Genomic DNA, 69428 nt, shown 5'->3' with positions numbered 1-69428 from the left:
GGGGGCCCAGAGGCGTATCGGGGGCCTCCCAGTGGTCTGGTTCAGCGGCAGCAGGTGGAGGAGGGATGCATTCCAGGCTGCGATAGCCTTCCATGAGTCCCCACTTGAGTCCACTGGGGAAGGTTGCCTGCTGAGATGAGCTGGAAGTGACGCTACTCAGGCATGGCTTCATCCACAGCTTTCTGCAAGGAAACAAAGAGTGTGTGTTACTGGAGCAGGGCAAGCTGGAAGGGCAAGAAAAGCAGCTTGTGTGACCATCCAAGTTATGCTCTGGTCGCCTCGCCTCAAAACGGGTATCGCACAGTTGGAAGAGGTCCAGGAAAGGGCAACAGCATAATCGAGGCGGGGGGTGGGGGGGTGGAGCGAGTTTCCTATGCAGTGTTGGGGACTTTTTCGTTCAGAGAAAAGGTGAGTTAAGAGTTTGATGAAAGTTTATAAAAAAATTATGCATGGAATGGAGGAAGTAGACCATAGAGAAAAGCTTCTCTCCCCCATAACAAATCCTGGACATCCGTTGAAGCTGAACTTTGCAAGAGCTAGGATGGATAAAAGAAAGTCCTTCGCGCAGTGCAAAGTTGAACTATGGAAAATGTGGAATAGAGGTCTTATCAATTCATGGAAGAGAGGTCTTATCAATGGCTACTAGTTCATTGGCTAGTGAGTTCACAGGGTCCCTCTCTAAAGGCAGCACATGGGCATTCTGGCAAAGTCCTTTATTGATGGACACTAGTAGTTTCCAGAGATTTGTGGGAGGGTTTTTTTCGCGGAAGGGGGGAGGGATGTATTTCCTGGCAAGTACAGTCATACCTCGGGTTACAGACGCTTCAGGTTGCATTTTTTTGGGTTACTGACCCACCGAAACCCTGAAGTACCGGAAGGGGTTACTTCCAGGTTTCAGTGGTCGCGCATGCGCAGAAGTGCCAAATCGCAACTCGCGTGTGCGCAGATGCGCCGCTGCGGGTTGCGAACGTGCATCCCGCACGGATAACGTTCGCAACCCAAGCGTCCACTGTATAGGATTGCTCCTCCCAGCAATGCTTGAATTACAGGCGGAAAACTATTTAGCCCCTGCTTTTACTATGTCCCACACTTACTAAAATTTTGGGGGGAATGTGGACTATATAAACAAGACACTACAGAAAAAATTATCAAAATTTTCAGAGGTGAATATTCTTTTGAACTATATGCCCATTGTATGGAAATCGACAACGGGACAGCGAAAATAGGGACACCCCTAATGGTGGCCAAGAGACTGTTGTTGATGTACTGGAGGAAGAGAGATACAATTCCCCTTAATTGTGGCAATACTGGTAACATATGAACAGAAAGCTTATAGACACAGACTTTCTTTGGATAAATCCAAATGATATTTGGAATAAGTTTACGCAGGATAGATTAGGTTATTGATAACTTTGTGTGTATTAGGACGATAAGATTATACACATCTGTATACTCATGTATGGAAATGTAGCTGAGTATTTTTTCCTCTTTTCATTCTCATTCAGATTTTCTTTTCTTTCTTTTTGTCCCTCTGTCTTCTTATAAACGAAATGCTTCTATTAAAATATTAATTTAAAAAAAAAAACTTGGCTCCCGGGGCTGATATTTGGTGGGAAATTGGGAAGTGGGTTCAGGAAGTAATGCTCATGAGCTTCATTATGGGATATCGGTCTCACCGCACCCTATTTGAGCACTTTTTTTGGTTTAAAAAAAGCAACATGACTTGCACCATACCACCTTTGAAGATGGGGCTATAGCTGGGAAGTAGAGCCCAGGCTTAAAGGTAAAGGTAAAGGGACCCCTGACCATTAGGTCCAGTCGTGGCTGACTCCGGGGTTGCGGTGCTCATCGCGCTTTATTGGCCAAGGGAGCCGGCGTACAGCTTGACTAAGCATGACTAAGCCACTTCTGGCGAACCAGAGCAGCGCACAGAAACGCCGTTTACCTTCCCATCACCTATTTATCTACTTGCACTTTGACGTCCTTTCGAACTGCTATGTTGGCAGGAGCAGGGACTGAGCAACGGGAGCTCACCCTGTCGCGGGGATTCGAACCACCAGCCTTCCGATCGGCAAGTCCTAGGCTCTGTGGTTTAACCCACAGCACCACCCGTGGCATACAAAACTGATGAGGATGCTAGTCCTCAGTGTTCTGAACAGGGTGCTGATTTAAACTCCTTGCCTGGTTTGCATGCAGAAGGGTCCCAGGGTCCATGCCCAACAGCTTCTTCTAGGTAGGGCTGGGAAATTTTCCCTTCCTGAAACCCTGGAGAGCCACTGTCAGTCAGTGCAGACAACACTGGCCTAGATGTACCAAGGGTCTGGCTCAGTCTAAGGCAGCTTCCTCTGTCCTATAGAAATCAGCCCTTCATTCTGGTCCATGAGGACTGGGGCCTTGGTTTCTTTTTAGGGGAAGGCCATTTGCTTAGTGGCCATCATCACACACACACATCGCATGCAGAATTATCCCAAACTCAATCCCAGGCATAGGATCACAGAAAACTACTTTATACCAAGTCAGACCATTGTTCCACCTAGGCCAGTACAGTTGACACTGACTGGCAGCTGCAATCCAGGGTTTCTGGTAGGAGCCCAGCCTGGAGACTGAATGCTAAAATACAATAAATAAATACAAAGCTAGGTGGGAAAATGGTACCTGATATTCTGGCGGGGGGGGGGAGCACACTCCAGCCCCCACCCCCATAATAGACCACACAGAGTTAGATGGGCTGAACTTTGGATTCAGTATAAAGCAGGCTTCCTGTGTTAAATACATGTCATAGCTGGAGGGTGTGTGTGTGTGTGGGGGGAATATAGACCCCAAAGTGCCCTGCAGCTTTTTGACCGGGGTGGGGACGGGTTCCCTTCTTCTGATCTATCAGTCCCATTATCCATTCCCATTTTCATCAAATTTAAAGTAGGGAAAGGGTGATTAGGGGTCAAGCGCCTCCAGAAGCCACCCGCTTCCCCCCTCTCGCCCCCTTCTCCTTAGTCCCCCAAACTGGAAGTGCAGTTGTTGCTGGCAACTACTGGATAGCGAGGCAAAGGCACTCTGCACAGCCTCAGAGGCGCTCTCTTCCTGCTCCAGACACACCTTGGACTTTAGCAAAAGATTCTGGTCCCTGAAAGCCTACTCCCCACCCGCCCGCCTATCAGCAAGGGAAATGATGTCACCCAAGGGAAGGGAGACCCCACTCGCCACCCTGAGAAAGGCACACTGCTACCACCCACCCCACCCAAGCTCCATAAAGCCTAGCGTAGCTCCCGGAGAACTGAGCACCCCACGTCCGGATCACTAAACTGGGGCAGAGTTGCACCTCCTCCTTCCACAACTGGCAGGCTGGGGGGGAGCGCTTTCTTTTTCTGCGTTCCCCTCCCCCCAATGGTGTCTTTGGGGGCTCAATGAGTCTTCCTGGCTAAGCCGCAGCCTCTGCTGTAACCGCTAGACACCACTCCCCTCTTCCTTTGCCCGCTGCCCAGTTCTCACCTGGAGAGCGCGGGATGCGCTACGGGGCGCCCCTCTTCGCCCTTCCCATCCCGGCCCCGCCGCGGATCTGCCTGGCCGGACACGAAGAGGCGGGGAGATAAACGGGGCCGGGTTTGGGGAGCGGGGAGGGGGCGGAGGGATAGCTGACGAAGGCGCCCCCCAGGAGAAAAGCTTGTCTCGTGCTGCCCTCTGCCGGTCACTGGCGAGACTGCACCCCGTCGCGCAGAAGAAGGGGAAAGCGCCGCCTTGGGCATGTGCAGAGTGCCATTGCTTCGCGGCACAGCGGTCATTCTCAGCTGATTTGTTTTTTGTTTTAAAAATTGACTGATAAACAAAAAAAGTGCAAACATAAGAGAGAGAGAAAAACCCCAAAGATTCAGAGATTTGAACTATCAAGTGTCACGAGTTTGGAAGGACACACGTCAAAAGATCCAGCGCAGCTCCAGAAGGATAATGAAGTATTAGCTTATAAAAAAGCTCCCTTCACAAATAATAAAGACTTTTGAAAAATAAAAGCATTATCGGGTTCCATCATGGTAGAAAATAAAGATTCTATATGAGCTGAAATGAACCAGACATTGGCAAAAGCTGGTGGTACTGAGAGACTATTTCCCTCAGTATTTGTATAAGAAATGAAATCATGTGTGAAAAAGGTCATTTGAGCTCTGCCCTTTAGATAACTTTTAGTTCACGGGATACCTTTACAAGAAGGACAATTTGCCTACTGGGAAGAGTTGGTAGGAGCACTAGGCCTGCACTGTTTTGGTTTCTGACACCAGGTGTTTTTATTGCTGACCACCCCTGATTCTGGCTCCTGACAGCCAGGTTAGCTTGAGATTAACAGGCCTAAGGTTTTGGACTACAGTACAAGCTCCCTCCAATCCTAGCATCGTACAGCTGTGCTGCCTGGGACTTGCTGGGAGTTGTAGTCCAAACATCTGGAGGGCACCAGGCATGGGCATAGCAGTGGGACAGCTGCCCCCACTAAATCAAGTAATAAATAAAAATACTCAACTAACTGACCAATTGCATCACAGATAGCTCAGTTCTACCTCCCCCATCCCCAACATAAAGCCTGTTCCTCCCCTAAAATAAATCCTGGCTACACCCATAGCACCAGTTTGGGGGAAGTTCAGCCTGTTGGACTTAGAAGAGGGAGACCTGCGTTCAAAACTGTTCAGTCGCAAAGCTCACTGGGTATACTTGGGGCAGCCTAGCCTACCTCACAGGGTTGCTTTGAGATGTTTCCTGCTATTCCTGCATTGCAGGCGGTTGGAATAGAGGACCCTTTGGGTCTCTTTCAACTCTGCAATTCTATGAGGGTTATGTAGGCCCTTCGGAGCTCCTGGGATGAAGAATTGCTTTAAAATCAAGGAATCTCCTGAGGATATATGCAGGAGGGTGGCGGTGAAGGAAGCCATTTCTACCAATGACTCCTCCTGCCTCACAACACACACACCGACCTGCCACCCTCTCTCTTTCTCTGCACTTTATTTGCGTCCTCTGCTCGCTTTCCTCTTGCGCCCCCGACCCCTGGTGGCTCCTCTGTCTTGGGGGACTTCACAGATGATGAGGTGCATCAAGGTCTCCTTGTCCTCAGTCTGGTCGAGGCCCAGCACCTCCTCAGCCGGGGGTTTCGGCACCTCCTCAGCTGGGGCGCTTGGAGTATCGTTGGCCAAGGGGGCCGGCGTCTCCTCAGCCGCGGGGGTTGGCGTGGGGGTCCGGTGGAGGCGTAGGGCGCTCAGAAGCCTTTCCAGCTCCTGCTCCATGAAGTTCCACAGAGTGCCACCGCCTTGCTCTTCAGGCCTGGAGGACTGGCCTTCCTGCTGAGGTGGAAGGGATGGGGTCCCAACCGTTTCATTTATGTTCAGCTGCGTTGGGGCTCTTTTTAGCTTGTTTATGTTATTCTGGGTTGGGGTCCTAGTCACCTCGTTCTGAGAGGGGGTCCAAATTGCTTCCTTCATGTTCATCTGGGATGGGGCCCTTTTCAACTCGTTCACGTTCCTCTGGGAGGGGGTCCAAACTGCTTCATTTGCTTTCATCTGGGAGGAACTCCAAATCACCTTGTTCGTGTTCATCTGGGATGGGGTCCAAATTGCCTCATTCGTGTTCATCTGGGAGGGGGCCCTGTTCACCTCATTCATGTTCCTCTGGGAGGGGGTCCAAATTGCCTCGTTCACGTTCCTCTGGGAGGGGTTCCCAATCATTTCATCCACCTGGGATTGGGCCCTCATCCCCTCAGTCATGTTCATCTGGGCTAGAACCCTATCTGCCTCGTTCATCTGGAACAGGGTCCGTACCCCCTCATTTGTGTTCATCTGTGACAGGGTGCTAACTGCCTCGCTTGCGTTCATCTGGGATGGGGCCCGAACCCCCTGGTTTAAGTTCAGTTGGGATGGCGTCCGACTTCCTATGCTTGTGTCCAACTGGGACTTCGTCCGAAACTCCTCCTTTGAGACTTGTCGCTTCAGCCAAGGCTGGTCCTCCTCGTTTGTGACTTGGCTCTTTAGCCCAGGCAGGGTCGCAAAGCTGACGGACCTTTCACGGTTCATCCCTGGGCTCAGTGTCAGTTTGTCTTGGTGGCCCTGTCCAAAGCAGAAAAGAGGTCACATTTCAGGGCCTTGCAAGGTCAGGCCCCTCTGGTTTCCATTCCTAGCCCCTGACTCCTATCTTGCCTGCAAATATGGCAAGATCAGTGCAGCCTTGGTGGTAAAAGCCTCCCTCCTCAGGACCCCCTCTTCAACAAAAGTATTCCTAACTACCCATCCTTTCCCCACCTCCCTTGTTCATCCAAGACACAGGATTCTCTCTGCCTAACTGATCCCTCTGCCTGACCCAAATTCAAAATCAGAAATGGCACTATTGAGAAGATAGTAGGAGGACCTTTTAACCTACAAAGATACTCAACTATTTATTTTAAGGCAGCCATATTTGGACACTTTCAAAGGGAGGTGCCACCATATAATGGCCGAATTACAATTAAAACATTCTCTCCTGAATTGCCGCTATCTGCAGTTGCTTCATTTAATTTCCCTCTGACCTCAGGGCAACTTACAACCCCACCCAATCCTAATGCACAGGCCCAGCTCAGCCATGAGGCAGAGTGAGACTGCTGCCTCAGGTGGTACATACTGAGGGGCAGAAAATGGGCAGAGCTGTGTATGCCTGTTCTGAACCCGCTAAGCAAGGCCACACCACACATTAAAAGCACTGTGTTACCACTTTAAATAGTGGTAACAAAGAATCATGGGAACTGTAGTTTGTGAGGTGTGCTGAGAGTTGTTAGGAGGCCCCCGGTTCTCCTCACGGAGCTACAGTTCCCATAATGATTTTAACAACCATTCCCTCTTCACAGGGAACTCTGGGAATTGTAGCTGCTCTGAGAGGGGAATAGGGGTCTCCTAGCAACTCTCAGCACCTTTACAAACTACAGCTCCCAGAATGCTATGGGGGAAGCTGGGACTGTTAAAGTGATAGCTCTTTATATGTCAGGTGTGAACGTGGCTATGGTCTCCTGCCCTCTGGTGCAGTGGAGGAATCAACGTTCGATGGCCAGCCTGGTCAGCTTTTGTTCCTGGAAGAGGGTGGCGGCAGCCATCTTGTCCTTGGACTCAGGCGGCATCATTTATTGGGCTGGCCCTGTCTTTAGACACACCTGCCAATGGTCATTATACCATTTGTATCTGATCCAATGGGATATCGTAGAAGATGGTCAGAAAGGAACACCCAGAACTGTCAAGGCAGTGGAGCAATTCCCCTACCAGGAAAGGCTACAACATTTGGGTCTTTTGAATTTAGAGAAAAGGAGAGAAAGAGGGAGGAGGATGAGATGGCAGAGGTGTGTAAAAATATGCCTGGTGTAAGGTGATAAGGAGAAAGTTTTTATCCCGCCCTCATAATCCTTGAACTCAGGGCCACCCAGTGAAGCTGAATGTTGGAATATTCAGGACAGACGAAACAAAGTCCTTCTTCACACAGTGCATAGACTTTGGAACTCACTGCCACAAGATGCAGCGATGGCCACCTTCAAAGAGGATTGGGCAAGTTCATTGAGGAGAAGGCTGTGTGGAACCGCCACTGTCAGAGTCAGTATGAATAATACCAGATGCTGGGAACGGCAGGCAGGGAGAGTGCCCTTGCGTTTGGGTCCTGCTTTTGGGTTTGCACTGGGGCATCTGGTTGGCCACTGTGAGAACAGGATGCTGGACCAGTTGGTCCCCCTTAGGCCTGATCCAGCTGGGAGGCTCAGCTTAGGTTGTTATGGAACTTCCAGGCACAGAGGCAGTCTATCTGAATTGCTAGGATCCATGGGGAATTTGGCCACTGTGAGAACTGGGTGCTGGACTGCACAGGCCCCTCGCTTTGGCCTGAGCTACCTACGGGCTGTTCTTGTGTCCAGCAACCTCTGGAGGTCCGCAGAAGTGACCACCTGGCCTCCTGCAACAGAGGTGGCTCCCTCCCACTTCCTTCTCTCACTGGCAACCTGCCTCCTTCCCGCCCCACCAGCTCCCCGAGGCTCACCATGGCTGCGGGCATCTGTTCACCTGCAGAGGGGATCTGTGGCAACTCCTGGCCTCCCCTTTGGCCCATGTTGTAGGTGACAATGAGGATGCACCAGGCCAGGCCGCAGCCGCTGCCCAGGAGGATGGTCAGGGCCACAAAGTAGCCCTGCCACTCGTAGGTGTCGGCTCGTGGCTTGCGGTAGCGGTAGTGATGTCCACAGGCGCTCTGGACAGCAGCGGCCCCTGCAATCATGAAGACCACGGCCAGGAAGGACCACGCCAGGGAGGAGCTTTTGACAGCCATGGCCAAGAGCTTGGGGAAGCCAGAAAGTGGGGCGGGCAGGGAGGCACTGGCCTTGCCTGGTGTTTCATGCAAGCCAGAGGCCCCTCTGGCCCAGCCTCCCTCCTGCCCAGAGTCACACAGCTGCCCTCCTTTGTGTCATCATCACCATCCCTGCCTTGGGCTGGAGGAAAGCTGGACTCCTCTTGATTTGATATCTGTTATTGATCAATCTGCAGTAGCTGTACCGCCCTGCTTGCTAACAAGGCAAGACCTTGCTGGTTATTCAATCTGCCAATAGATGGGGACTCCAGTCCTTGCTGAGGTGATCTGAACAAGTCTCCGCATAAATGAGACCCAACAGCATCAGACCCTATTTTCCAGGGACAGTCCCAGATTTACAGGAGCCGTTCCAGTTTCTGATTTGATCCTGGAATGTCCTGCTTTGCTTTAGTATGTCTCTATTTTCACTGGATAAATGTTGGAGGGTATGGAGTTATATAACTCCCGACACATACACCCTGAGCCAAGGAGATAAGTACCGTATTTTTCGTTCTATAAGATGCACCAGACCGCAAGACCCACCTAGTTTTTGGAGGAGGAAAACAAGAAAAAAAATATTATGAATCTCAGAAGCCAGAACAGCAAGAGGGATCGCTGTGCAGTGAAAGCAGCAATCCCTCTTGCTGTTCTGGCTTCTGGGATAGCTGTGCAGCCTGCATTCGCTCCATAAGATGCACACACATTTCCCCTTACTTTTTAGGAGGGAAAAAGTGAGTCTTATAGAGCAAAAAATACAGTACGTAACTATGCTGCCTGTAGAAGACATCTGAAAGCAGCCCAGCATAGGGAAATTTTTTTAATGTGTAATGTTTTATTATTGTTCTTATACATGTTGGAAGCTGCCCACAGTGGCTGGGGCAACCCAGTTTCATGGGTGGGGTATAAATAAAATATTATAGTAATAATAATAATAATAATAATAATGGAATAGGATGCCCCTATTTACATTGGAGAAATGTTGGAGGATATGCAACATTGTGACTAAGATCCAGGGGACTGGGTTCAAATCTCTCCTCTCTCCATGTTTTATTCCCAGTACTGCAATGATAGGCTTGGCTCCTTTGATGCAGAAGCCAATAATAAAGCTCCTTGGAGAAAATCACGGGATAGAAATGCAATAAATAAAATAAATAATAACATTTGAGTCCTCTTCATAGAATCATAGAATCATAGAGTTGGAAGAGACCACAAGGGCCATTGAATCCAACCCCCTGCCAAGCAGGAAACACCATCAGAGCACTCCTAACATATGGTTGTCAAGCCTCTGCTTAAAGACCTCCAAAGAAGGAGACTCCACCACACTCCTTGGCAGCAAATTCCACTGTCGAACAGCTCTTACTGTCTTGACTCCCCTTAGGCTCTGTAGCTAAGCATGACTGCCCATCTTTACTCAAGCTCTGACCTCATAGCACTTTAGCCACATGAAGTCCCACAGCTCATCCATGTGCACCCCCTGTGCACCCATGTTTCCATGTATACCCCCAAGTAACCCATGTATACCCATACAAATATGTAGGGGGGAAAGGTAAAGGACTCCTGGACGGTTAAAGTGACTATGGGGTTGCGGTGCTCATCTCACTTTCAGGCTGAGGGAGCCAGCGTTTGTCCACAGACAGCTTTCTGGGTCATGTGGCCAGCAGGACTAAACCACTTCTGGTGCAACGGGACACCGTGACGGAAACCAGAGCACACAGAAACGCTGTTTACCTTCCTACCGCAGCGGTACCTTTTTATCTACTTGCACTTTCAGACTATTAGGTTGGCAGGAGCTGGGACAGAGCAATGGGAGCTCACTCCGTTGTGTAGATTCAAACCGCCGACCTTCCGATCAGCAAGCCCAAGAGGCTCAGTGCTTTATACCACAGCGCCACCTGTGTCCCCCATACAAATATGTATACTCACATGCACCCACGTGCACTCATGTATACCCATGTACACGCCCGTGTGCAGGCCATGCACTCATATACACTCAGGTATACCAGTGTATACCCCCAGGTACTTCCACATAACCCATGTATACCAATATACACCCATGTGTACCCATGTTCCAAGCCAGGCCAACTCAGCTCTCATGTATGTCTTTTTTATATAATTAATATGAAAGTTGCATCTTCCGCCTGCGTCCTCTCTGCTGTGGCTGCCCGGCCCCCTCGGTGTCTGAGATCTCGTAGACAGTGATGCGCAGCTTGTCTTGGCCCCGCTCCGTGTTCTGGGGGCACCTCTCCTCCACCACGATGTCTCCGAGGGCGTTCCGCCGGTTCCTCACCTCGGAGAGGAAGCCTTCCAGTTCTTGCTCCATGCAGGCCAGTTGCCGGGCGTAGGCTTGCTGGGCCTGGCTGCAGACCGGCTTGCGAGATGTGCCCCTGGTCCGGGTGCAGGCCAGCTCCTGAGATGCAGCGAGGTGGTTCTCTTCTCCTTCCCCACAAGCTGCCTGGCCGCCCTGCTTGGGGAAGAGGAGAGGCAACAGACCAGTCAGAACAAACACTTGTCCCCAGGGGATTCTTTGATTGTGATTTCTGCATTGCAAGGGGGTCAGGCTGGATGACCCTTGGTGGTCCCTTCCAACTCTACAGTTCTATCATTCTGAGGATAGGGTGGCCAAACACACAGGAGAAGGGTGGGCAGCCTGAAGCCAGCCATGGTGGCCAGCTGCCAACCTCAGCCCAATTCATGCAACCCTCGTTTTGGGGAGAGGAAAAATGGGGGGAAGTGGAAGAGAAGGAAAGGACCCCACTCACTTTTGACGGTGGCCCCACCTGCCACAAGCATGCAAGCCCCTATAGAAGGCCCCTGAGAAATGTACCATCAATGGATAAAGGCTCCAAGCCTGGCTGAGAGGCAGATCTTGCCAGCCTTCCCTAAATCTCCAGGTACGAGGGATCCAGCAAACCCTCAGACGGCTTTTGGCATAGTCTCTCCACCCCAGGCTCCTGAGTAAGTGCAATAAGTCCTGGGATAAGAGGGCAGATCCTCTTGTTATGGCTAAGAATAACTGGTCAAAGAGCAGGAATCTTGGGAGGAACAAGAGGGCAGTTCTTGCAAAAAAAGGAGGAAGTGAACAGCGGGATCCCCCTACCCAGGGTGGAATCTGTGTTGTTTAAATCATTTATAAATGTTCCAAATTTGGGGATGTGAGTTTTATTTAGGGTGCACCTTCACTTATAAAAATGCCCGCTTTTGTTTTTTTTTTAAAAATAAATGTTTATTAAAATTTTACAAATCAAAAAGTTCATCCTTTCACATAGATCAATCCATTAGATAGAGCCCACAGAAAGAAACAAAAAACAAAAATACATAACAAAAAAGAAGAAGAGAAAAAAGAAAAATCCACTTTTTAAATTACAAAATTCCATATCCCTCTGTCCTGACCTCCTCACATCTCTCTTTTTTGTGTTCCTCTTTATTCCGATCAAATTCAGCAAGTTCAAACCGTTATTCAAACCATACTTAAAATTATATTTTCCTAATTATTATGTCCCAAATTTCCCTTATCTTAGCCCATTCCTCATCTTATATACTATGACATAATATTATTCTTTTCATAACCCCCTTCTCCTTTTCAAAATTCTTCTTTTCATTCACTTTTAACCAAATCCCACATGCCCTGTTACCTTCACTTCCCACATCATGTTAACACTCAAACATTTTGCAATATTTTTGTAAATAGTCCTTAAACTTTTTCCAGTCCTGTTCCATCAGTTCTTCTCCCTGGTCACGGATTCTGCCGGTCATTTCTGCCATCTCCATGTAGTCGATCACTTGCATCTGCCACTCTTCCACGGTGGGTAGATCTTGTGTCTTCCAATACTTGGCGAGAAGTATTTTTTATGTATGCAACAACAGCAGTAAAAATGCCCGCTTTTGGAGAGGGAAAACAATGTGTACAAAAACCACATGCTTCTGAATAAATACAGGTGGGACAGACATATTCTGGTAAGTATGATAATGGGGGGGGGGAGATGAAATAACATTTGACACCTTTAAGACTTCATATACAATTTTAAAGGTCAACACTTAAAATCGGGCCCAAAAATCCACCCACAAATGGTGCATCTGCTACGATATGAGACAGTCGCATTTGCGCAAGCAGAAGACTTAACTGTCATCCAAGGCAGCCCCAGACAGAGAGCATTGCAGTAGCCTATTCCAGAGATCACCAATGCATGAGCAGCAGAGGCTAGGGCTTCCTTCTAAAGGAGTCGATTCCCGCTGATTCCTGCCGGTGTGGTGTCACAGTTAGAGTGTCGGGCTAGGACTTGGGAGAATGGGGTTAAAATTCCCACTGAGCCATGGAGTTCACTGGGTGTGACCTCGGGGGCCAGTCACTGCCTCTCAGCCTCACCTACCTCTCAGGGCTGTTGTGGGGATAAGATGGGGAGGAGGAGAAGTACGTTTGCCACCTTGAGCTCCTTGGAGGAAAGATGGAAGATAAATGGAGCAGATGGATGGGAAGGTTGGTGTCAAGGACTGGCTAGATGAGGAGTGATGGAAGCCAGCCTGAGCCGTCTTTCCCATAGGGCTTAGTGGTGCGTCGCGCCAGGGCGCCAGCCTCTCAGGGGCACCCCAGCAAGTGGGGGAGCTGCATGGCTTTGCCGGTGGCCTCCCCTTTCCCTGCATGCCCACCAGCGGCGCCCCACCAACCATAAGGTTGGCAGGCGCAGCTTCCCTCCCAAGCCTCTGCAGGGATCGCTCTCCTGCAGCGGCATGGGGGAGAGTTGTGCCCCTCCTTGATGGCTGGCAGTGCGCAGCTACGGCCACCCCAACACTATCCATGGTAACTTGGGGGCGCTGGGTGGCTATTTGCACCCCGGCGCCGCACCTGCTAAAGATGGCCCTGAAGCCACCTGACCAAGGTGGAAGCCCACCTGAGGCATCTTTCCCCTAGGGAGAGAATGTGGATCCAGGCCCCTGGTGATGGGAAACCAGCCACACCTCAGAGGAGGGGAAAAGCTGGGATGTGGTAGATGCTGGGAACTTGGAAGGGGGGAAAACAGGCAGGTGCCCCAGCCGAACAGGAATCAGATTGGCATCTCCACTGCAGAAACACCCTGAGAGCTTTTCTGCTGGCAGCCTGCAAGCCCCACAAACTCCCAGATCAAGGCGTCTACTGCGTGTCACCGAGCAGAAACAGAGAGGGTCCTTTGAGTCTCGCCGTAGACAGAGGAAGAGGCCTGACACAGAAGGTTAGAGAGTGAAGCAGGGAGTTACAAGCCAGTCCGGACAACTGCTAAGACAGGAGCAACCCATAGAAGTCTCTGCATGTTTTCTGTTCCGCTTCCTTAATAAAGTTAACTGGTGTTTCCCAGTCTTTCTCTGTTCTGCAAACAACCTGTTCTCCCTGCCGGCTCCCTCCGACAGTAGGTACACAGGAAGACAGGTAGATGTTCCCTCACCTTCCAACGCAGGTCGCAGTCCCCCTCTAGCCCCTGGCTGCACCGGTCCTTGCTGGCACATAGGCAATGGATTGCGTAAAAAACAAAAAGCCAGGTGGCACAAACACTGCTGAGCAGAGCAATTGTGCCAAGCCAGCTGCCGCCAGTCTCTGAGCTGCTCTCTCGATATCGTACTTGTGCTTCGCAGGGACCCTCGGGACCAGCCCCCTTTGTCCCTCCCAGCAGCACCAGCGCCCAGACTAGGGTCAGGGGCAGCAGAAGCTCCCTGGGGGAAGCCATGGCGCTGGTCAGGTGGCTTGTGACTCTGAGGCCAAGTGGAGGCGTTCTGGAATTTCCTTGCCCGCCACACAGCCCCCCATTGTGAGTTCACTAGTCCAGGGTTCTCCTGAACTCCCACTGTCTCCTAGGGTAGCCTGCCCACCCATGCAGAGCCACTGGAGGGCTCAAGCTGGCCGCTGGAGCAGAATCCGAGGCCCCTAAGGCCAGAGTTGCATGAGCTGGGAGCAGCTCCCCAGTGCTGAAGAGGAGAAGGTGTTTGGCACATGTCCAGAAGCACTGTTTCTTAACAGAGGCATGTCACGGACTCGTTGGATGCAGAGGAATGGTGGGAGCAACCAGCTTGGGGAACCACCAAGGGAAGGATACCCTGAGCCTGGGGAGGGGTGGTGGGACTGTTAAGATATAGTTCTGTTCCACCTTAAAAGGAACAGGCATGACTGTTGTGTGTCACATGCGTGTTTACTTCCAGCACAGGCTTGCTGGGAACTTCCGTTTGTATATTGCTTTTGCTATACTGCTGTGTGCTTGGACACGAAGGGAAGCAGACATGCTTTTTCCTTTGTTCCTGAACTATGCTGAATAAATGCCTGTAAATAATGCTTACACATGTCTCTGTACGCCACTTCCGTTGTGAGAAGTTATTCACTCTGCTGATAAGAGAGTGCCGAGTCTCTAAACGTATCTGAGGCTCGTGTCGCCGATTGATGCTGTACCGGAGATTGCCCGGCTGCCAGCCGGTGGCTGGAGCCAGCTGGGGGCCTGCCAAATGCCCCCGTCTCCCTGGCAGTATCCCAACGATGAGTGGTCAGAGGGAGAAGACTGGGAAGAGGCAACAGGGCTTAGTGAGCTGGGAGAGTCGGTGGCAGAGAGAAGTCCAGAATCAGAGGCAGAAGCTGAAGCAGGGGAGGGGGAGGGGGGAGGCCGAGAGGCAGGTTAGGCTGGTGAAGAGTCACAGGTGTCCCCCTCCTGCTGCGATAGAATCAGAAGAGTGATGAAATGGGCAGAGCAGCGACAGGCTACATGCAGGCACAGTCTCCAGTTACCTGGAAGAAAGCCCTGCAGACAAGAGGACCTTCAGTCTTGCCCAGGCATAGGCAAACTTGGCCCTCCAGCTGTTTTGGGACTACAATTCCCATCATCCCTGACCACTGGTCCTGCTAGCTAGGGATCATGGGAGTTGTAGGCCAAAAACATATGGCGGGCCGAGTTTGCCTATGCCTGGTCTTGGCAACTGATTAATGGGGCCAGACCTACCTTCTGTGCTCATTAAGCCTGAGACTCAGCCAAGAATGTGAAAATCGTGTTTTTGCTAATAAAGAGTTAACTCCAGCATTGAACAGTGTGATTTACTGCCGGCTCGCTCTTTGGCAGTGCACAAGGTGTCTTGATTATAAAAAAAATATGTTTTGTGTCTCTTGCCCCTTTCTAAAATTTATTGTTTTTCTTTTTGTAAATCTCCCGAAGAAAAAAATAAAATAACATCGGGATTAAGGGGTTTTCACAGGGCGTGTGTGCTGTGTTCCATTGGTGTAATGGTGGTGGCACCTGCCTCTCTTCTGATAGGAAATGCTTTGCAGGTGAGGGACAAAAATGGGGGGGGCAGTTTGAGGAGGGTCAGTTGGGGGAGAGTGAGAAATGTCCCTATTTTCATTCAAGAAACGTTAGAGGGCATGGAACTCCCGGACTTTTAGTGGCTGCAGGATAGGCAAACATCCAACAGGTGTAGCTCTGCATGCCATTTCCCATCCATTTCAGGAAAATAAAAAAGAGAGAGCGCTTTAGCTCCTGAAATTCTGCCCACCAGAAGCTAAGGGACCCAGACTACCGAGCCCTGCAAGGAAAAAAACAGAGCAGAACTTGAAAATGCAGCCTTTAGCTGGGCTCAGGTCGCGCCCAACTGCTTGCAGGAGATAAGAGAGGAAAGGAGTTTCCCTTTCAAGCAGTCAGCAAGGCAGGCACCCAACTGGGCCACCCAGAGCACCCAAGGGCCTGCCGGCAGGAGGATAAGGTCAGAAGCCCATTCCAGGGCAAGGTCTGTGCCTGCAGGGGTTGGCTGTAAAAACAGAGGGAGGGGGGCTGAGGATGGTCCCTCTGCCCCAGATGCTGAGCGAGGCCTGGCTGGGGCTGCCCTCTGCCCAAAGGCCCCCTGCACCTGGAAAAGACCTCTGCAGCTCAGCTCATCTGCAAGGGACGTCCCGTTGGCACCCTAAGGTAGGTTGTGCTCCCTGGAGAAGGCTGGGAATGGGGTGCAAGAGGCTCAGGGGAGCTTGAAGGCCCCCTGTTCCCACCTGAAATTAGACAGCAGGGCCCCCAGACCACTGGGGGGGGGAGGAACGGGAGCCCCACAACTGACCTTCATGCCTGACAGAGAAATGGGTGACAGTAGGCGATCGTTGTGTGTGCATGCATGAGTTTGCATAGCCCCAAACAGAGGAGGAGGAATGTAGAAGTTCAGGAGCGTCTTGGACTGGGGGGGGTTTGCATTTGTGTTCTGAGTTAGCAAGTTATCCACCAGCCCCTGGGAAGAAGGAAGGGAGGAGATATTGGATCCAGTTCAGGTTCAAAGGTGAACTTGCCAGATTTGAACATTCCAGAATGGTCTTTTTTATTTTTATTTTTTTATTGAAGTAAATAAAACAAATCAATACAATAAAAACAAACAAACAAACAAATAGGAGAAGCACAAGAAAGCAGCACAGAACATCTGGGAGAGACTGGATATTAGCTTGGCAAACTATTTAGGACCAGTTTTCACGTTGCCCCAAGGAGAGGTTGTTTGTTGCGTATGAGATAAAATCTCAGGGTCCGCCAGGCCTTAGGCCACAAGTAATTTATGAGATTTTTTTCCAGCTAATGCTAAACTCCACATATTTTCATAACCAGAGCAAAAGTCGCGAGTCCTGCAAGGTTCTGCATTTGGGGGCAACTGAAGTTTTGGCAGCTGCCAAAAGGGCCCTTGAACTGAAATGCAGCCTCCCTTTGAATTTTGCACCTCTCTGAATTTTGCAATGCACTTCTCCAGCCACATAAGGTATAGCAAGGTGCATTTACCGGGATAAAGTGTGCACATAAATGCCTGTATTAGTGAAAAGAGCAGACACCATTGCATTATATTAAGGGAAACAGCTTACAAAATGGGTTTATCAGGAGAAAATTGCACTAAAATACTTGCAAATTTTAATTGTGTGTGTGTTTTTAATGCAAATTGCTGCAGAAATGTGGAGAAATAAATTTAAGACTGGGGAAATGAACCAATATTGAGAGATGCATCCATCCCACTATAGCTGACCCTTTTTTTGTAGTTATGGAGATTTCGCTTGCTCTTTCATCCCCCCACTTTGTAGCTTATTAGAAGTCAGGATGCCACATTGCTCTCTATGATGATGCTGACGATGGCACGGATCCTGTCAGCAGCATGCTGGGCTGTGCCAGCCAACAGGGGCCAGCCTGATTCCCTTTTCCCACTCCCCAACAGGGCTGGATGTGAGCAAGGGACAGACAGCCCTGCGGAAAGGGGAAACCGCCAGCGGGTGTTCCTCTGAGCATGTGCAGAGTGCACCCCCCTTGTCCCACTGCGTACTCCTGGTTCATCCAGGGGAACTGGAGCGTTCTAGGGGAAAGGGTTTTTCCAGGTGGAGCGTGAGAGTTTAGAGAGGGTGGGGCTGCAGTCTTTAAGCCTGACACTTCCTCTTAAAAAACGAACCAGGAATTAACCCCTACCAGCTTCTCAGTTCTACGGACGCAGGGGAGGGGGGCATTGACGGGAAGGGGGGAGGGAGCTCCTCCCCGCCTGCTTGGTTCTTGGGGTGGGGCTGGGGAGTGTCCTCTCCAGTGGGTCAGGGTGGAGGAGGCCAGCCCTGAGCTTTGCCAAGGCCCCTCGCGAGTCTTCCTGTGCCCTGTACTTTGCATCCCCGCAGCAATCCTCAAATATTTGCAGCCGCGCTAATCATTAACCTGCCTGGGCATTATGAGCGCCCTGGGAGAGGGGTGGCTGAGCAGTTCTCACCCTGGGCATCCTCGGGGACAGACCTGGGGGTGCACGGTGGGGCTTGAGGACCTCTGAACACAACACAGGCCTGTCAGGTAAGGCCAATGGCCCACCTAGCACATCCCTCTTGTTCTCACAATGGCCAGCCAGGTGCTTATTTTGGGGAAACCTGCAAGCAGGACTCGAACTCAAGAGCCGTCTCCCCTCCCAAAGTTTCCAGCGACTGGGATTCAGAACCATTGCTGCCTCCCACAGTAAAGACAAAGAATAGCTGGTAGCTATCAATAGCCATCTTCATTACTGGCAAAGGTGAGCATTTTTTTTAGGCTGGGGGGGTCACCTTTCCTGCTCCATCCACCTGTCTCTCTCCCCCCCCCCACTCAGGTTATATTCCCACCCTGTGCCTGATGCTCTCCAAGGAGGGAGGCAGCTCTGCTTATTTTGATGGTTCTCCCTTCCTGACCCCCCCCTTAAGCAGTGGTGCAATTAGGTCATTTTCGACGGCAGACTTGCTGGTCTACAGATGTCTAGGGATCTTTAGGGCCTATTTAAATGTGTGTATTCCTTCACCTGCAGTCCTGTGGCTGCTGGGGGGGGAGCGTCTGATAACACCCCCTCAGTTAGGTTGAAACCACTGCTGCCAGTCAGGGTAGACAATATTGAACTAACTAGACCCAAGGCTCTGGCTCTCAGAATAAGGCAGCTTCCTGTGTCCCTTTTGGGGGTGTGTGTGGCTTCTGCCCCAAAGTCTTGCCCTGAGGGCACCCACTGTCCCCAGGTGCCCTCTTGATTTGGAGGGTGCAGCTGGCATGTTTGGCCTGGACTCTGGGAGCAAGCGGGCATTGCCTGCTTTCAAAGCTATCATTGGGTGGGGGGCGATGGAGGGGGTGGGGCATTCTCAATTTGCCAAAGGAGAGGCGTTCAGGGCTGGCCCTATCATTGGGCAGGAGGAGGAAGAGGAAAAGGCAGCTGCTTCAGGGGGCAGGTGCAAGAGGGCAGGTGGTGGGCTCAGTGGGGTGTGCTGTGCAGCCGCCTCTGAGAACCCTAAGCAAGCCTGCTGTCCCCAGGGGGAGTGGAGGACCCTCTCCTTTCCATTCAGCTTCCAGCCTGCTCAGATTCTGCACACTGAGAAGGGAGAGGCACCATTTTGTCCTGATGGTCAGGCAGCAAAAAGTCCTGCTCAGGCCTTGGGCCTCCTCCCGGCAGACTCTGCCCTCTTCACTCTGCATGCCTGGTGGCTGGCTCAGTGGTTCTGAGTTATTTTTTATGCCACCTTCTGCCCTCTAGGGCTTACAAGGTATTTCTCTCCATGTGAGGTAGGCTAGCCTGAAAGAGAGGGTCCCTGACCCGAGGTCACCTAGTGACCTTCGTGGCTGAGCTGAGGGAGCTTTGAACCTGGATGTCCCTGGACTTATTCACTAGACCACACTGGCTGGTGTGTGAGAGAGAGTGAGTTGTAGTGGTTAAGCAAAAAAGGTGGGGTAGAAATGCAACCAAACCATTAATTAAAACTCTGCACATGGTCAGAAGCACTCTCTTCTTGTAGCCAGGCTTTGGTGCAGGAGGAAGATGACCCAGATGCAGCCAAGGGACCATGAAGATGACCTCTGGTGTGGGAAATGAGCCCCATGGAGCTGTAGGCCCCAGCTGGGAGGACCTTGTGTGTCGACTGCGGAAGAACTTCCGCTTGGTGTTGGTCTGGGAATTGTCAGCATGGCGTGATTTTGAGGGTTTTGATTTTTTCCCCCAATGTTCCTCTAGAGCAGTGGTTTCTAAACTTTTTTGGGCCCTCACCCCCTCGGTCCCATAAACTCATCCCCAGTGCCATGATAAAATTCAAAACAGTAACGGTTGATTGTGCATTTATTCAAAATACAGTGGTACCTCGGGTTAAGTACTTAATTCGTTCCGGAGGTCCGTACTTAACCTGAAACTGTTCTTAACCTGATGCACCACTTTAGCTAACGGGGCCTCCTGCTGCTGCCGCGTCGCTGGAGTACAATTTCTGTTGTCATCCTAAAGCAAAGTTCTTAACCTGAAGCACTATTTCTGGGTTAGCGGTGTCTGTAACCTGAAGCGTATGTAACCCGAAGTATCACTGTATGTGTTTGGTCTGTTGTTTTTTTAACTCCTCAAATGTTTTGCTCTCAGTTTTTCTTAGTGATCATTTTATTGTTTCATCTTTGAGGTGTTTCTCTCTCTACAATCAGGCGGTGTATAAATCTTATGAACTAACTAAATAACTAAATAAAATCCAATTAAAACTATGTAGCTTAATTAATTCAACATAATTGATGGACTTGATCCGGTGATACCAGCTTTTCATAGTCTGAGAGTCATTTACACCTCCAGCTCCCTCCTGCTGCCCCCTTGCCTCTTAGCATCCCCCTAGGTTGCTCAGCATATGGCACTGCTCAGACCTTGGCCTAGATCCTGCCCTGCCCTTTCCACTATCTGACCAGGTGCATTCTGTCCCTCTCCTCTCCTCTTCCTTGCACATGCCCAAACTTGTCCTCAGACCCTCAAAGAGCAGGAGAAATGGGGGGGGGGAGGAAGGTCTTCTTCCTAGGCTCCTTTCTGCTAAATGCCTTCACGACTCTGAAGGGCTTAGGAGGTCCCAGGGCACATGGCCAAAATACAGCTCCATCACAGCCAGGGAAAGATGGAGGGGGGGGGACTGCATCCTTGCCAGCATCCACACACCTCTCCCCCCACAGAATTGGCAGCATGTGAAAAATGTGGGGTGAGCTGCGGCAATGCCTTTAGAAGCCCCACCTCACATTCATCATCACAGCAGAGGTCTCTCCCCCCCCCCCGCACTGCTGCCATCCATCTCACTTAGGGCTCTTGCTGCCAAGGTAACCAGGTCTTGAATCAAGGAATTGTAGAGTTGGACCACAAGGGTCATCTAAGTCCAACCCTCTTCAAATGCAGGAATCTTTCACCCAACGTGGGGCTCGAACCCACAAGCTGGAGATTAAGAGTCTGATGGGCTCTTTCCGCGACAGAGCTCTGATCGCCATCCAGTCCAAAGGACACCTCCAGCTGGTCCACCGGTCACATCAGTGGTTCCCAAATTGGGCCGTAACACCCCCTGGGAGGGGGGCAAATGATGATGATGATGATGATGATGATGATGATGATAATAATAATAATAATAATAATAATAATAATAATAATAAATAATTATACCCAGCCCATCTGGCTGGGTTTCCCCAGCAACTCTGGACAGCTCCCAACAGAATATTAAGAACACAATTACCGGGGGGGGGGGCACTGTAAATGACTTTCAGACTTTGAAAAGCTTTGAAAAGTTGACCAGTTGGGTCAAATTAATTCAACTATAGAGCATTAACTGGGTTTCTTTAAATTAATTGTGCAATTAATTATTTTGAATGCAATGGTGTTATTATCTTTCTTAGCGGGTTATGCAAACCGCTGTTCTAATGATGCTTTTTAAAGGATAGCGCAGGTGGCACTGGGAGTGAGTTCATGGGGCCAAGACAGCCTGAAAAGGTTTGGGGACCACTGAGTTATAGGAAGCTGATGGTGAGGTGGTCTTCTTCTTCTTTGGCGATTAGTCGTAGCCGAGTATGGTTTTCTTCCATAAACACAGTGATTCTTACACAGTGAGTCTGTAAGTGACTGTGGAGGCCAAGGTGAGGTGGTAACTGCAGCTGGCCCAATGCCCCACCAAAAAGAAAATGAAAGCAATGCCCCCACTTTGGCACCTGTGGGTTAGTAGGAAAGTTGCCTTGCTGGGGTAAGGCATGGCAACTTTATTCGTTTGCCTTAAAGCCTTCCCGCCCTGACTGATCATCAGCCCTAGCAGTTGGGCAAAGTTCCACAAAGCCCAGCAGATGAAGGCAGAGGCCTGGGCTGGTAGCTCCTTGGCCACCTGCTCCCGGCGGGTCCAGAGTCCCTTCGCTCCAGCTCTTTATGGCACGGCTGTTAGCATTGCTTCCTGTGGGTGCCAAGTGAGCAGGACAAAGTTCTCCTGGGTGCCAGGCAGCTGCCAAGAAAATGTGCCTGCCTCCCTGGGTTATGTGCCCGGTTTGCTCGCCTCCTGAAATGGAGAAGCTGCGAATTGGGGGGCTGGCTAAGGGCAGGGATGGCTAACATCTGATAGTCCCTCAAAGGCAACACTTTCCAGCACCGGAGTGAAGGGGGAGAGATCCTGCCATTTACTCTTAAAGAGAAGGCAGGTGATTTATCATATAAGAGGCGGCAGCTGAGTCCGGCCAATGGCCCATCTGTATACCTGAAGAAGCGTCTCACCCCCATTAGTCAGGCTGGACACTGAGGTCCACTTGCAAGGGTCTTCTGGCAGTTCCCTCACTGCAAGAAGTGAAGTTACAGGGAACCAGGCAGAGGGCATTCTTGGTGGTGGTGCCCTCCCTGTGGAACACCCTCCCATCAGATGTCAAGGAAATAAACAACTATCTGACTTTTAGAAGACATCTGAAGTCAACCCTGTATTGGGAGGTTTGATATTGTGATTGATATATAGTTGTGTTTTTATATAATGTCAGAAGCTGCTACTAATACTAGTAATACTGCTAATACTAATACTAATATTTCAAGTGTCCTCTTCTCACAGTGGCCTGTGGGAAAAGCCCAGAAGCAGGACCTGAGTACAAATAGCCCCTCTCTCCACCCTCTGTAGTTTCCAGAAACTGGTTTTCAGAAGCATTGCTGCCTCCAACTGTGGAAGCAGAGCTGAGCCACCCTTATTCATTTATTTTTATTAAAGATTTTACTGTTTACAAAAGTACATGCCTTGTCTCTTTTTCCAGGGTGTATAGTCTTTCTTAAAAATCAGTTACATGTGTTGTGAGACATTAGTGTTGAGTACAGTATAAGGCTGAGGCGGGGTGGGGAGGCTTATATTCTTATGTATAGTGTACATGTGGGGTTTTGTTTCAGCGTCAACTGAGTAGGTTCTCTTTCTATTCATTTCCTTGGTAGTGAGATGTATTAAGGGACAGGGTGTGCTTGGTTGTCTGCGGTTGTCTGCAGTGAGGTTTGTTTGCATTTGTGAGGGGGTGGGGAGGCTTGTTGTGCCAGGTAAGCCAGTTTTTAAAAATGGGGTATCAGAGTTTTTAGGGGGCTAACCAGGTTGGGATAGCTGGGATAGCAGGCTTCTTGGCTTTTGAATGTCTTATGTAGAGTTTTTCAATTTCGCTGTTCTGTATGGGACAATATCAATAAAGATTATCGTATTGTATAGTATCGATTCGTATGCTGTTAGTGCGTTCTTGTCGTTGTCTTGTTGGGCTGTGTATGTGATAAAGGGGAGCCATACTGGGGTGAAGGCGTCCTCTTCTATTTCTCCCCACGTCAGTTTCAGTTTTTTGGTTAGCTTTTGCAGCCAGGCCGTTTCCCATACAATTTGATACCATTGATTCATGTTTACTCCTGACAGGTCCCTCCAGTGTCTGGCTATGAGGCTTCTGGCTGCTGAGAGTAGGTGGGTTATAAGCTCTCTATAATGTGAGTGGTGATTATGATCTAGGAAGATGTTCAGTAGGGCCAGTTCTGGGGTGAGTTCTAATACCTGTTTGCACATCTCTTGTAGGACTGCTGTCCAGAAGGGTTGGATTTTAGGGCATTGCCACCACATGCGGAGGTTATGTGCCTGTGGAGGTGCAGCCTCTCCAATATCTTGGTGAGGTTCCTAGGCGAATCAGCACCAGTTTCTGTGGTGTTAAGTTCCACCTGTAGGTAAGTTTCAAAGTGAATTCCCTTCTTTTGGCTGATATGGACTTAAAGGGAGGTTTAGACCACATTCTAGTCCATTAGGCGGGGTTAATTTCATAGCCTGTGTCATGCTCCCATTGTTCTTTGATTCTGAGCCACCCTTAATAGCTTTATCGTTCTCCACAAATTTGTCCACTCCTTTTAAAAAAAGTAATCCAATCTGGTGGCTGCCGCCTCCTCCTGTGGACGGGAGTTCCATGGTTTAACTATGTGCTGCGTGAATAACTTTCTTTTATCTGTCTTGTATGTAAAAGATCTTCCTGTCTGCTCTTTAGACAAGATCTCTAAAGATCAGGCAGAGTGCTTTAGCTCTGTGGGGACAAAGCTGCGAGGGGAGCGGGGGCACTCATTATGGCTTAATCCATTGGTTGTGCTTAGTTGCCGCTGAGATGGAAAGAAGTCCTTACCAGAGAAGAATGGCAGATCAAGCTGATAGATTACGCCAAAATGGCTAAAATGACCAGAAGAATCAGAGATCAGGAAGACCAGAATTTTAATAAGGAATGGGGGAAATTTATAACTCATCTTAAAGACAATTGTAAACAGTTAAAATTGTGAGTAGGACTGGAATATCACTTGTAGCTTAATGGTAAATTTTCGACACAATGGAGAGATAAAAGATTTTGGATTATCATAAAAGATGCAGGAGGAAATTATTAACAATAGGACCCACAAAGGGGAGGAGGGAAGTCCAGGAGATTCCTTGGAATCTGATTTTTATGTTGTATGTTGGATATGTGAGTGTAAAATTTTAATCCGAAGAACACGATGAAGGCCCGCATGTGTTGCAAAGAGAATGGACTAATCCTGGTTCCTCCTTTCCTCTGACAGCTTGTCCACTGCAGGTACACCCCGGCTCCGTGGTCACTCCTGGGCAAAGGCCAAAGACTTCCCCTCCAGCATGGAAAAGGCAGCCAGTGGATGCGGCCTGCAGCGCCCCTCACTAGCTGAAAGGAGGTGTGGGGCTCAGACAAGGAAGGGGGTGCCTATCGGCTGTAACAGCAACTCCACGTGGAAGCCTCAAACCATTCCAGTGGGGGGGCTGTTATTTTGGATGGGCACCCAAAAAAGCATCTGGATGCCACCGAAAGACCAGGAGGACAAAGGGGAAAGATCTTTTGACCCAGGCACTTTGAGGATCATGTGCTCAGGGATGGACAGAGTGAGTAACGGGACGTTTTGTGGAGTTGTATGGCTGGAAAGGACTCTAGTGGTCATCTAGTCATAAGGAGAAGATTCCAGCTGAATGTTAGGAAGAACTTCCTGACGGGAAAGTCTGTTGGGCAGTGGAGTGAACTCCCTCCGAAAGTGGTGGAATCTCCTTAAATGGAGGATTTTAGACAGAGATTGGATAGCCCCAATCTGTCAGCGATTCCTTATCTGGGATTCCTGCACTGCAGGGAGTTGGACTAGATGAACCTTAGGGTTCCCTTCCAACCGCAGCATTCTAAGATTTTATAATTCTGTTCAGAACAACAAGCCTTTGATATAGCTTTATTTTCTACCTTGTGGGTCAGGGCAGAATCCTGACCCCACCCCCCAATGCAGCAGCCCAAGGGCCATTTTGATAGGCAATGCTTTTTAAATCTGACCACTTTAGAAATTCCATTTCCATACAGGAGGTGGGTAGATGCATTTATTTCCCTGGCCCCTCTGTTAAACTTCCTTGCTGTCTGTCCTTTGTGTGGCACATGCGTCATGGGCAGCTGCCCTGCAAGCCTAGAGCACCGTTTGTTGGAGGAGATAAAGGGGTATTTTTGAGGGCTTGATAAGAAACCGCAAAGCCACGTGGGAAGGTGTTTCACTGAAGAGGTGGGGCTGGTGACGTCCGGGAAAGACTTTGACACAAAATAATCCTGTAGAGGTTGTTCCTGATTTGTTCCCACAAAATGTGCATGGAAAGATGCTCATTAAGCATGCACAAAACTTTTGTGAGGTTGTATGAGTACAGTGGTACCTGGGTTAGAGACGCTTCAGGTTACAGACGCTTCAGGTTACAGACTCCACTAACCCAGAAATAGTACCTCGGGTTAAGAACTTTGCTTCAGGATGAGAACAGAAATCGTGCAGCAGCGGCGCAGCAGCAACGGGAGGCCCCATTAACTAAAGTGGTACCTCAAGTTAAGAACAGTTTCAGGTTAAGAACGGACCTCCAGAACGAATTACCGTAAATTCTTAACCCAAGGTACCACTGTACTGTATTATCACACACTCCCCCCCCATGCTGTTTCTCATCACAACCGCTAGATGGCAATGCCGTATAAAGCCATGTGCAATTTTGGGGCAAAACAAATCTGGATCAGTGCTCAATAACAGCTCATCTGGAGGTGCCCTCAGAAAGGCCAGGCCAGGCCAGGCTGTTGGTCCATCTGGCCCAGTATTGCCTACTCTGCAGGCAGCAGTTCTCCAGTGCCTCAGGCCCCTGCATCACCTGCTACCTCCACCTGGGCTCCTCCATCACCTGTACCCTCCATCACGGGACCAACTGGTCATTGAACCTGGGACCTTCTGCATGCCACGCAGCTGCTCTGCCCACTGAGCTGTGGGTGCTGCCAGAGAACATTGGAAGCTGCCTTCCATAGCATTTTGGAGCTGGGAGGGACCCCAGGGAACCCCCTGCAATGATCCAGTGATCTCGGCCTTGTCTAAAATGACAGGAGCCAGGTCTCCAGGATTTCATGCTATGGCCCATCTGCCCATGAAAAGAGCATGGACAGGAGGTGGCTCCGGCCTTCGCAGGTGCACCCAAGGTGGGCTTTGTGCCCCATTTCCCCTGATGGGTCAACCAGGAAGAAGTGGTGCTCGGACGATGCATCCCGCTCCCAGGCAGAACCAGACCGAGGGCACACTGCTATGACCTATGAATTGACAGCCAGTCCCCCTCCTGTCTCCTGGCTGTCAGTTTTGTAGGGCACAAGTATGTCCCTCTCCACGCCCTCCCTGCCAAGCGGCCCTGGCCTGAGAAGGAAGGAAGGAAGAGGAGAAGAAGAAGAAGAAGCAATTGTCAACAAAGGTGGAAGGGGGTAACTAGGAAAGCAAAGCTAATGTGGCATAATGGCTAGAGCACAAAGGTCAGGCAAGTGCAATGGGATGGCGAGTTCAAATCCCCACTCAAACCAGGAAGTTCACTGGGTGACCTTGGAACACCTCTCTCTCAGCTGAACCTCACAGGTTTAGTTACAGGTAGGTAGCCATGTTGGTCTACCATAGTCGAAACAAAATAAAATTCCTTCCAGTAGCACCTTGGAGACCAACTAAGTTAGTTATTGGCATGCACATGAAAGCTCATATCAATAACTAACTTAGTTGGTCTCTAAGGTGCTACTGGAATGATTTTTTTAATTTTGTTTCTACCTCACAGGGTTGTTGTGAGGATAAAATCTGGGTGGGTGGGAAGAGACTCATGCTTGCTGCACTGAGCAGCTTGGAGGAAGGCACTGGCAAGATATAAATGTAGCAATTAAATAATAAATATGCAAAATTTCAACACCCCCCCCGCACCAGGCCTGTTTTCTTAGGTGAGAGTGAACTATATATTTTGCATTTTCCTCTTTTCGTTTTTGAAAATGGGCAGTCTCCATTCGAAAAAGACAAGTTCTGAGGAGCAGGAAGTGACTGAGCCAGGCCCCTGGGGAAGGTGCCCCACAACTGAGGTACCAGGAATACCCCCCTCACAAGCCCAACTGCCAAACCTCAGAGGGCAGAGGGGCAGTGACTTTGGGGTCTGGCCTTGATCAAAACATAGTGGTGGGAACCTATGAGAGGAGAAGATTTAAAAGGTTAGGACCAGCACTTGGGATGGAGCTCAGAAATGGAGCAGCAACTACAGGGGAAATCAAATACCCTCTGCTGCATTGCTGGGAGTGTTGGGTGTGTTTGGATCAATGGGAGGTTCTGAACAGACTTCCAGGGCAGCCCCAGGTAGAATGGATTGCAGCAGCCCATCCCGGAAGTTACCGAGGTGTGAATTTATGTGGCCGGCTCCATACTTATTACAAAGCTGGTAAAAAGCACCCCAGGCCACCATTTCCCACCAAAGCACTGCGCCAGAGTTGCAGTCCTGATTCTGCATGGGGAGCGCAGCCCCCTCCAGAACAAGCTGAGCATTAGGGGCCCAATGGAGGGAGGTACCAGTAAGTGTGGAGTGGGGAATATGGAAGTCTAGCTGAAAACGGTGTAAACAAGTTTTGATGGATGCAATAATGGAATACTGAATGGTATTGTTTTTGTAAAGGATTTATGATTTGTAAAATGAACCGTGGAAAGAGAAGAAGGGAAGTCATTGATATATTAAGGATGTTAAATGAGTATTTTAAATTGTAAAACAGAAAATTTAATAAAATATATATATGAGAATATGGAAGTCTAACAAAGTTCTGATTTTTCCCATGCATGTTGAATACTTCAATGCTTTTTTTTTTAAAACAACAACATCATTTTTTTCTACTTTTGTTTTGCTGGTGCCCTAAGCACATACTTCTGGGGAAGCCAGTGCTGAGGCTAAGCTCCAAACCCTGAATCAGAAGATTCCTCCCCAGCAGGCAGGTCTTCTGTCTTCTCTAGATTAAGTTACAGGCATGTAATCAGCTGTACGCAGTTGGGAATCTGGCTTGCACCGGAGCAACAGCTCCCTGCTGGCTGCTCTGCATCATCACCGAAGCGCCAAGAACATGCAGACAGCAGCTGGCCTGATCCTGGGTGGAGCTGGCCTCTGCGTGCCTCGCAGTTTGGCCTGGCTCCTCGAACCCCACCCATCGGCTCACGCAGACCCATGTTTGTGTGCAGAGCTAGTCTTGGATGCATCATGGTGAGTTTCCAGAAGTCAGGAACAAGGGGAGTAGCGGTGGGGCAAGGAGATAGTTTTGGAGCCGGGTTGAATGCACTCTCCCTCAGTCGCCCCCCAACACTTTTGATCAGGGGCTTCCAAACTGTGGTCCATGGAGTCTGGGAATTGCAGTTTTAGACAGTTGTGTGTGTGTATGTTTTGCTTTCCTTCCTTCAAAATGTGCTAAGCTGGTCCAGCTGGGTTTGCCCCCCTCCTACCGCTCATTCTGCTGAGGGGCTCTCCAAACGCCTGCCCCACTGTCCTGCCCCGATGGCACAGCTGGGGAGATGGAGGCAGTCTGGGACTCTGTCTCCTTTCTCGCTTTGCAGAGAAGTGTGGGGATGAAAGCCCCCATCCCCTGTCCCCGTGCAGGGTTAAAAGCCACCCTGCCCCCATTGTTACAGCCTCATTGTGGCTGATGATTGAGCCCAAGTCAACAGGAAAAGTCCCAAGCCTCTGCTTCCTTCCCTGGCATGGAAACCGGCTTGTTTGGATGGAGGAACCATTGCTGAGAGAGACACGGGGTGTGCCTGCCTCCTCCTTGGCAAGTGGCCCTTTCTGGCTCTGGAGCAGCTCTCTGGGGCAGGGTGGGGTCTGGGGCCTTCCCAAAGCAGTGGTGGGAATCACAATGGCAGGCTTCCCATAATAGCCATGTGGTTGGCCGGTGGGGTTGCAAGTTCAAGAGCATCCCAGACCTTGAGATTTCAGGACTCAAACCTGAGATCCTGGGGCGGCCCCTGGTGATGTCACAGAGGGAGGCCTGCAGCAATGTCATGGGGCACGCCCTGGAGATGGAGGTTAATTGGGAGAGGGGAAGAGAGAGGAGAAGGGCAGGTTCCCCAGCGTGTCTGTGTTGCAATTTACAGCCAGCTCCTTGTTGGGCTGAAGAATGCACAGCTTCTTAATAATGTTTGTTGCTGTTGTTACCATTACTATTAAAGGCACTCTTGCTCACCTGGAGATTCACAAAACAAATGAAATACCTTGAAGATCCCTGAAACGAGAAGTAATTGATTAGAAATATTATCTTATAGAAATAAACTAAATAATAAAAATAAAAAAGTTTAGGTTTTTTCCCCTTAAACTTTTTGGTTTTTATTATTTAGTTTATTTCTATACGATAATATAGTCAATTACTTCTAGTTTCAGGGATCTTCACGGTATTTCATTTGTTTTGTGTAATTTCTCGGTTACGTGACTGTCTTTTTTCACCTGGAGATTCAAGCTTCCCCCCCCCCCCCGGTGCCACCAGGAAGGGGCCAGGCAAACCGAGAGACTTCAGCTCAGACCTGGGGGCCTTTCAACCCTGTTGTCCACTGTGATCCATGTGTTGCAGAGGTGGACTAGATGAGCCTTGGGGGCTCCTCCCAACTACCATTCAAGGAGAGCGGGGTGCAGAACCTTCGGCCTGATCCCACTGGGAGGGCACTTCTGATCATGGTGCCCCCACCCCAGGGATTCCCAGGTGGGTGCATCTCTGGGTGTCTCGGCTACAGCTGAGGCGCAGGCTGTTCTAGAGGCCCACCCCAAGAGAGATGGCATCAGGCGGCCAAGGAGATGACAAGACCTGTGGCCTAACTCAGCAGCACATGTAGGCCAGAGTGACACATTCTTTCCTCGCCTTTGCTCCATTGATGGCTGTGCAATGGACATAAGAGTGTCGTGATGTCAAGCCAGGCGCCTGGAGTTTCCACAGCCCAAGTGTGGGCCCCTGCTGAGAGAGCGATGGCTTCCTTTTCCTGATTGGAGGCCCTGTTTACTACAGCTTCCTAGCAGGATCAGGCCAGAGCTTCCCTTGCCCTGCCCTAAATCGTCGCAGCCAGGCGTTCCTTGCGGACTGTTCCATGAGGAAAAGCACCCACTCCGTGATGGATTACGCAGTGGGCAGGCTAACCTCCTGCAGCAGAGCAAAATACAGAATGCGAGGAAACCAGATCCTGCCGTGTGTTGCGCATGACATGCGCATGCCTCCATTTCGACGTGTTTTGCGTCATTCCAAAAAATAAATAAATACAAATATTTTCCTGTTTGGTATTGTTTTCATTTTGAATTATACAGGAGATAAAGGTACCACAGTCTTTTTAGTGCTTTAGTGCTCTGAAAGGCTCTGTTCTTTTTATGGGGAGAGTGATAGGAAATACTCCCTGAGGAGTCTCCCCCCACCCCACCCCAAAGTGGTCAATGCTCCTCTGTGTCTCCCATCACCTGACCTTGGGCCGGAAAGAATCCCAGCCACCCTCTGCTTCCAGAAAGGAGGCTTTGGATGCCGGCCCATCCATTTCGGAGGCTCACATGACAGCAGCCTCTGGGGCTGGGGAGGAAAACAGCCTCACAGGGGGGCCATTGTGCCCAGCTGATTGAGAAAGGATCCTCTCTAAGGATTCTGGGGCAGGCGGAAAGAGAACTGCAGGCTTGCGCCAGGTCTCTTTCTCTCTGCCTCCTCTGCTCCCACACCTGCCTTGGTTTGACTCTGCCAGGCACCAGGTGCACCCTTGGGGCGTGGCAAGCCAGCCTCCCCTGGAGATGCGGCTCAGCACATCACTGTGCAATAAAGCACTGCAGGGTGGGCAGTGGGATGGGACCCCTCCTGAGCACCAGAAGAGGCCTTTCTGTCCCACAGGAAATGTGGGAAGAAGGGGAAGATGTACACACACACTCTGGCCAGGCCCTTACCTGACTGTTTTGGCTGCCAAGGGCCTCCTTTACGGAGGAGGCCTCATGGCTCAGTAGGTCATGCAGTGCCGGTGATGCGATAAAGGTAAAGGGTAAAGAGACCCCATTAGGTCCAGTCGTGACCAACTCTGGGGTTGTGATGCTCATCCCGCTCTATAGGCAGAGGGAGCCGGCGTACAGCTTCCGGGTCATGTGGCCAGCATTTACCTTCCCGCCGGAGTGGTACCTATTTATCTACTTGCACTTTTGACGTGCTTTCGAACTGCTAGGTTGGCAGGAGCAGGGATGGAGCAACAGGAGCTCACCCTGTCGCGGAGATTCAAACCGCCGACATTCTGATCAGTAAGTCCTAGGCTCTGTGGTTTAACCCACAGCACCACCTGCGTCCTGCTACCTTCAAATATCTGGGCTGCCACACGGAAGATGGAGCAAGCTTGTTTTCTGCTTCTCCCGAGGGAAGGACCCAAACCAACAGATTCAATTACAAGATGAGAGATTCCGACTAAACATTAGGAAGAACTTTGTGGCGGTAGAATGGATACCCTCAGAAGGTGATGGACTCTCCTTCATTGGAGGTTTAAGTAGAAGTTTGGATGGCCGCCTGCCAGGGATTTTTTAGCTGTGCTTCCTGCACTGCAGGGGGTTGAACTAGATGACCGTTGGGGTGCCAACTTTTCGATTCTGTGGAGGGATAATAGCCCTTCTCCTCTCCACGCCTTGTGGCTCACTTTATTCCCTTCCCCCTCAACACGTAGTTCTAGAGTTCTGGTGTGCTCTCTACAACCTTCCCTCCCTCCGAACGGAGGACTTTTGCAGTGGAAAATATGAGGCCCACATCGCCTGTCGGGGGAAGGATGCCTCGCTCCCTTATTTGGGAGGAAAAATCTTGTCCTTTCATTTTGAGGCTTTTTCTCCCTTGGCTCAGATTTTGGGAGGAGATTTTTTAAAATTTTTTTAAAGAACTGCCTTTAAACCTGACACAGCAGATTGGAATGATCGTATTCCATTTGGTGGCTGGTGGAATGAGGGGGAATGAAAGGGAGAAGGGGCAGCTTAGCAAATGCTGGGTGGGGTGGGGCGAAAGGAAGACCAATCAAAATCCTGGATGGGGGACGGAAAAGAGGAGATACTCCCACCCCCCAGGTGCCACAGAAGTTTTGCGACCCTAAACTGGGTGGGGTGAGATTTGCATTTTTTCCCAAGAGCTTGCAGATTATTCCCAAATTGAAGTTCAGGAAATAGCAGAAAATCCGTAACATTCTTTACTCACATATTTATATATTCCACAGGCTCGTTGAAGACGCTGAGGTTTTGTATTGTCGTGCCACTACAGAAGACCCTTTTGGGCTGAAAAACCCCTCATTTTTACCCAATTTCCCATGAATTCATTATCCTTAGATTATCACAGTTGGTTGGCTTGTGAGTGACATTTAATATCTATGTACTCCTCACCGCTAGGCACATTCTGTTTTGTTTGCTGTTACTTTTTGTTGACCCAGATCATGTGGCTTTGCAACTTTTGACTTTAAAAACGGCTGCTTTTGCTTCTAAACTTTCCTTGATCAAAATCACGCTGAGCACCATTTGTCAGGATAGTGGAACACGAAGGAGATCTTCAGAAATCCTCGTTTCAACTATCACATTGCAATGCATTTAGCCTCTTTATACACTAACTTCTGGAAAAAGGTTGTGAGGACTGTGCTGGTGTTCAAACTTCATTTTTTTTTTTAATAATTTTTTATTACAGATTTTTATAACAACACAAACATATAACAAATACATAAACAAACAAAAAACACAATCAAAACAAAAAACATGTACCATTTCATATCTTAGTTTCTTACACCTTTCTTCCCCGACTTCTTCATACCTCCCTTCTCTGTATTCCAAGTTCTTATCATTTACTCAGCAAATCTTCCCTTATTTTAATAAAAATTCAAGCTAATCTTCCTTATTCTCCTTGTCTTAACCATCACTAATAGTAACCATTTACTTTCCAATCCAACATCATTCTAACTCTCATTAATTTTGTAATATTTCTTTAAATAGTCCTTAAACTTTTTCCAATCTTCTTGCGCTGCTTCTCTTCCCTGGTTTCGGATTCTGCTCGTCATTTCTGCCAAGCCCATGTAGTCTATCACCTTCATCTGCCATTCTTCCAGTGTGGGTAAATCTTGCGTCTTCCAGTACTTCGCAATAAGTATTCTAGCTGCTGTTGTAGCATACATAAAAAAAGTTATATCTGTCTTTAACAGCTGGTGTTCAAACTTCAAATGGAGAACTATAAAAGCAAACAGAAACTCCCACCTTGATCTTTAACTCGGCTGATATATCTCGACAGGTTCACATCCATTCTGCTTGAGTTTTGGACTCCCATGTGAGGCCCTGTCCCAAATGTTTCTGCCAATTTTCATTAGGTTCTATTTGCAACTCAGCTATTGCATGACAGTGTGCTTTATATCTCACCACCTGAAAGAGGAGGGGGGGATCAGGGCCAGCCCAAGACTCCTCGCTGCTAGAGGCAAAACAGGAAATGTGAAACACAAGAGCTGTGATCTCTGCATGCACACCCAAAAGCCTTTCCACTTTCTCACCCAACAGACAGATCGTGTTGCAGCGAAAGAGAAAGTTGAGTGGATAAGCAGAGCCAAAGGTCTCCCTTCACTTGGCTAACTAATATTGATTGGGGTGGGGTGGGGGAATCACATAGTACTGTGATATGTCATGTTTGGACCATGCCAAGAGCCTTGAGCCGGAACGTGGGTGAGCCTGATAAAAGCACATCCAAGGTTTGACCTCTCTGGGTCAGGGCTCTTAACAAACAATTTCCAAAGGCGCATGAATCATAGAATCACAGAAATGCAGAGCTTGGAAGGGACTCAACCCCCTGCAATGCAGGAACTGTAGCTAAATGAGTGCATGCAGAGTTTCTTCCTTTTCATAAATGACCACGACCTAGGGCTCACCCATGTTTACCTTTGCTTCGTACTTTCTAGGTATAGGTCTGGGCATTCCAGGTCTGTGCCTGAGCGCTTTTTGTTCGTTTCAATGAGAAAACCCACATTTGCTGCTGAATCGGAGCAGATGGGCTTTATATATGGATAGTAACCCCGTGAAATTGGCCCGGGGTCTTCCCCAGGAGAGGCAAGAGTCTAATTCTTAGGAATGAGAGGTTCCTCCCCAGCTGCGGACCATTCATTCCAGAACCTGCTGACATCACGGGCGATGCATGAGGCCAGTTCACAAAGAGGGATTCCGGCCAGCCAGAGCCACCGGGCTGTTAAACTGCCGAGGCCGAGGCGGGTTTGCCATGCAGAGGGAATGGAGCGGAGGCAGAAGGACGCTGACATGGACGAAGGGAGCTCAGGTGAGGCTATCGCTCGCAACCCAGAGATGCCCCACATCACCATCAAGGCATCTTGCCCTTTATTATTTCTTTACACATTCCAGACATACAGCTTGAGGCTGATCCTTTATCTCTTATTCTCCTTGCTCAATGGGCCCGCACAGCTTGGTACTACTGAGTCCCAGAACCTCAGTTCTGATCAGGGACCCAGATAGCCCAGGGCCTATCCTTCCCAGGGCACCCCAAAGTCCTGATTTAAGTCAGTGATTTATTTTTATTTATTTTTTGCCTGCTCTATGGTTTTAGCTGCCTCTGCTTATCAGCTGCTGCATTTGACTGTTTTATAGCTGCTTATGGTGCAATTTGTTTATTTTATGCTTTGTTATCTGCCCTGGCTTCTGTATAGATCAGGCATAGGCAACCTCGGCCCTCCAGATGTTTTGGGACTACAACTCCCATCATCCCTGACCACTGGTCCTGTTAGCTAGGGATGATGGGAGTTGTAGTCCCAAAACATCTGGAGGGCCGAGGTTGCCTATGCCTGGTATAGATGGAGGACAGGCTATAAATATCCCTAACAAATGAAGAAATGAATGCTCCCCATCTGTTCTAAGTGGGCCTTCCCCAACCTGGTGCCCTCCAGGAGTTTTGCTGAACTACAACTCCCCAGCCAGCCTCACCCTGACCCACCCATCCCATGTAATTTTCTCCAAGGTCACAGAGGCGTCCATGATTTTCCCCCTCCTAATTTAACCCTCACAACAACCCTGCGTGGTAGGTCAGGCTGAGAGGCAGTTACTAGTCCCCAAGATCATCCAGTGAGCTCCATGGCAAAGGAATTCGAACCCTGGTCTCTCCCAGGTCCTAGGCCATATTGAATTCCCACAACAACCCTGCGAGGTAGGTCAGGCTGAGAGGCAGCGACTGGACCAAGGCCACCTAGTGAGTTTTGTGGCCAAGTGGGGCGTTGGGTCGCAGTCTGACACTCTAACCACTACAGCACACTGTCTCCCAGTGACTCTCAAGGGTCTCGAGCACAGGCATGCATTGCCAGCACTAGCTACGTGAGCCTTTTGTTATCGGGAGACACCCACAGGGTTTGAACCCAGGACCTTTTGCATGCAAAGCAGATGCTACAGTGGTCCTTCCCTGCATGTTAAAACTTGTTACAGCAAAGCAATGCTTTGGTCCTATGAGAACAACTGGGAGGGACAATTTCTTGCTCAGGGAAGCATATGATACAGGAAAGCAGAAAAGGAGCTGGAGTTTATCAGATCTGTAGGCTGGGGCATGTAAGTTCCAGTTTGATATTTATTTACGGCAGATAAACCACGCACTGACACCCACACCCCTGTTTCATACAGACCCAAAATATAATACTATTCACCCGACGGCAAAACACAGAAAGAAAGCAATATTAAAATAGTAAGTATCCATTCCTTATTCAGGCTGCCAGTGATGCTCTAAGAACTGGAAAGTAGGATTTAATTAGGAATCTAATCTGGGTTTGGGTTTGCACTTTAGCTCACGAAGCAGAGGAACCAGTGATAAAAGCCATGGCTTTATGACCGACTGGAACAAGCCATTCGGTTTATTGATACACAGTGCTTGGTTCAGAAAACAACACTGGCCACTTGTTATGAAAATAAGATTACTAATTAAGCTTATCTACTGGGTGGCTAAAGTGCAGTTTCAAATCCGGGTTTAGATAACCAAGCTAAGAGTTGAAACAAGGAGCTGGGAACTAGGAATCAACTTCGGCCTTCTGCTTTGGCAGATAGGGGACCTCGTTTCCCACGTCCCCACATAATATAGGTAAAAGGCCTTTTCAGTGTTGGCTCCCTCTGAGGAATACTCCCCCCAGTGAGGTTTGCTGACATCTTTTCAGAGGCAGGTAAAGACTTACCTTCCCCCCTGGGCCTTTGATGGACTGAGATGATTCTGTTTTATTTATCCTATGGACATTATAAGGGGTATTGTATGAAAAAGTGTTACTCTTTTATATATTTTTTTCTCTCCCCTCCCTATGGTATAATGTAGTAATGTGTATGTTTTTTTTAATGCAAGTCACTGTTAGAGAACAGCTGGCTTAATAAGTTTACTTAATTAATTAATATGTGTGTAAAAGGAGGGGGAAACAATGGAGCTATTGAGTAGCCTGCAAAAAGGAAGTACGCTCTGCACATGCTCATGAGCACTCGTTTTATTTTTGAGGAGGCCCCCGCCTCAATTCTTAATTGCTAAGGCTGAATTCAGAGGCGCCCGAGTGCTTCTGAGCATGTGCAGAGTTCCTCCCTCCCCCCGCGTTACCTTGCTTTGGTGGTGGCAAGGGTCTTACAATAGAGGAGCAAAAATTACTGTTTCCATTAATTTGCGACCCCTGGACGAAGGTCCCAAGGTGGACGGTGTCGGTTCCGACTGAGATGGGCCCATCTCTCCCTTTCGTACCTCTACGCTCAAAAGTTAAAGAGGCGCGCCGCAACTTTTGCCTTCTGCGGCTCTCTGGGCTGCCGGGAAAGGAAAGAGGGCGCGGCAAGCACGTCGGCGAGCGGCCAATCAGGGCTGAGGAGGGGCGTGGCGCCGCCGCCGCGGCTTGATAAGGAGAGCCGCCGAGCGGCGCGTGGCGTCTGCGGTGCGTTGCGCTGCCGTCGGCTACTTTGCTTGCCGCATAAGGCGCTCTTGAACCCGGAGCCGGCCCCGCATATAACGCTCCCTCTTCATTATTATTGTTTATCTTATTTTTCTCTTCCTTTCCCCCACCCTTCGCCCGCAGTAGGGTTGGGCTCAGCCATGTTCAGCTGGGTAAGCCGCGACGCGCGGCGGCGCAAGGAACCCGAGCTGTTCCGCACCGTCTCGGAGGGTCTGAAGCAACTGTACGCCGGCAAGCTGCTGCCGCTGGAGGAGCACTACCGCTTCCACGACTTCCACTCGCCGGCGCTGGAGCCCGCCGACTGGGAGAGCAAGCCCATGGTGCTGCTGGTGGGCCAGTACAGCACGGGCAAGACCACCTTCATCCGCCACCTGCTGGAGCAGGACTTCCCCGGCATGCGCATCGGGCCCGAGCCCACCACGGACTCCTTCATCGCCGTCATGGGCGGCGAGAGCGAGGGCGTCATTCCGGGCAACGCGCTGGTCGTCGACCCCCGGCGCCCCTTCCGCAAGCTCAACGCCTTCGGCAACGCCTTTCTCAACAGGTATGGGGATGCACCGGGGGGGCGGGTCCTGGGCTCCCTCCAAGGGCAAGGGGCTTGAATCCCCAGTAACATCGCCGGGTACGGCTGAAGAAAGACCCGTTATCTGTAAACCTTGCAGAGCCGCCACGACGCTGATCCAAACGAGACAATAAAGCAGCTTCCTTTGTTTTAAACCGGCTCTTTATTCCGACCCATGAGGACTAGAATCTTTGTTTTTAGGAGCTCAGTAGTAGAATGCACCCTTTGAAAGTAGAAGGTCCACTGTCTAATCCTTGGCATCTCTAGTGTCAGCCTTTCAGACACGGGAGAGCCACCGCTGGTCAGTGTAGCCAAGGGTGGGCTAGGTGGCAGCTGCTTCCGCTTTCCAGGAAACTCAAGGTGGACTCACTTGGTGTTTTTGCTAGGCTCGAAGAGAGTGACGTCCCCTCTTGAAGTTGCCCTGTAACTTAGCTGGCATATGAACGTGAGTCTTTGCCAGTCATATGAATGCTGCTGATTATGGAGGAGCCTGCTATCTTGCACATGCCCCCCCCCAAAAAAACGTGGACCGCCTAGATGAGAGCAAGATCCAAGAAGCAAGTTCAAATCTCCACTCAGACATGATACAACGCTCACTAGGAGCAGGGCCAGGGATGCTGGTGGCACTGTGGGTTAAGCCACAGAGCATAGGACTTGCCGATCAGAAGGTCTGCAGTTCGAATCCCCGCAACTGCCAACCTAGCAGTTCGAAAGCACATCAAAGTGCAAGTAGATAAATAGGTACCACTCTGGCGGGAAGGTAAATGGCGTTTCCGTATGCTGCTCTGGTTCGCCAGAAGCGGCTTAGTCATGCTGGCCACATGACCCAGAAGCTGTACAATAAAGCGAGATGAGCGCCGCAACCCCAGAGTCTGTCACGACTGGACCTAATGGTCAGGGGTCCCTTTACCTTTACCTAGGGGCAGGGCCGGCCCTGAGGTTGGGCGGAGTGGAGTGACCGGCTCAGGTGGCTGATGTACCAGGGTGGCCAGCATCCCTCCTCTTTTGGAGGACAGAGCTGTCTGGGTACGTCTCATTAACCTTCTGTCGCCTGGTGACATGGTGGCATTACCCCATTGCCGCCACTGGAATCCAGTTGATCCCTGGAGATTGGGCTGGGAAACCTTGGGCAAGTCACCTATTTTTCATCCTAAACAGCCCTGCGGGGTGGTAATGTTTTACCGTGAACAAGTTTGGGAAGAGATGGGGTTCTGTACCATATCAAATGCAAATGGGAAATTAAAATTTTCCTAGAGGAAGATGAGCAAGGAAACTTTTTTTGTGGTGGGGGGAGTGTTGCACTGCAGCCTCTTGTAAATAGGTCCACACCATATGTTTAGAGCACACCACTCCCCCCAGGGAATCTTGGGAGCTGTAGTTTCCTCCTCACAGAGATAAAGTTCACAAATACACTTATAACAAACTACAGTTCCCAGGATTCTTTGGGGGAGAGTCACTTGTGTTAAGTATGTCCTCTGGCTGTGCTTTCAATCCATTGGGTGGATCTACTGTGAATAATCTTGCTCTGCCTTCTTTTCTCTCCCTGGCTTATGCCCAGGTAGTGGATGTGGATCCTGCTGCTCACTTTTTGGAGCTCTGCATCCTGCAGCTGGTAGATCCAAAAGTGCAATCCGCCCAATTCCACTTTCTTTTCCGGCCTGACTTGGTGCCCTGGCTGTGTCCAGTCAGCCAGCCCTGCTGCCAGCCTGGGCTTTTAGGGCGCTGTCCCTTCCTTCCGCTCTCTCCCATCTGTTTTTGGCAGGCAGATTTGAAGAGCAGCAGAAATCCCCTCTCGCTCGCCCAGCCAGTTCCCAGACTGGAGGGGGAAGAGTTATTGAGGCCTGGCAGTGTAGCTCAGGCCCCACCCCCCTCCCAGAGCAGAGGGGCTTTTCAAGCCTTTTCCAAAGGAACAAAAATGGCCAAGTAAAAGCCTTTCATTTGATAGTTGTGTGTGCATTCAGTCAGTGGCAAAATGCAGGCACCCCAGGATCTGTTTTGTCCTCTCCCCCCCCCCCAAGCTCCTGTCCTGCTGAGGCATCACAGAGCTCTTAGAAGTGAGGCTGGCAAAGTTAAAGTTGTGGGCTGGCATTCTGGAGCATCTTTTATTTATAGCATCTGTTGTTCTTGCTCTTAAGTGATGTTCAGAAGTGAGGGCTGGTCCTTGCTATGGAATCCTGATTTGGGGGAGAAAACACGGGGGGAAGGGGTGGAGCATGTGGCTGGCTGCAGCCCTGAAGGAGAGGACCCCCTGTCCACGCTGCAAAACTTTGTTGCAGATCCCACTAGTTTGGTTTTTATTTTTATTAATTTATCTGGATTTGTATACTGCTTAATCATCAAAACCTCCAACCAATTTACATAAAGCCTAAAAGCTGTTAACAAATACCGGTGAAGCCAGAAGTTAAAAACAAGCTGACCTAAACGTTTTCAAAATATTCATATACATAATTGGATGCAGTTACATACACTGGACCCTTGAGTTACGTACCGTTCTGGATACATAACTTTCAGGTTCTGAATGTGGCAAACCCGGAAGTGTATACTGCCGGGTTTTACCACACGCACATGCGCAGAAGTGCTCTGTACACTGTGTGCAGAAGCAGTGCCTCCAGTTACGGACTTTTCAGGTTAAGTACAGACCCCCGGAACAAATTTAATTCTTATCCGGAGGGTCCACTGTATTAAAATGTGTGTCAAATGTACATGTCTGGATAGGTCTGCCTAAGCCAGGTTCTTAAGGTAAAAGTAAAGGGACCCCTGACCATTAGGTCCAGTCTTGACCAACTCTGGGGTTGCGGCACTCATCTCTCTTTATTGGCCAAGGGAGCTGGCGTACAGCTTCCGGGTCACGTGGCCAGCATGACTAAGCCGCTTCTGGCGAACCAGAGCAGCGCACGGAAATGCCGTTTACCTTCCCACCGGAGTGATACCTATTTATCTACTTGCCAGGTTCTTAGCAGGCACCAAAAATACAGCGAAGATGCCTGTCTAATGTCAATGGATGGGGAGTTCTAAAATTTAGATGCTGTCACCCTGAAGGATCAAATTCCTTGCATCCATGGAACAAACATGTGCATTTGTAAAAGTCCTAGTTCCGCAGTTGAGGGGGTGCATATGTGGGGCAAGGTGATCTTTTAAGTAAGCTGGTCCCACGCTGTTGAGAGAGCCTTGTATACAAAGAATAACCCTTTGAGTTTAGCCCACTAACAAACCAGCAGCCAGTGCACATTTCTGAGCAGGTATGCCGACAGGGTCTGCTCCACTCATCAACCATGCTGCAGCATTCTGCACTAACCACAGTTTCTGGGTCAAGCGCAAGTACATGAAGTGTACTGCAGCAGTCCAGTCCTAAAGTCACTGCTACTGTGGTCAAGCTTACCTGATCCAGGAATTACCTCCTGTGTTGCTGATAAATTTGTTTCGTTCTAAATTCTTTCCGCCGTACAGCAGGGGTGGTGTTAACGTCTAGGTTTTTGCCTGATACAACGCTCTTGTGGTGATGGACTTTTCATTCCCAGGACCTTGGTGTCAATCAGGAATTGCCCTGATTTCCAAGGGGAGTGGTCCTCCTGCAGCCCCGATACCTCTAGCGTGCCCTGGAATTTTGCTCAGGAAGGGTGGGCTGGGAAGATCAGAGCATGTGTTTGCAAAGTCTGACACTGCCCATAACAAGAGTTTTTGCCAAGTGGTCTCTTTAAGGGCCCTTTTGAGCCCCGAGATCAAATTACTCGCCAGTCACGAGTTAATGCTGCTGAAAGTCTGTTTCAGAAGAGCAGGGTCAACACAAAGAGGGATTGTTAGTTCCTGCTGGGTCTCCCTGCGACCTCCGGCAGACTTAGGGTCGGCTTGCAACTCTGGCAGATTCCCTTGCTAGCAAAACAGTCTGGGAGTTCAGAGGAGGAATTTGGGCCTCCTAGTTAATTTTACACCCTGACAGTGTTTACACTTTTGTTCCACTCCCGCCTGACCTCTGTAGTGTTTAGATCGGTAAGCCAGAAATCTCCCTGCGCAAGGTTGGTGCGCTTTGCAGACTCTGCGCATGGCTTTCGAGTGGAGGCAAACTAGCCCTGAGCATAGGATGCTTTCTTGCCAGAAGCCAAGATAGCTGGTCCATCTGGCTTGCTAGTGGCTGTGCGGCCTGGCAGTGGTGGGTTTGCTGAACAGGTGTCTCAACCAGCACCGTCTGGAAATGTGGGGATTGAACCTTGGACCTGAGCAAAGCTTATGCTCTTCCGCTGGGGGCATGGCCCTCCCGAAAACTGTTTGTCCCTAATCTTCATGTGGGGCCAGCTCAGCATTTTGTATCCAGTCCTCCTTGCACCCTGAGAAGTTTGGTCGTGCTGTTGGGGTGGCTGGCTGCCAACTGGATGTTTTTGGGGAATTTTATCTACAGACGGCTCTGCTTGGCTTGCCCTACACGGAATCGTGTGGTGGGGAGGGCTGTCAAGGCCATATTCACCCCATACATTTAAAGCAGGGTTTCCCCAACTTGGCTCTCCATCTGTTTTTGGACTACAGTTCCCACCATCCCTGGCCGCTGGTCCTGCTAGCTAGGGCTGATGGGAGTTGTAGTCCAACAACAGCTGGAGAGGCCCAAGTTTGGGAGACCCTGATTTAAAGCAGTAGGGTGCCGCTTTAAAAAGTCATGGGTTCCTCCCCAAAGAATTATGGGAGCTGCTGTTTGTTAAGGGTGTGGAGACTTTTTAGGAAGCTGCCGATTTCCCTTGCAAAGTTACAGACCCCTGGGAAGATGGATTGGCTGTTAAGCCACTCAAGGAGGGGTCTCCTTACAACTCTCAGCACCCAGAACAAACAGCTCCCATGTTGCTTTGGAGGAAGAAGCCATGGTTACTTAAAGTGGTATCGTGGTGCTTTAAATGTATGGTTTAGGTAAAGGGACCCCTGACCTTTAGGTCCAGTCGTGACCGACTCTGGGGTTGCGGCGCTCATCTCGCTTTCTTGGCCGAGGGAGCCGGTGTACAGCTTCCGGGTCATGTGGCCAGCATGACTAAGCTGCTTCTGGCGAACCAGAGCAGCGCATGGAAACACCGTTTACCTTCCTGCCGGAGCGGTACCTATTTATCTACTTGCACTTTGATGTGCTTTCGAACTCCTAGGTTGGCAGGAGCAGGGACCGAGCAATGGGAGCTCACCCCTTCGTGGGGATTCGAACCGCCAACCTTCCGATCGGCAAGTCCTAGGCTCTGTGGTTTAACCCACAGCGCCACCCGCGTCCCTAATGTATGGTTTGCTCGTGGCTTAATACCTAACTCCTTTCTCCTTCTGCTTTCACCCTCTGCTGCGCCCAGTAATCTGAGAAGGCTTCCCAGTCAAATGCTGTAGGTGTAGGTGGAATCCACAGTCCTTCTGGAGGCTGGATGATCATGTTGGCCAAGCAGAGGGGGGCCCAGGACGGGAGGTGCCTTATCTCCAGAGGATCCTTACAAGATTATCCGAGGCAGCTTGCCAGTGTCCTTGACGAGGGCTGACCTCCCCGTACCCTTGGCTTAGGACCTCTGTACAGGTGGAGTGCAGGCTGCACGTTCAGGACTTGGATTTGTGCACAGCCTTTTGTGGGTTAAGCTGGGGCTGCGCAAGGAGGAATTGGTGCAGGGAGGAGGAGGTGGCCTTTGGTCTTAGTTGCCTTCTCTGTTGCTTGCGGGGAGAAGGTGGGAGCAAATTCCAAAGCAGCAGGAGCAGCCCTGCAAGTCTGTCTCTGCAATATTCCAAAGCTCATCTTTTCTAGTTGCAGTTGGTGAGCACCAAGGAGGCCGCAGAGGGTGCCTCTCGCTCCCATGCTGGGCTGTGCAGGAAAGTGCGGGACTTGACATCTTTCCGCAGGGCCTGCAAGACAGAGCTGTTCTGCCTGGCCTTTGGTTTGGACTCAGTCTGACCCTTATGTTTCCCTCCCCTTATGGTTTTGATCTATGGGCTATTATTAAAATGAGGCTGCATTTTAAATTGTATCTTAACATGTATTTTAAATTGTCCCCCCCCCCATTATGTTTTTATTGTAATTTTACTGGTGTTAGCCGCCCTAAGCCCGGCTCTGACCGGGGGGGGGGAGGAGTATAAATAAAAATTTATTATTATAATTATTATTCCCGCAAGGGCGGGGGATGGATCAGGCGAGGTCAATTTCGGGAGAGGGGAAGCGGCCCCATCTCTCTTGGCGAAGGACATGGGAAGCTGCTTTCTTCCGAGTCCATCTATCTCGGTGCTGCCCACACTGACTGGCAGCAATGCCAGGGTTTCAGGCAGGGAGCCTCTCCCAGCCCTCCCTGCAGATGCCATTGGGAGGACTGAACCCTGGGCCTTCTGCATGCAAGAGCTATGGCCCCTGAGAGGTGCTTTGAGACAGAGAGGGCAGAGAATGCTCTGGTGGCAAAGTCAGCAGCGACTGAAAGTTCGGGATAAGTACTGGGGTGTTCACCCTCTTCCTTCCTATAGAATTGTAGAGCTGGAAGAGGCCATGTGAGTCATCTAGCCCAACCCTCTGCAGTGCAGGGATTTTTCGCCCAACATGGGTCTCAAACCCATGAGCCTAATTTTTGACCTTCCTCTTCTGAGAACAGCACAGGCCTCGGTGCCTTGATGCGTTGCTCACTTAGTCTCTGTCCATGTCAAAGATGGCCTTGATGGGAGGAGAACTGTTGTGTATCAGGAGCTGGGATAGCCAGCTGAGACTCTGGCCTAATCCGCACTGTACTTTTAAAGCAGTATCATGTCACTTTAAACAGAGACAGCTTCCCTCAAATTATCCTGAGAGCTGCAGTTTGTTCAGGGTCCCAAGAATTGGGAGCTACAATTCCCAGAGTGGTTTCCCTCTTTCCATGGAACTCTGAGAATTATAGCTCTGTGGGGAGAATTGGGTTCCCCTAGGAACCCTCCACACCTGTAACAAACGACAGCTCCCAGGATTCTTTGGGGGAAGAAGCCATGGTTGTTTAAGGTGGTCTGATACTACTTTAAATGTGGAGTGCAGATGGGACATTATTTCCAGGTCTAAAGGTGCTGCGTTGGGTTTGGTCTCCAGGCGAAATAAATACCCTTCAGTCAGCTGCTGGAACAAGATACCCTGGAGACCAAATTGTAGGGGGTGGGGGTGGCGGTGATGTTCTGGACTTTATAACCAGCTCACAGGCCTGGTCTTTAGCTCAAGGGGAGGAGGGAACCTGACCGCCTTCCCCTGATGTTAGATTTCCTAGCAGCCATCATGAACAATATGTCTAGGAAGATGGTTTGCAGTTGCACAATATCTTTTAGGTCGTCTTTGAGTTCCCCATCCCTGGGCGAATGGAACTTGTCCACCTGAGCCCCGTTGATTGCTGCAACTCTTACCTTGCCCAAATCTTCCTGTTGTGTCCTGTGGTCATGCCTTCCTCCTCGTGAAATCGAGAGGAAGCGTTTTTGAAAAGCAGAAGGTCTGGCTCTTGACAACCAACCTCTGGGTGTGTCTCACACAGGGTCCGGGAAGCTTGGGGAAGGGCCTTTGCAGCTCGCTGGGAGGGTGCCTGCTCTGCATGCAGGAAGGTCCCTGCTTCAAATCCCACAAGCATCTCTCTAGTCATTGGTAAGAAGAGCGGAGAAGACTCTCTTCCTGAGAGCTGCTGTCAATGGTCCCGGTAGATGGTCTCAGGCTAGGCCTAAGGCAGTCGCCTGCATCCTTCGTTGACACCCCAACATCCCCGCTGAAAGTTAAGGGTCCAAGTGGATCAACTCTCGGTGGAACAGTGGCATCCTCTCCGCCTATGTATTTTTAAAAATCAGTATTTGCAAGTGTCATTTAAGATTACTGGCTCATTTAAGATTACATAGAACCTTTATTCTCATTAATGAATGAAACTCATGGTGGGGAACACTTTTATTTTTAATGAATCTTTATTATGTATAAAGGGAATATTTGTATGAGTTAATGCTTGGAGCTGTTTTGTATCTTTGGGCTTTTTGTCCTTCTAAGCTTTGACGCTTTAAGATTAAGATCTCTTGATTCTTCGTTATGTTTGCAAAAAATAAATGAAATAAAATGAAAAGTTGTCTTAGTTGCCAGTAAGGAAATACACAAGATGCAGCCACACAATTTATTGAATCAGAAATAAAACCTAACCAGAGGGGAAAGGTGTGTGGTTTGTGATTTCAAAGCGTTTGATGGTCTAAATCAAAACAGTGGCAAGTTCATACTTAAAAGAAGATTAAAACGTAACCTTGGGCTGTACTAAATCCAGACACCTAGACCTGTGGGACTTGACTTTCCTGAGCCACTGTGTTTGTGGATGAAACAAATGAGAAAAAATGGCAAAGAAGGAATCTCAAGCACTTTGGCCCCGGGACAATTTTAGCTCAATTTTAGGGCAGTTTGCCAAGTCTTGAAATACCAATAATTGTCTAGATTATTGAGGTTAAAGGGCTTCCAAAACTTAGTGATTATGCCCTGGGCCACCGTCAAAAGGTTCAAGATCAGTTTCCTGTTGTTGTGGTCTTGATCTGAATCTGCAAACAAGTTCAAGGGAGCCCGGCAAGTGGAGGGGGTGAATTGTTTCTTGAGTTATCTTCCACTCATTCTTGTGGCACCCTTCCCTTCTCTTTGTGGGTGGTGCCACACGAAGGTGGGTGCTGGAGGATGGGAGGCCCCACTTTGAAACGTGGCTCAACTCTATGAAGCGGTTAGCTCTGTTGCCCAAAAAGTATGGCGAGGGGGACAGGCAGGGAGCCACGTCTGCCTCCCTATGCTTGCTTTTTCGGCTGAGACAAATGGCTTAACGGTCCTCTCCTCCCTCCTCCCTCCCCTCATAGGTTCATGTGTGCCCAGCTGCCCAACCCAGTCCTGGACAGCATCAGCATAATTGACACCCCTGGAATCCTGTCTGGAGAGAAGCAGCGGATAAGCAGAGGTAACACTTGGGCTGAATCTAGACATATATTTTAAAAAACACACGCTGTGAAAATGCTTTTAAAAAAAGTTTCAAAATATATATTGAATTTCCCATTGCTCACCCTCGCCACCTAGGGTCACATTTGGTAATGCACTTAAAACACACTTCGAGCATTGTATTTGCAGCTGTATAGCCGAGTCCTTGGGGGCCTGTGTGTGCAAGAACTTGATGTTTCTTTGCTGGGGGTTTTGCAGGGCTCTTCTTATGTTTCTATGAGTGTGGTCCCATCTTCTTGGTCAGACAGACCTCATAGCTACAGCCCCACCATCTTGAGTGAGCTTCAGAATATTAGCACCCGTCCAGCTTGCTACAGGTGCTTGTTCAGCAAGTCCCAAGACCTGGGCGGAAGAGAGCTGAGCATTGCTGGTATACCGAGGGCACTTTATTCCAGATCCTTGGGCAAACTCACTCAGTGGCTTCATGTAGGTCTTCCTGGGTGGCTGCTGTGGAACACCATGGTGCAAATGCTAGAACCAATTTGCTGAATAGGAGGAGCATGACCTACAGGGGCACAGTTTCCCAATTCCCAGCCCTGTCCAGAGGGATGTCCTCCTCAAAAGTATTGAAAGCAGCTACGCTCCCAGTGAAGCTCCTCCATCAGTGTAACATGGGAGGTCCGGAGGGTATCAACATGAGAACAGGGCCTTCCCAGTGATGGCTCCCTGCTTGTAGAATGCTCTCCTGGAGGAAGCTTGCCTGGCACCAACCTTACATGAAGGTAAAGGGACCCCTGACCATTAGGTCCAGGCGTGGCCGACTCTGGGGTTGCGGCGCTCATCTTGCTTTACTGGCCGAGGGAGCCGGCGTACAGCTTCCGGGTCATGTGGCCAGCATGACTAAGCCGCTTCTGGCGAACCAGAGCAGCACACGGAAACGCCGTTTACCTTCCTGCCTGAGCAGTACCTATTTATCTACTTGCACTTTGACGTGCTTTCAAACTGCTAGGTTGGCAGGAGCTGGGACCGAGCAATGGGAGCTCACCCCGTTGCGGGGATTCGAACCGCCAACCTTCTGACCAGCAAGTCCTAGGCTCTGTGGTTTAACCCACAGCGCCACCCGCGTCCCCAACCTTACATAGCTTCAGGCAAAAACGTTTCTTTTCTGCCAGGCCCTTGGCTTCTAATTTGCTGCAGCCTCCTTGAGTGAGCGGGATGTTTTAATCCTGCCTTTAAAAAGTAGGATTGTCTTCTAGAGTTTTATAATGGTAACAGAATCTGGGTCAGAAAGCTCGATTTGATGTGGCTCTCGATGCCTGGAGCTATGTCGCCTCCTTTCCCAACCTTGCCCGGAAAGGAAGATCTGGGGCTGTCCCAATAAAACAAATGTTCAGGAACAGAGGAGGGTTTTTTTTTAAAGGAGGGGCTGCCCGACCACCTCCCCAGTTGGGGGAGACGGGGTTTCTAACCCTTGGTTGGGGGCGGTGGGTTTAAAATTAGGAGGGTTGCTTCGATGGGGTGTATAATCTGGGAGGTTGAATGTACGCCCAGCGTGTTGTGGCTTCTTAAGTGAAATGTTCCGTCCTTGGGAGGGGCAGAGAAGAGCCTCTCTCTTCCTCCACCCCCCCTGCCTTTGGCCTATAGCCTGTGTCTCCTGGCCAAGTCCAGGCCTCCTTGGAGGAAACTCCCCCCTCCAATTCCCCTCGCTGAAGTTTCCAGGCGTAGCTTGAAAATATGTTGCTGGCACGAGAAGGGTGTTCTAGGTGGTGTACATAACTCGCCAGGACGGAGCAGCATTCCTGATGCCTGGGGAGTGTCACTGCCCCCCTCTCCTTGGGCCCGGGGCAAGCGGAGACGGCGTCTCGTGCTGCGCTGATAGTGAAACTCTGCTCCTGCCAAGCAGATGGACGGCGGCTAAAAATAGCTGCCTTCTTCCCAGGCTCCTGTCTCAGGGGCCATCTTCTCTCTGCCTGTCCTACGTCTTGAGACACCACCAGTTCGGCTTCCATCATCTCCTGGCTGTGCTACGGTCTCCTTTCCAGGTGGGGGGGCCTAGCACCTCTGCTGCCTTTGGGGTTGGGGAAAGAGAAGGGAACCAGGCCTTGCCCCAGAGGAGAGGTTATAGGGAGATGGAGGGGCCCTTTGCTGTCCTGGTGCCCGAGTGGGACAGAAACATATGTCTTATTGCAGGCCTGGAAATTTGACTTTTCTCCTTGCCCTGCTATCAGGAAGTGCTGCAGATGAGCGATAAGGCTCCACTTGACCCCACAAGCAAGAAACCAGGATGTGGTGGTCAATGAGCTTTGGTTTAGCAAATGAGCGCTCATACACATTTTTTTTAAAAAAAACTATGCTTTAATATATGGAATCTCGCAGTCACCGAGAAACTAGCTCGCAAACTTCATATGCTCATGAAGAACCTATAAAATGCTTTCATAAAGTTTGGTGGACCTTTGTGTCTTACGCATCAACTAACTTACATGACCTGCACGTAGAAAAGAAATAATGGACTCCCTGATTTAATATCTTTAATATTTAATATCTATTTAAATTGGTTGTATTAACTGTACTGACCTGTACTGTATGAATATCTCTTCAGTGGCTTCCCAACTTTTTTGGGGGGGTGTGGGTGTGCTTTCTTCACTTCTTGCCGTTGCCTGCAAAAAGAAAAAATGTATAATGGTATAACTTGGGAGGCTTAGTTTGCTCAGAATGAAGCAGTTGCGGAGGCAGACCTCTATGCGTGCCTTCTGTGCCCTTTGCCCTCTCTCACAGAGATATGTGGCCAAGCCAGTCTGAGCTCTGCTGGGAGCTGGATTCCCTTCTGGTGCTGGTCTAGCAGGGGCCTCCCAGAGGGTGCTCAGGAGCCGTTCTGCTGAGTGCCGGAGGGCAAAACAAGTGTGTGTTGATCCCTTCCATCACGTTCCACAGGCATAGGGAGACAAGGATGTGGCAGTGGATGGGCTGTTGTGCTTCAGGGTATCTTGCGTCCTGATCTCTGCCACCGGCAAGGTGACCAAGTCCCCTGCCTCGCAGAAAGAACGCTGCGGCAAGAGGAAGACCAATGTGGCCCTAGGCGTTGGCCAATGAGCTTAGAGATGCTTCAGTGTTCGCTCTCCTCTCCTCTGCCCTCCTCATTCGTTTTTCCTTTTATAGCTTGTCTAATAGATGGAGAGCCGCCGGCAGGAAGAGGAACTGTTGTATGTTTTGCTGAACGCAAGCTTTTGTGCTTAGCAGCAGCCTTAAGATGAAGTATCTTACAGCCCATCAGGTACGCAGGCAGAAAGCTGCAGAAAAAGCAGGCTGGCAAGCTCAGTTGGATAGAAGTGTTCAGGAAATGCTAGTGGCATTTCAGAAGCCAGGGAGACAGGATTGATTTTGTCAACCTCTGTCACTATTATACCTGCTGGAGCAAAAGACACCCCCCCAAAAAAATTATTGCACCTTGTTCCCCTCCCAGTGTTGGGGGGGATCCAGTTCCCTTTCCAGCACTGGATTTCCAAGACAGGATCATCTGTGAAGCTGGCCAGCCTTTGATGATGCTTTGGGAGTAAACATGAGTGAGTGTATAGGATTAGTTCAACTTAGAGCCTTGGTGCTCTGGTTTGTTTTGCATTCTGTTTCAAGGTTCTGCCTGCTTTCCTGCTACCTTTGTTTCCTATTTAAGTTTCTTAATTTGACCGCTGAACTGTGTGTGGTTGGCAGCCTCCAGTTTTCTGAATCCCCATGTGCCCAGACACCTGGCCTTCAAGCTACTGGGAGTTTGGGATTGGCATTGTAAGCAGACCAGCACACTCTTCTGTGGGCCTGGGAGAGAGTCTGGACTTCCACTACACTGAGCAAACCACAAAGGTGCAGTTTGGACTCAGGAGTCCTGGGTCATTGGCTCAGAACCTTTTAAAAAAGTACGGTAATTGCTTTAGCTCATCACAGCTTCCCTCCCCTCTGGGGTTTCAGGAGTGAAAGGGTGGGTGGTATCGATGCCAGGCTTCTGTGTCACAGTTCGGCATCCGAGAGGCTGGGAGAGGCTCTCTGGAGCACCCCTGCTTCGTCATACCTTCCAGCTCTACAATTCCATTATTAATCTTATTTATTTTCATATATGCCCCTGTGTTCACCGCCAAGGTAATTTTTATATGCAGTGCTTTGCAGATTCTTAAAATAAGATACCAGTAAACTCGGAAAACCCCGCATTCCTGGCTGTTTGCTTTGCAAAGTGTCACAGTGGGGCTGTGGTGGAACTTCTCTTCCGCCCCCTGCCCCAATCACTCGCCCTGCTTCCACCTTCCTGCCTGGAACACGGGAAGGAATGGGGAACAGGGTGTCCGGCTATTGCCTCCCAGGCCACTGCCCCCCCCCTTTGCTTTTCCTCATTGCTGCATCTCTGGTCTCCTCTGTTGGCAGGGAGCCTTTTGCAAAACGGTGGGTGTGGCCGTCCAGTGATGTCAACGCTTTTCGCAGTGACTCACAGGAAGCTGGAATTCTTACTCCTATTGTTTTTCAGGAGGGCTGGGAGGGCCTCACTTTTTCCACACCTCATCCAGGCCAGGAAGTTTAGCCTGCGAGAGGTTTACCTGGAAATGTTTCAGGGAATCCGAAAGGTGGAAAAGCTTTTCTGGGGTGGTGATTCAGAGTGTGTGTATTTAGAGGGGAAAAACCATTTGAGGTATCCCCTTACAAAACCTTCCTTCCTTCCTCCTTCTCCTCAAACGTTCCAAAGAGAGATCTGGAAAAACGAAGCTCTTTTGCCCTGAGTCAGGCCACTGACTCACCTGACCCAGTGCTATCTGCAGAGACTGGCTGTGCTGGTTCTCTGGGGTTTCAGCGCCAGGCCTTCCCCCACGTGAGTTCAACTGGGGATCCTTTGTGCGCAAAGCAAGGTGTTCTTCCCGTCCGCTCCGTTTGCCTCCCTCCCTGGCACTGGTGCTTTCTCTCGGCCTGGAATAGCTTAACTTCCCCAAATGACACTTCCATTCTAGGAAGCAAGATGTGCACATCAGCATGGGGAAAGTTCCCCCTTTTCAGATGAATTGGAAATCACAGGGGTTTCTTTTTTCTTTTTGCAAACAAAGGCGATTCTGCTGTGAGGGAAATTTGGCACATTCTGGCCTCCCTCTTCCCTTTGCAGCATCTGAGAGCGATAAGCCCGCGGTGTCTGCTTCCCATCTCTCGCCAGCCTCCTTTGGCCGCCCTGAATTCTGCTCCTGGGCTGGGGCTGGCATGGCCACTGTTTCTCTCTTGCAGCTGAGCTTTTGGATGCCAGTACAAGGAACATGGGACGCGGGTGGCACTGTGGGTTAAACCACAGAGCCTAGGACTTGCCAATCAGAAGGTCAGCGGGTCGAATCCCTGCGACGGAGTGAGCTCCTGTTGCTCAGTCCCTGCTCCTGCCCACCTAGCAGTTCAAAAGCATGTCAAAGTGCAAGTAGTTAAATAGGTACCGCTCAGGCAGGAAGGTAGACGGCGTTTCCATGTGCTGCTCTGGTTCGCCAGAAGCGGCTTAGTCATGCTGGCCACATGACCCGGAAGCTGTACGCCGGCTTCCTTGGCCAATAAAGCAAGATGAGCGCCGCAACCCCAGAGTCGGCCACGACTGGACCTAATGGTCAGGGGTCCCTTTACCTTTACAAGGAACATCATCTGAGTCAAGCCAGTGGCCCACCTGGTCCAGTATCCCGTTCACACAGTGGCCAGCCAGATGCCTGTTTTGGGAAACTGGCAAGTAGGATCTGAGTGGAAGTTCTGAGTGCAAGTTCAGCTCTCCCCTCCTGCGGTATTCAGAAGCAGTGCTGTCTTGGTGTGGGGTTGGGGGGAGAGGGGCAGAGCACAGCCGTAATGGCTAGTAGCTGAGGATAGTCCTCTCCTCCATGAATTTGTCCAGTCCTCTTCTGAAACTATCCAAGCTGGTGCCCGTCAGCGGCTCCTGTGGGAATGAGTTCCATAGGTTAACTCTGCACTGCATGGAGAAGGACTTTCCTTTTATCCGTCCTAAACCTTCCAACGGCTCCATCTGCAGTTGCCTTCCTTCATAAGCCTCCGGTGGTGGCCGATGCAAGTTCATAGCCTGGCTTTTGGAGCACGAGGAGAGTGCCTTTGAGCATGCATGAAGTCCACACACCCTCATTGTCTGCAGCGTACAAGCCAGGGAACCTGAGCTGCAGGGTGGCTTGTTGTGGTAGGAATGTGAGCAGAAGGGTTTGTGAAAGCCTAGTTTGGTATGATATGTGCCATTCTGGGGCAGGGATAGAGGTGGGCGTGGGGAGGGGGAGGCGAAATCCCTCTCTGCACTGGAGGGCACCCAGCCCTGGCCTGTGGGAAAGCCTTGGCCCTTGGTGACCTCCTGCCTGGCAGCCAAGTAACCTCGCCTGGAAGCTGCCCTTGGGAAAGTTCCTCTACAGCTGGTGAGCCACAACTTCCCTTCTCAGTTACAATGAGTGTGTTCCTTCCACCGAATAGCTGATGTAATAAACAAAAATCTGCCCTTATTCCCTTATGGGGGACACAAGAGCCCTTATAGAGTCCTTTGTAGGTTCTCCATCGGTCGGAGAAAATAACAGAGGTCAACCAGAGAATATTGAGAAGCAAAGCAGCTCGTAAGCCTGATCTTTATTGAACTGTTGCAACAGGGTGCTCCCCTCCAGTCCTCCCCTTCTGGAGGACCCAGAACCCAGGTGTGCCCGCCCTTATATAGACACTTTAAATTCCCTGCCCTGGAGCTCAAGACCACCCCTCCATACATCACAGAAGGGGTGTAACCCAAGACCCACCCCCCACAAACATCATACCTACATCACAGAAAAGGTGGTCTACAACAGAAATTTGAATGTTGTTGTTTTTCCTGTCTGCCAGGTTATCTGATAATGCCTTATCTGATTGACTTTCCTGGTAGTCTGGCCATTCCTTTGAGATGATTTCCTAATTCCTGAGGCAATGGGAAGGTTCTCTCACCCCCTCCCTCCTTGCAGAGAAAACATTTGGTCAGTTTGGGAGTCAAAATGGTTTCAGGGCGGTCTTCCTGTGCTGCTCCAGACATGTGGTCCTCATATCTATGTACGTGCTAGATTGCTACATTTATGAACATTTATTATATATATAGGGGACGCGGGTGGCGCTGTGGGTAAAACCTCAGCACCTAGGACTTGCTGGTTGCATGGTCGGCGGTTCGAATCCCCGCGGCGGGGTGAGCTCCCGTCGTTCAGTCCCAGCTCCTGCCTACCTAGCAGTTCGAAAGCACCCTTAAGTGCAAGTAGATAAATAGGTACCGCTTTATAGCGGGAAGGTAAACAGCGTTTCCGTGTGCTGCTCTGGTGCCGGTTCTCCAGGGCAGCTTCGTCACGCTGGCCACGTGACCCGGAAGTGTCTGCGGACAGCGCTGGCTCCCGGCCTCTAGAGTGAGATGAGCGCACAACCCTAGAGTCTGTCAAGACTGGCCCGTATGGGCAGGGGTACCTTTACCTTTACCTATTTTATATATATATATATATATATATATATATATATATATATATATATATATATATATAAAAAGACCTTTTTTATTTCACTGAAAAAAAGGAAGAAATTCCCAAGTCTCACTTCATGCAGAACACCTGGCTGGTGTTTGATATCTAATTCTCACTGCTGCTGCTCGAAGTTAGCCCTTCGAAGAGTGGACAGAGAAAAGGTTTTTTTCCTCCCTCTCTCGTAACACGAGAAGTCGTGGGCACCCGGTGCTGGAAGATTCAGGAAAGGTGATAGCACTTCTTTGCCTAGTTCAGAGTTAACCTGTGGAACTCCCTCCCACAGTGATGGCCGCCAACCTAGATGACTTTAAAAAGGGGAATAGACAAATTCATGGGTCAGAGGACCCTCTGTGACTACTAGCCGCAATGGCTCTGCTTGGCTTTTGCAGTTGGAGGCAGCGCTGCTGGGCTTAGATGGGCCATCAGCCTGAAATCCAGCCAGTTCTCCTAAAATTCCTGCGAGTTTCAGCCCCCCACTTCCAAGTGGTGGTGGGATTTCTCCCTTTTCACTACCCTGATTATCATGAGTTAAAAGCCTCTGCTAGCAGCTATGGGACTCTGATCAGGAGCAGCTGAACTGGAAAGGAATGCAGATGCCTTTCTCTGTGAATTGTCGTCTCTGCTGCACCGGGACCTCCATTATTCTGAGTTCTGGATGTGTATGGAGGCGGGGGCTGTCGTCATCCCGTCTGCCCTGAGTTGGGGCCTCAAGCAAGACCCATAACTGAGTGGCAGGGCACCTGTTTTGCTTGCAGAAGGCTGGGAACCCTACCCGTCCCTGGAACAGTGGGAGAGCTGCCAGCAGCGACCCCAGACTCTTATGTACAATTGGAGCAGCAATGATTCTGAATTCCAGTTTCTGGAAACCACAAGAGGGGAGAGGGCCTTGTGCCAGGGTCCTGCTTGCAGATTTCCCACAAGCTGGCCACCACGAGGACAGAATGATAGACTAGATGGGCCACCGGCCTGAACCAGCAGTGTCGCCTTATGTTCTTACACTTTCCTTTAAGTGCCGTATTTTCTGCTCCATAAGACGCACCAGACGCACCTAGTTTTTGGAGGAGGAAAACAAGAAAAAAAATATTCTGAATCTCAGAAGCCAGAACAGCAAGAGGGATCACTGCGCAGTGAAAGCAGCAATCCCTCTTGCTGTTCTGGCTTCTGGGATAGCTGCGCAGCCTGCATTCGCTCCATAAGACGCACACACGTTTCCCCTTACTTTTTAGGGGGGGGGGAGTGAGTCTTATAGAGCAAAAAATACGGTATGTCTTAGGGTTAGGAAGTAAAATGTGCAAGTACCCTTCTAGGTGACTTCTGTGAGATGAGGCAGCCTTGCTGCTCCGACCTTTCAGGATTTTTTAGCCAGTGAGCAACATTGGGGTTGTGACTGACGAGCGAGTTGTTTGGACACCAGGCTATAGAATCTCTAGGGTCCCAAAGAACTGCTGTCTGTCCCCCGACCCCATCAGTCGCTGTACTCTTTCTGTTTGTCTTGTTCTCTAGTCCTTTGAAAAGGCAAACTATGTAAATTCCAAGCAACCAACATGCCTCTTTCCTGTGGTGGGTTTGTCTGAGATGAGGTACTTCCTAGAAGTCATTTTCTGCAAGCTCTACTCCAAAATAATTTTGAGTGGATGTTAAAAAAATCCACTCCACTTCCGGTCACTGATGCATAGCTGTCAACGTTCTCCTTTTTTTAAAGGTAATTCCCTTATTCTGAATAGGATTCCTTGCAATAAAAGGGAAAAGTTGACAGTTATGCACTAACGTAAAATTTGAAAACTTCGCAAAGAGGCTTAGCCATGTCTGCTATGTATGAGCGGAAAAGCAGGCACTCATTAAGAATTCACGTCACTATTATTAACTTTATTACCCCCAGGCCCCAGGATGGGTTACAACAAATTAAAATTCAGAATTATAAACCATTGAAGTTTATTCCACACAGGAATATGGTCAATTTACAGTGCAATTATGTACATGTCCGCTCAGAAATAACTTTCTTTAACTAAAAACAATAGTTAAAAGACATCATAACACATTTAGAACCAGTGATTAAAGTACAGAATGCCCAGTGTCTTGCCTCGTCTGCACCTTGGTTCTACAAGGCCCGTCTGAACAGGAAGCTCTTAGCCAGTCCAACCTCCATTGGGAGGGAATCCCTCAGTCTGGGAGCAGCTACAGAAAAGGCTCTGCCAAATACCACCACCACCAGGCCTACTTTTTGTGTTGATGGGACCGAGAAGGAGCTCACCCAAGGATCTTGGCACCCAGGCAGGTTCATCCAGAACTGTCTGGGTGAAATTGGACTACAGCTCCCATCATCCCTGGCCATGTTGGCTGGGGCAACAGTATCTGGAGGACCAGAGATCTTCTCCACCCTATTCTGGGAGAGCTTCCTGTCTGATTTATGAGCTTTGGCTGATTCACCAGCTACGACCGTTCCTGACCCACTGTAATCCACGCACTGGTAACCTCAAGGCCAGACTACTGCAATACGCTCTATGTGGAGCTGCCCTTGGAAGCTCCAGACGGTGCGGAATGTGGTGGCCAGACTGCTGATGGGGGAATCTTTCTGACAACATGCGACGCCCTTGTTAAAACATCTGCACCATCTGCTGCTGAGCCAGGTTCAAGGTCCTTGTATTAATTTACAAAGCCTTGAGCAACTTAGGTCCAGAGTACCTAAGAGGTCACTGAGATCGTCCACAGAAGCGTTGGTGGCTGGTTCCAGAGTTGGTGAGGCACATTTGACAACAAGAACAACAAGTAAACAAGCCTTTACTGTCATTGGCTCCAGTGTCGTTCCTCTTCATTCCACCTCCATGTGGAATGTCTGTGGAATGTGGAGTTGTGGAATGCTCTGCCACTAGAGATTCTGCAAGACGCCTTCGGTTTCCTGTATTAAACACCTACTGAAAACTTTTCTGTTCTGTCAGACTCATGCAGGCAATTAAGAATGAATACATCTATCCATAATCATTAGCTGATTTCTGATTTTAACTTTGTTAGGTTTATCGTTTGGCCTTTATATAGATGCAGTAATTGTTGTAAATTGCTCTGGTACATTTTTTTATGAATATCGGTGTATAGATAAATAAAATAAATGTCTGGGAGCTTTGCGCAGTCAGGGAGAGAGATTCAGCTTCTCTTGTTCAGGCTTCCTCCTTGTGTGAAGCTCTGTTAGCAAGAGTGAACAGGCTCTGCAAATGCAGCTGCTCATCTCTCCCTCCCAAAGTCAGCCCCCCCCCCACTTCCTGTTTTCAACCCATTGTCTGTAAATTGGCTGACTTTGGCATGAGATGAGCAGATAAAAGATTGTCAGGGCAGGAGATCAAGCTGAGCACAGCAGGGCCACAAGCATCTAGCCAGTCCAGAGCAAGGGGACAATTCTGGGCTTTGGGTTAAAACCCAGAGGCAGGTTCAGGCAAGCCAACAAGGGGAGGGGGGAATTCTTCACATGTGCTCAGACTTGCAAGGGTGGACCTGAAGCAGGTCTTAGTCTCTTTTTTTTCCCAGCAGGTTGAAAATGGCTTCCGACCCATTTAACAGCAAAAAAATGCCTCTTGACCACCCCCAAACAGCTGAGCCAGGTTATCAAGGCATACCCTCCAACATTTATCTGATGAAAATAGGGACGTCCTATTCAATTATTAGGGATGCGGGTGGCGCTGTGGGTTAAACCACAGAGCCTAGGACTTGCCGATCAGAAGGTCGGCGGTTCGAAACCCCGCGACAAGGTGAGCTCCCATTGCTCAGTCCCTGCTCCTGCCAACCTAGCAGTTCGAAAGCATCTCAAAGTACAAGTAGATAAATAGGTACCGCTCTGGTGGGAAGGTAAACGGCGTTTCCGTGCGCTGCTTTGGTTCGCCAGAAGCAGCTTAGTCATGCTGGCCACATGACCCGGAAACTGTACGCCGGCTCCCTCGGCTAATAAAGCGAGATGAGCGCCACAACCCCAGAGTCGGCCACGACTGGACCTAATGGTCAGGGGTCCATAAACCTTTACCTATTCAATTAATAATAATAATAATAATGTTTCTGTTTATACCTCACCCATCTGACTGGGTTTGCCGCACCACTCTGGGTTGCTTCCAACATGAATAAAAACATAATGAAACAGTAAACAGTAAAAAAGCTTCCCTATACAGGGCTGCCTTCAGATGGCTCGGGTCAGAAAACTCCTTAACCTCCAACATGTCTCCGATGGGAATAGAGACGTCCTAAGGAAAAGTGGGACATTCCTGGATCAAATCAGAAACTGTAATGGCTTCTGTAAATCCGGGACTGTCCCTGGAAAATAGGAACACTTGGAGGGTCTGTCAAGGCTATCGGTGGCTACTAACTACCATGCTGTGCCTCTGTGGTCAGAGGCAGTAAGTGCTTCTGAATACTAGTTGCTGGAAAGTACAGGAGGGGAGAGGAGTCTTGTGCTCTTGAGTTCTGCTTGCCAGTTTCCCACTGGGGCATCTGGTTGGCTGCTGTGAGAACAGGATTCTGGGCTTGATGGGCTGCCATTGGCCTGATCCGGCAGGACTCATCTGATGTATATTTGAGGGAACCTCTGGCCAGTGTCCTGGGCTGGCCGCGTTTGCAGTTCTTGCAGTGTCTCAAATTTTGGGTCTCCAGCTGTTGTTGGACTACAGCTCCCATCATCCCTGACCACTGGTCCTACCTAAGGATGATGGGAGTTGTAGTCCAGCAACAGCTGGGGACCCAGGTTTGAGAAACACTGCAACGCTATGGATTGGCTGGTGACTGTTGAATCCCTTGAGGCGGGGAGCCCAACATCACCAGCCCATCTGTGAAGTTAGAGAAATGCAAACTCAGCCAGCCCACAATAGCCAGATTGTGCCTTTCTGAGCTTTGCTGTTCTTCAGCTGTAGAACGGGACTGCATGCTTCAGTGCTGACAAAACATTTCTCTTCCCTTTTTTAAAAAAGTTACTCTTGTGATTAGCCATGCAGAAGCCACTTCTTTCAACTGCTCCTTCTCTCAGCGTCAGACCTCCTCACATGTAAAGCAGGAGCATTGACAGCTTGTTTTTTTGATGGGGGTGTTCCTTCAGCTCCCCTGGCCAGCTGAGATTTCTGTCTTGGAATGCAGTACGATTGCATCTTATGCAGAGGTTCCGTTCCAATGAGGGTTCCATGTACACATGAACATTGTGTGTACATTGTGAATCCCCCATACTCTATGAGAGCCAGCATGCTGAGCAGGCCTTGCCCCTCCAAGCAAGACAGAGAGCTAAAAGTTGTTCCCCTAGCTCTTCTCCAAAATCTTTCTCCTATTTTAGTCTTAATGAGATAAGGGGAGGGGTGGCCAATTGTTGTGAAAGTTTTATATAGTTTGAAAACAATTCCCTTTAGGATAATACTGGTTTAAATGGTTAGCTGATGAGGTTGTCATAAGACTGTAGAGATGGAAGGGGCCAAAGGGTAATCTAGTCCAATCCCACTGCAACCAGTGTTAGAAACTCGGGTATATAAACTAGGTGCCAAATGGCTCCTTAAACCAGGGTTACAGTCACCAAAGTGGAATGCCTAGCTGCCATTTCGGGCGCAGATGGCTCGAAAGTTGCATCCTGGCACTTGGGCATCTTCACTTGGTCGCAAGTGGCCGATAGCCAGGTGCAAAATGCGCCTGGCAGATTTCAAACGCTGCCTGCAGTGCCACACATTGCCACGTTTTTCCTGCAGCAAACTTAATCACAGCTGCCCCTCCGGAAACAGTACAGTGGTACCTCGGGTTACATACACTTCAGGTTACATACGCTTCAGGTTACAGACTCCGCTAACCCGGAAATAGTGCTTCAGGTTAAGAACTTTGCTTCAGGATGAGAACAGAAATCGTGCTCCGGCAGCGCGATGGCAGCAGGAGGCCCCATTAGCTAAAGTGGTGCTTCAGGTTAAGAACAGTTTCAGGTTAAGTACGGACCTCCAGAACGAATTAAGTTCTTAACCCGAGGTACCACTGTATATGCTTGCTATCTCATGTGTAGTTTATGGGATGCAGCCAAGACTGGGCTCCATCTTGTTTGCAGCTCTATACACAATTTGTGTGTTATGAGTTCAAGTGCAGGGAAGTTGGGGGGCCCTGCTTGGAAATGTAAATGGGGGAAACCCCATTGAGCAGAAGTGCCTGTAAGCAGCATCGTGCTTCCTATTGACCCCTCTGTGCTGGGAAACTGGACTGGCTGTCCCAGTGCACAGGCGGGGGTGTTGTGGTGGCTCTGGGGAGTTCTCCAAAATGGTAAGAATAGGCCTGGGGGGCACAGGCGAAGAAGAGATGTCTTCAGTCCTTTTATTTTTTATTTTTTTCAAAGCACCATTTAGAAGTAACAGTCAATATTCAACAATTTTTCACACATACCGAGAAAGAGAGAGAGAGAGAGAGAAGAACCAGATGTCTAACTACATTTAACTTTTAACCTTAAGTTTTTCAGCAAAAGTATCCATCTCTAGAGTCTTATGTCAACCTCACCAACTAACCATTTAAATCAGTATTCCAGGGAACCAGGCAGAGGGCCTTCTCGGTAGTGGCGCCCTCCCTGTGGGAACACCCTCCCACCAGATGTCAAAGAGAACAACAACTACCAGACTTTTAGAAGACATCTGAAGGCAGCCCTGTTTAGGGAAGCTTTAAATGCTTGATGTATTACAGTATTTTAATATATATTTTTATCATCATCCCACAAACCTCCACGTGTCCTCATAGCCCATAAGCCACGTTCCATCGATGTTACATATGTAATAAAACAAAGCCGGGCTGATTGAAAAGTGGTGGTGGTTTTTGTTTGCATGACTGTCTTGGATGCTGGTTGTCTGTTGGTCCATTGGTCTTAAGTCCCAGCGTTGTGAGGTCCATATCTCAAAACAGGTCTGCATTTAGTGTCTTCCAATACCTTTCAATAGATAGCAAGCCACGCTGCTGCCTTTATATCTCCAGCCAGGAATTTATATGGTAGCTTGTAGCATGGAAGGTTAAAGGTGGGCCTGTCTTGCCTCTACTGCCTTGTCTCCACTTGGATCAGCTCTCTCAATTGTACACTGCTGCAGATCTCCCTTGGGATCCACCCAGAATGGCAACCCGCCTTGCTTTTCAGCTGGCTCTTTTTGAATGAACAGGCTGCTTTTAGGGGGGGGGAGTTTAGTCTGTCCAAGAAAACATACAGCTCACAAAAACTGTTTATAAAATCCAATAGTACAAGCACCGTGTACATGTTTAAAAAACCGAGGCAATTAAAATAAATAAAAAGGCTGTCTGTGCAAGAACAAGTCTCTGAAATGCAGCCTAGATTAAGGAAAAGGCAGCAGAAAATAAATGAGGCTTTTGGAAACACAGCTTAAAATAAATTTGGACACCTAGGAGGGAAGGAGAGGCTGGGTCTACACTGACTGACAGCTGCGGCTCTCCAGGGGGTCAGGCTGGGGGTGTTCGTACCTGGCGATTGAACTGGAGGCCTTCTGCATGCAGGACAGGTGTCCTCTGCCCATGAGCTCCAGACCCTCCCCTTTCATGCTATAGATCAGTGCTTCCCAACTGGTGCTCTGTGGACCGCAGGGGGTCCACGTAACCCACCCATGGCACCATTGACATAACAAAACCTGCCATACAGATATTGAAAGGTTCAGAAGCAGAAGGTCCATAGCTTGGCTTTTGAAAAACAGGGGTCCGCACTACTTAGCTAACTGGGAACCACTAGATTGATATGAGCTTTAATCTGCAAATACTTTCCAAGTCCGTTTTGCTGCCCTGCTGATGACTGCATGCAAGACTTGAAACACCCGGACATGTATTAGTTCTGGAAGACAACACTTTATGCTTGGCAGTTGTTTCAATAAAATTTGCGTCACCAGTTAACTCAGCTGGTGTTGATAACGCCAAGGTCTCAGTTTCAATCCCCCTATGGGCGGCCTGCGTATTCCTGCATTGCAGGGGGTTGGGGGCCCTTCCGACTCTCTGATTCTATGCCGCCTTCCTCTCCCCCCACAGGCTATGACTTTGCGGCGGTCCTGGAGTGGTTTGCGGAGCGGGTGGACCGCATCATCCTCCTCTTTGACGCCCACAAGCTGGACATCTCGGACGAGTTCTCCGAGGTGATCAAAGCCCTGAAGAACCACGAGGACAAGATCCGGGTGGTGCTGAACAAGGCGGACCAGATCGAGACGCAGCAGCTGATGCGGGTCTACGGTGCCCTCATGTGGTCGCTGGGCAAGATCATCAACACGCCCGAGGTGGTGCGTGTCTACATTGGCTCCTTCTGGTCCCACCCGCTCCTCATCCCGGACAACCGGAAGCTCTTCGAGGCGGAGGAGCAAGACCTCTTCAAGGACATCCAGTCCCTCCCGCGAAACGCTGCCTTAAGAAAGCTCAATGACCTCATCAAGCGGGCCAGGCTGGCCAAGGTGGGTGCCCGTCCCCGGGGGGGCGGGGTTTTTCCTGTCCTTCAAGGCCAGGCAGGTGTGCTCTGGCTGCCCAGTGATGGAGGAAGGGTGCCCATCCCAGGTGGCTCCCTGGATTGCAGGGGGGGGAAAGCTTTCAGTATGTTTCTTAGCACAATTCAAAGTGTCGGTGCTGACCTTTAAAACCCTAAACAGCCTCGGCCCTGTATACCTGAAGGAGTGGCACCACCTCCCTTGTCCAGCCCAGACACTGAGGTCCAGAACCGAGGGCCTGCTGGTGGTTCCCTCACTGCGAGAAGTGAGGTTAAAGGGAGCCAGGCAGAGGGCCTTCTTGGTAGTGGCGCCTGCCCTTTGGAACGCCCACCTGGCAGATGTCAAGGAAATAAACAACTATCTGACTTTTAGGCAGCCCTGTATTGGGAAGTTTTTTAACATTTGATGTTCTCAAGTGTTTTTATATTTTGTTGGAAGCCGCCCAGAGTGCCTGGGGCCACCCAATCAGATGGGCAGCATTTTATTTTATTTTAAATTATTCAAGGGCAGAGAGGGCCCATTGGCTTACCCTCATCCAATGTCTTGTTTAGGTCAGTGGGCTTCAACTTCTCGAGAGCTGGGACTCCTCTGTAGCAGGATGGGACCCATTTCCAAGGGCAAAAGGGGGGCCCTTGGTGTTGGAATGACATGGGCAGGGCTGTCCTTCTGTTGAAGACCAGTTACCTAGCCCAGCTGTGGGGAGCCTGTCTCCCTCCAGATATTGCTGGACTCTTACTCCCATCAAAAAAACAAAGATCATAGCAACTGGTCCCATCACCTCCTGGCAAATAGAAGGGGAAGAAATGGAGGCAGTGAGAGATTATACTTTCTTGGGCTCCATGATCACTGCAGATGGTGACAGCAGCCACGAAATTAAGACGCCTGCTTCTTGGGAGAAAAGCAATGACAAACCTAGACAGCATCTTAAAAAGTAGAGACATCACCTTGCCAACAAAGGTCCGTATAGTAAAAGCTATGGTTTTCCCAGTAGTGATGTATGGAAGTGAAAGCTGGACCATAAAGAAGGCTGATCGCTGAAGAATTGATGCTTTTGAATTATGGTGCTGGAGGAGACTCTTGAGAGTCCCATGGACTGCAAGAAGATCAAACCTATCCATTCTTAAGGTTATCAGCCCTGAGTGCTCACTGGAAGGACAGATCGTAAAGCTGAGGCTCCAATACTTTGGCCACCTCATGAGAAGAGAAGACTCCCTGGAAAAGACCCTGATGTTGGGAAAGATGGAGGGCACAAGGAGAAGGGGACGACAGAGGACGAGATGGTTGGACAGTGTTTGCGAAGCTAGCAGCATGAGTTTGACCAAACTGCGGGAGGCAGTGGAAGACAGGAGTGCCTGGCGTGCTCTGGTCCATGGGGTCATGAAGAGTCGGACACGACTAAACGACTAAACAACAACAACTCCCATCAGCCTCAGGACACCCCACCCAAAAGCCAGAGGTGATGGGATTTGTCGTCCAGCAATATCTGGAGGGAGACAGGCTCCCCACACCAGGCCTAGTCTCGCCCATCATTTATTTATTTTTGCAGCCGCTTGTGTCACCTGCAGTTGCTGAGTTCTCAGCCTCTTCTCCCCACCCCCCTTGCAGGTCCATGCCTACATCATCAGCTCCTTGAAGAAGGAGATGCCCAACGTCTTTGGGAAGGAGAGCAAGAAGAAGGAGCTGGTGAGCAACCTGGGGGAGATCTACCTGAAGATCGAGAGGGAGCACCAGATCTCGCCGGGGGATTTCCCCAACCTCAGGAAAATGCAGGTATGGAGGGATGTTGACCTGTGTAGTGTGTTTGGGGCAGGCTTGGGCTTGCCTGGAGAGCAAGGAGGTCTTGGAGTCTTGCCGCATGTTTGTGTGTGTTGCAAGAATCATAATGTAGGGGAAACCGTGAAACCAAACGATGCTTCTCTTGATTCCTGCAGCTCCTGTTAACTCCCCCACCCCTTTCCCTTCCTGTGAATCCCAAGAGCAGGCCCTGGAATGAATCACGTGGGGAAAACCGTGAAGCCAGCCAATGCCTCTACATGGCTCCATCCTTGTTTCAGACATTGTGATACATCGCAATGTTTAGCTGGTGATATATCACAATGCTGAAAATTGGCGGCTGGGCTCTCCTTATGATGTCAGTTGTGATTTTTGCCTGCCAGCTTAAGGACCACAGACCTCCTGTCTCTGAGCACCAGTTGCTATAGGGACTGCAAGTGGGGAGAGTGGCGCTGTTGCGCTCTGTCCCTTTGGACTGATCCTGCAGGTGGGCTCCTCTTCCCCCACAGTCAAGAGGCGGCGATGCTTCTGAAGACCAGTCGCAGGAAATCACGGGAGGGGAGAGTGTTGCTCTTGTGCAGGTTTCCCATAAAGGTCAGCCACTGTGAGACCAGGATGCTGGACTAGTGGGGACCCAGCAGCATCCAGGCTGCTTGGTAACATTCCCAATGGAACCTCCAGATCCAGAGGCAGTCTTTCTGAACTCCCAGGTTCTTAGGGACGTTTGGCCACTATTGAGAACAGAATACTGGATGGAAAAACTCTGGAGAAGTGATTTGTAGTTCACAGCATGTTATTCTTTGAAGGGGAACTACTTAAAAATGATTTACAAATGGTATTTAACTCTGAGTAGGCTTGCAAAGATGTAGAAGACTGAATCAGATAAGTGCTGGAGATGCAAAGAGGTTGAGGGAACGTTCTTTCATATGTGTTGTACTTGTAAAAGGTTAAAAGAGTATTGGGAAATGATCCATAATGAATTGAAAACAAATGTTTAAAAGTACTCCCCCCCCCCAAAAAAAAAACAGTCCTTTCTGTTGGGGATAATTCAGACTGAAATTCCCAGGTGTCAAAAAAAGGTTATTTATGTATGCCACTACTGCGACCTGTGTTTTGTCAGCCCAAAAATGGAAAACGAGTGAGGTCCCAACCAGAGTGGCAGTTTAAGTTGACAGAATACACACAGCTTGCAGATTTAACATATAGAGTAAGAGAACAAGAAGAACATACGTTTAGGGAAGATTGGAACACGTTTATTGAATATATGGGAAAAAACTGCGTACAGCTGAAATCGCTGGTAGCATTAAGATAAATTCAACAGTGTAAATAAGTTATGGTGAATGTAATAATGGAATGATGAATGGTATAGTTTTTGTAAAATATGCAGGGATTTATGATACATAAAATGAACCATGGAAAGAGAAGTCATTTATATTTTAAGGATGTAAAAAATGAGTACAGTCATATCTCAGGTTACGGACGCTTCAGGTTGTGCATTTTCGCATCACGGACACGCCGGAACTGGTTACTTCCGGGTTTCAGCGCATGCGCAGACACAGTGCTGCGGGTTGAAAATGCTGTGGATTGCAAATGTGCCTCCCGCATGGATCACGTTTGCAACCTGAGCATCCACTGTACTTTAAATTGTAAAACAGAAAATCTAATAAAATTTATATACAAAAAGAAGAACAGAATGCTCTTCACATGCCACCTTGTTGTCCCCCCAGGAGCTGCTGCTTACGCAAGACTTCAGCAAGTTCCAGCCGCTGAAGTTGAAGCTGCTGGACGCGGTGGACGACATGCTAGCCAACGACATTGCGCGCCTGATGGTGATGGTGCGGCAGGAGGAGGCTCAGATGCCCACGCAGGTGGTGAAGGGCGGGGCCTTCGAGGGCACCATGAACGGGCCCTTCGGCCACGGCTACGGCGAGGGGGCGGGCGAGGGCATCGACGACCTTGAGTGGGTGGTGAGCAAGGACAAGCCCACGTACGACGAGATCTTCTACACCCTCTCGCCCGTCAACGGCAAGATCACGGGCGCCAGCGCCAAGAAGGAGATGGTCAAGTCCAAGCTGCCCAACACCGTCCTGGGCAAGATCTGGAAGCTGGCAGACGTGGACAAGGACGGGCTGCTAGACGATGAGGAGTTTGCCCTTGCCAACCACCTCATCAAGGTCAAGCTGGAGGGGCACGAGCTGCCCGCCGAACTGCCCTCCCACCTGGTGCCACCCTCCAAACGCAGGCACGAATGATGCCCCCTCCCTGTCGAGCGGGAGGGGCCCCCGCCTCTTGACTCTGCCCAGCCTTTGGGTGGGCCGCCTGCCCTCAGGAACTCGACTTTGAACTCCCCCGCCCCACAAGAACAAAAGACGCCACCCCAAACCCACAGATGATTTCGTTTTTTAAAGAAATGTTTTAATACATCTGCTATCTTTGAGGCAGTCGTCTTGTGTGGTGCTGGGGAGGGATCTCTCTCCTGTCGGTATCCTCTTCTCTAGACGAGAGTCCGCAGGGGTGGGCGCCAGGGGTGGTGCCAGTCCCAGCACCTGTCTGATGAGGGGCTCACCTGGGCTGAGGCCCACACCTTGGTGCTTTTAAGTCCTGCAGGTGGTTTTCCCAGTCGACACTTGAGAGGGTGTCTGTAAGTTCCTCACACCCAGTGGTGTTTGGGTCCTGGTTCAGGGCCTCTGGATCATTGTGGGGTCTGCCCCCACTTCTTGGGTGACGCCACCCAGCCTTGGCAACCTTAGGGTGACCTCCTCACTGCCCCCCCACGCCATCACAGTCACTTTCTGAGAACATGCACCACCACCTGTTTTGACACCTCAGACTGACGCATCACTTCCTGCTTTGCCTAAGAGGTGGTTTATGTTTTTGACATCACTTCCTCCACCCACCCACCCTGTGCCTTTACAAAGTGGTGCTATAATGGGATTTAATGGGACCAGCTGCTCACATCCCAGTGGCAAAGGGTTAACGCTGCATCAAATGCATCTCCCCTTCCCCCCCACCCCCCACGCCATGCAGGCACTGGGCAAGAAATTGATAGGGAGGTGATGGGGGGTGGCATTGAGTGGAAAGGGGGGGCAGGTTCTCCATATTGCACTGATTTTCTGGCAGGGGTGGGCTCCACCGTGGGCGTGGAGGTCTCCAGGGATGAGCTAGACCCTGCGGTCTGTTTGGCTCAGAAAATCCAGGACTTGTGCATGGAAAAGGATTTGAAGATTTTAAGGTTGTACGTTGTGTCTGAAGAGAAGGGAGGTTTATGATGGTCTTTGTTACCCTCCAGGCCTGCCAAGGATGGAAGGAGATATGGTTGGGGGTTGGCATTACAGCCTCCCCCCACCCCCACCCCCAAAATGACTTCAACCTCTCTGTGTGTGTTTGGTTCGGAGGGATAAATGATTTCGCCCACCCTGCCCTCTGCCAGAAGGTTGAAGGAAGATGGGCCAGTATCTTAACCCTGTAGATGGAACATGATTGGCTGAGTCTGCCCAGAGCTGCTTATTGGGATTAGATCCTGCTAAGACCTCGGAGGGGGATCAAAAGTGCAGCTCAGTGTCAGAAGCAGAGGGAGCTGTTGAATGTTCCACCTGCATCCCTTGCATTAAAGTTGATTTTTGGAGATTTGCAGCTGCCTGTTCATTCCCCCCCAAACACACACACATCCACACTTTAGTATTTTAAAAGTTTAATAACCCTGTGCTGCTCCAGTGCCAACAAGATGGGCTGTCGTTGGCTACACAGCAAAGCCAGAAACTTCAACTTGGATGAACCTGGAAAGGTGTAGTGCTTTCAGTGGGGAAGATTACTTAACACAGAACACACCCCTGACCATTCAATGCAAGTCCTGCTTAGCCTGAGGCTCCACAAGACACAGCTCCCTAGAGTTGGCATCTTGTCTGTCTTGGGGGACAGTAGAGGAGTGTGCCTTTGCAGCTCCTGCCAGGGCTGTAGAGACCGATATGGGAGAGACGTGTTTCATTGCAGCCGGGGCAGATGAAGGCGTCCGGTTGTGCTGCTGCAGATGCACCAGGTATTTCTTCTCTTCTGTGCTCCTCCCACCGGTCATTCCTCCTCTGGGCACTGCTGTGGATGCATGACCCGGATGTCCATCTCCAGGCACCGCGGTCGTCTGCAAGGGATTCCCATGTGGTGGGGTTTATGTAGCCAGCTGTCCTGTCCCCCTATGCATCCATGCCAACAATTGAATTCTGAGGACAAGGAAGCTTGCGTGTTAGGTATCAGGGTGTTGACAGGTGCAAATTATGTTTGTGCGTATTGCAAATGCAGAAAATTCCCGGCTCCGTTTCATTGAGGATCGCATGATATAAATAACGAGTCAAAGAACGCACCTGTCTGGTTCATGGGTTTTTATCTCCGAAAAAGAGGGCTATTTCAGTTAATGTGATGGTTTCCCCTGTTGTCATGGAAATGTTGAAGATATTTGGAATCTTCACCCTGAAAGTGAAGGTGGCCAGGAGAAAGCGAATAGAGGAAAGGTTTCCCTCCCTCTCTCGTAGCACTAAAACACATGGGCCATCTCATGAAGCGAAATGTTGGAAGATTCAGGACAGATAAAAGAAATTCCTTTACGCAGCAAAGAGTTAACCTGTGGAACTCCCTCCCACAGGAGGCAGGGATGGCCACCATCTTGGATGGCTTTAAAAGAGGATTGGACATGTTCCTGGAAAGGAAAGGGCTATCGATGGCTACTAGCCAGGATGGCTTATGCTCTTGTCTCCATTGTCAGAGGCAGCAATGCTTTGTGAATACCATTTGCTGGAAACCGCAGGAGGGCAGAGGGCTCTTGTGCTCAGGTCCTGCTTGCAGGTTTCCCATAATAGGCATCTGGTTGCAACTGTGAGAACAGGATTCTGGACTAGATGGGCCAGATCCTGAACGGTTCTGCTTATGTTCTTGCCGCTAACTTGAGGTGCTTCAAAAAGCTCAAGGCTAGGAATAGCCATTCATTAGGAGTTATTTCCCCTTCCATCTTCAGCCAGAAGGAAGTGATTGGAAGTATCTGTTCCCAACAAACC

At 49.8% G+C, this 69428-nt stretch overlaps 4 protein-coding genes across 5 annotated transcripts in view; 1 reads left to right on the top strand and 3 right to left on the bottom strand.

Moving 5' to 3' along the window:
- The window catches only part of LOC128403788 (inositol-trisphosphate 3-kinase B-like), a 14039-nt gene extending 13945 nt beyond the window's left edge, over nucleotides 1-94 (bottom strand). The window contains exon 1 of the mRNA XM_053368866.1: nucleotides 1-94. This exon is cut by the window's left edge and continues 317 nt beyond it. Within this exon, the coding sequence (XP_053224841.1) occupies nucleotides 1-94 (94 nt within the window).
- Nucleotides 95-4960: 4866 nt separating this feature from the next.
- Nucleotides 4961-8387, bottom strand: LOC128404173 (uncharacterized). The gene is made up of 2 exons (XM_053369595.1): nucleotides 8008-8387; nucleotides 4961-6071 (listed from the first exon to the last, which is right to left on the bottom strand). The coding sequence occupies exons 1-2, from the start codon at nucleotides 8290-8292 to the stop codon at nucleotides 4977-4979; spliced, it is 1380 nt and encodes a 459-aa protein (XP_053225570.1). The 5' UTR covers nucleotides 8293-8387; the 3' UTR covers nucleotides 4961-4976.
- Nucleotides 8388-10400: 2013 nt separating this feature from the next.
- On the bottom strand, nucleotides 10401-14027 carry LOC128403970 (uncharacterized). Of its 2 annotated transcripts, none has more exons than XM_053369185.1 (2): nucleotides 13725-14027; nucleotides 10401-10774 (listed from the first exon to the last, which is right to left on the bottom strand). In XM_053369185.1, the coding sequence occupies exons 1-2, from the start codon at nucleotides 14001-14003 to the stop codon at nucleotides 10424-10426; spliced, it is 630 nt and encodes a 209-aa protein (XP_053225160.1). In that variant the 5' UTR covers nucleotides 14004-14027; the 3' UTR covers nucleotides 10401-10423. The 2 variants fall into 2 exon arrangements, with proteins under 2 accessions (XP_053225160.1, XP_053225161.1); XM_053369186.1 differs by having other exon boundaries at nucleotides 10401-10771.
- A 23153-nt stretch (nucleotides 14028-37180) lies between these two features.
- On the top strand, nucleotides 37181-68011 carry EHD1 (EH domain containing 1). The gene is made up of 5 exons (XM_053368632.1): nucleotides 37181-37789; nucleotides 46601-46698; nucleotides 62171-62583; nucleotides 64219-64383; nucleotides 66114-68011. The coding sequence occupies exons 1-5, from the start codon at nucleotides 37386-37388 to the stop codon at nucleotides 66636-66638; spliced, it is 1605 nt and encodes a 534-aa protein (XP_053224607.1). The 5' UTR covers nucleotides 37181-37385; the 3' UTR covers nucleotides 66639-68011.
- Nucleotides 68012-69428: the final 1417 nt, after the last annotated feature.

The sequence above is a fragment of the Podarcis raffonei genome, chromosome 16, assembly GCF_027172205.1.
Source record: "Podarcis raffonei isolate rPodRaf1 chromosome 16, rPodRaf1.pri, whole genome shotgun sequence".
Lineage (NCBI taxonomy): Eukaryota > Metazoa > Chordata > Lepidosauria > Squamata > Lacertidae > Podarcis > Podarcis raffonei.
Note: the sequence above shows the minus strand (reverse complement) of the source record. Positions and strands in the feature narration are given on the sequence as shown.

Excerpts from the sequence above, each read along its gene's own strand:
- LOC128404173 (XM_053369595.1), bottom strand. The coding sequence starts at position 8,292 with ATGGCTGTCAAAAGCTCCTCCCTGGCGTGGTCCTTCCTGGCCGTGGTC. Across the intron at positions 6,072-8,007 it reads AACAGATGCCCGCAGCCATG|GGCCACCAAGACAAACTGAC; the intron begins GTGAGCCTCGGG and ends TGCTTTGGACAG.
- LOC128403970 (XM_053369185.1), bottom strand. The coding sequence starts at position 14,003 with ATGGCTTCCCCCAGGGAGCTTCTGCTGCCCCTGACCCTAGTCTGGGCG. Across the intron at positions 10,775-13,724 it reads ACTGCGACCTGCGTTGGAAG|CAGGGCGGCCAGGCAGCTTG; the intron begins GTGAGGGAACAT and ends CTCTTCCCCAAG.
- EHD1 (XM_053368632.1), top strand. The coding sequence starts at position 37,386 with ATGTTCAGCTGGGTAAGCCGCGACGCGCGGCGGCGCAAGGAACCCGAG. Across the intron at positions 46,699-62,170 it reads GAAGCAGCGGATAAGCAGAG|GCTATGACTTTGCGGCGGTC; the intron begins GTAACACTTGGG and ends CTCCCCCCACAG. Across the intron at positions 62,584-64,218 it reads AGCGGGCCAGGCTGGCCAAG|GTCCATGCCTACATCATCAG; the intron begins GTGGGTGCCCGT and ends CCCCCCTTGCAG.